We start from the raw sequence: 72,089 nt of genomic DNA, 5'->3' as shown, positions 1-72,089 counted from the left end.
CATCGTTGCCATATGCCTGGAGACTTTCCCCTTCTGCTACATTTGCAATCTGATAATGGACGATTGCGAGACACTCACCAATACCTTATTTCAATCCAACTGGATCGACGCTGATCGAAGGTATAGGACTACATTACTCTACTTTTTACACAATGTACAGCAACCGATCGTTTTCAAAGCCGGCGGATTTATGCAAATTTGCGTGAGCTCCAATATAACGGTATGATAAACAAGAAAATTAGCGAAAAATATGTAACCTCTATTATTTATACTTAGGTTGCTAAATTCGCCTTTTCTGTGTTGGCGATTGTGAATCAAATGAATATCACCGAAAGGTTTACATAGTTTGAAACGATATCGAAATATATCCATAGTTACAAAATAAATAAAATATTAATTCAATTAAACTTTCGATTTGTTTACTTAAAGTTTTAAATTTCTCGAGAATAAATGATAAAAATCAAAATTCAACGATGGAAGACAGCAGTAAGGGAGTTCAGTATTTTTTTTTCGAACATATGGTTTTGAGAACTAAGTGATAAAAACAGAGTATTTCTGAGAATATATTATAAATATTATTTATTATAGTATATTATCATATTTGTTGTCACCAAGCGCCAGGTCTGCTTAAGTAATCCCACAAAGCTTTTGAGTGGAAGGAAGGATTATCTTCAAAATTAGCTTTATACTAAATCGGATTCGATTGATCGATTTAATTGTAGTGGTTCTTAAATCCAGGTGGTGGTTGTGGGATGTCAACAGTTTTTATACCCTGTACCCGTAGGGTAAAAAGGGTATATTAGGTTTGTGCAAAGTATGTAACATACAGAAGGAAGCATCTCCGACCCCATAAAGTATATATATTCTGAATCAGCATGACGAGAGAAATCGATCTAGACATGTCCGTCCGTCTGTCCGTCCGTCTGTCCGTCTGGATGAACGCGAGGATCTCAGAAACTATAAAAGCTAGAATAACCAAAGTTGGCATCCATATTCTCCTAGATCCGAGTAAGGACGAGTTTATTTTATTTTTTTTAATTTTCCCCCCCTTCCCCCGCTACAGAATTTCGTCAATAGCGTCCACATTTCAAATGCTACCTAAAACAAACTTTGCACACATAATTTATAAATAAATATCTACTGTTGTTTAAAATTTTATTCAATTCGGTCAATTCTAAGAAAAGTTATTAGCGAAACAAATTCTCGCCAGCACAACCCCCCCAAACTGCAGCAACAAGTTCGCTCTTCTTCTTCCTCTTTTTGCTGCTGCTATGGGCGCATATAACTCAGTGACGGAAGTTTACCTGGGTACAGGGTATTACACTGTCGGGCTTGGTCGACTGTAGCGTTCTCTCTTGTTTTATCTTATTTTATTTTTATTTTTTTATTTTTTGTATAGTTTGTAAGTAAACGAAGAGCTTCTGCGTTCTTACTGGATCTCTGAATATCTCATAATTTCTGAAGCGTTTATGACATACCAATTCCTTTACATTATCGGTGAAGATTTATGAATACTGCTCTCAAGTGTAGGAAGTAACAAGCGTCGCACGTTTTCTCTAGCTCATCCATTACAAAGTCGGAAGACTTTCAGTGAGAAATGTATAGCTAAGAATATATTCCACTCACCGCAAAATCACAAAAGATGAAGAAGGGTTCTGAATTCGCAAAAGAAGAAGAGTGATTTATGGCAAAAGTCAGGGATAATTATTTAACAGCTAAATTACAGATTGTTTAGAAAGTACGACAACTTTGCCTGTGTATTAAAACGTTGAATAAATTTGCTTTATTTTCGATATAAAGAATATGGAATATATTAGTTGAAGTGAAACAAAATTCGACAACTCAAGACCCAAAGAAAAGTGATAGGTGAAGCCGAACAAGGGAGATGTCGGGAAGATGAAAGATGAAAGATGAAAAGGGCAAGCCGAAGAACTGAAGAGTCTGAAATTAAACGCGGCTGTCAAGGTCTCCTCTTGAAATGTCGTTCACTTTAAACTTTGAATTGCAATCAAACTATCGTCATTTAATAATTAAAACTATATAAAGTAATTAAAACTATATAAAGAATTCGACGCTTCGCATACTATTTAAGGTTCGCAGGTCACGCACATTCATAATAATCGCACATATATAGTATGACCCAGATTGGTTGAATTATCTGTGTATGAATTGCAATTTTAATAAAATTTGCAACAGAAAATCGAATGGAGTTTGATATAAAAACCATGACAGCAATTAAAAATTTGTGAATTAAAAATGTGAAATATTACGCATACGGCATGTAAACAGATGTGAAATGTAAAATGGATGCCAAATCCAACGGCATTAATCAATATTTATACGGAAACTCACAAGCTATGGGGCATAATAACTCATTAAGGTACTATTTATATATATTTATCCCAGCGTTTTGTGTCCAGACATAACTCAAATTTTAAAGCTTTCTGAAAGGGCGTGCAAATGCATCGCCGAAAATGGCAAACACTTGTATCTGCCTATTAAAATCTAGACTTCCTCGACATTGGTGCTAGATGTTAAATGCCATCGTATTTCATTCAGGCACACAAGCCGAAAAATCTTGGGCCTACTTTAAGTGCCAGGCACCGAAGGTAATGTCGTCGAAGTCGTACAGGAAATTGAATGTAAAAACCGACAAGTACAACAAACACACATTCGCATTAGGCACAAAGCTACAAAGAACTTCAGCACATACTCGTATGAGCAGAGATACGTACTCGGAGATACTCGTACATGCTAGCGAACACACGTGCAGTATAAATCTATCTTTTAGATTTATGACGCACCAGAGAAACGTTAATAAGCAAATGAGGAGAGGAGAGAAAGAGACCGACACTGACACTGGCACTAAGGAGAGAGCAGCAGACGGGGGGAAATGGGGAAGAGCAACAGGACGGCTGCCAGGAAGATAGCAGACAAAGACAACAACAACAACAACAGCAGGCAATGAAACGGACGCATCGAACGACAGACAACTTGTGAAATGGTAATAAAACTTTTTGTGAGCATTTATGGACGTTTTTATGTTTGTGGCCAAGCAGAGCAGCTTTTCCTGGCACTTGTGCATCGAATGAATTATGAAATATTTGGCAATGAATAGAGAAACTCGAAGAGGTCGACCAACCGTCCGTCCGTCCGTCCATCCATCCGTCCGACCGACCGCTTGCTGCGGCTTCGCACGGCATTCTAGACGCATTTATCATAACAAAAATCGGTAAAAGGACACATAGATACTATACTTGCCACAAAGACGAGCCGCATAAATAAATAGCACACACGCATACACACACACACAAATACACTCGTTCATCTATATATTTTTGTGTGAACATCGAACAGGTTGCAGCCACTCACCACTAACCACTGGCCATAAAATTGAGTTATTAAAACAACGACAGGTGCGGAATGTGCGGCCAAGTAATAAAGAAATTAATGTGCATATTGTGTGTGGGAAGGCGGAGGGGGGAGCGACCAAGGGAAAGGAAGAGAAGGCACAATGGAAATTGTTCAAACAACAATCAGCTGCAATCAGCGTTGTGGGTTGGATTTGCCAATAAATTTGACCAACTTCGATGTCAGCGCACAATGGGGCGAAAACGAAATTTCGTGCCAAAAATCATATTTATTGCATTAAATATAACTTTTTTTTGCACTTAGATCTTTTAAACAGGCTATTAAGTTCTCCAACACCCTCTCTTATTTGTACATCTGTATGTGTGAGTTTTTGCTTTAATCGTGCCAGAACTCTTTTCATTTATTTATTTATTTATTTAGTACATCAACAATGGTTCTATCGATTATAATTATTAAAATATAATTTAACATTTTGTATATATTAAAATAAAAAAATGAAAATGATGATACAACTTAATATAACATTATTATTATATTATCTTAAGTTAAGCCTAAGAAAAAGCTGTACAATAACGTCTATTAATGCCTCCGACAGGTTGGGGAATTTTATTTGCCAGTTGGCCAGCTATGGCCAACCGTACTAGTATAAGAGACATTCTTCAAGCAGCTCTTTAATCACGCAATGGTTAATTATTCTTTGGAACTTTGTAATAACTTTTAAATTTCTAAATAAATCTAAGTTATTTGAACAATTTTCTTAATAAAACATATTCCTAATTAAGACGTTTGATATTTAAAGAATAAACAAAGAAAAACACTCCATAGTGCAGTGGGTAGGCTTAGTTTTGGGCGTTGCTAGATAAGCACTATAAATATTTTCCAGAAAATAATTGAAACCCAATCAAACCAACAGAAGGGCTCAGGATATGCGTTCAACGTTTATTTTGCGTATACTCGTACACAAATATGTGTATCTTTGTTTTAATCCTTCGAGAAGTGATGGTTATTATGTTTAGTATTAATCATTATCTATATAAAGTATTATTGTAAAGTTGACGCGACACACTTCTACTAGAAATAGCGTTTAAGACTCCACAAAAAGTCCTCACACTTTTCAAAGCTAAAAGGACAACACTTCGCAGAAGCAGCACTAATTTAACTTTGAAATTCAAACGAAGTTATTTGATTAAATTCCCAGATGCATCATATGCCTATTGGCGTAAGATGTTTGCAATTTAATGAGAATAGACACAAAGGAAAACAGTCCATAGTGCAGCAGTGAGCTGTGCTCGGCTTGGGGCGTTGCTGGAGAGGCACTGTGAGCAGTTTCCAGAAGAAATGGAGGTCAGACGCAACGCAACTACTATTTGTTTTCCAACTAAAAATCAACATGCAAGCACAAATGTTTTTAAACTCTGCGCGATGTTAAACAAAAGCGTGGCAATTTCAACAGCCACCATCATCACCAGCAACACTAGCGGCGGCAGCAACAAATACAACAACTATGTACAGCAAGAAGCAACTGAACTGTAACTGCAACATACAAACGTGAAATTATTTTGCAGCCATTTGCCACACACAAACACACACAGACACACACACACACATGTGTGCTCCTTTGTGATGGTGTATGTGTGTGTGTGCGAAAAAATTCAACAGCCAAACAATTACAGTTGCCCCAATTACGGGTCAAGAGGGGCGTGGGTGGGTGGCTGGCTAGCTGCCTGGTAACCAGTGTTGGCATGAAGGCGTCGCACTGCCGGGTAGTTGTTGCTACTTGCCTGACGCTCTCGCTTGTAGAGGATATGTCGAATATTTTCCGACAAGCGTCGAGAAAACGCGATAAAATTTTTACATACAACGCAAATTTTCGTACTGCGCCATGTCGAAGTTGGCATAAAGGCGCACACACACACACACACACACACACACACACTCGCAAACACTCACTAACATACCAATGTCGGCAGATTGGAAAGACCGACCATGTGTAGAAATGGTCTCATGTGCTCTGCTCCATTCATTTACGTTTTATCAACAGCTGCAGCTGTTCGAAGTACGAAGTACGAAGTGCTGACGGCTGGGCCGGAGTTGGCTGCTCTTAGACCGCCCCAAGAGATGCGAGAAACGTGAAACAATATGAACGGCATTATGCTTATGACCCTTAGGGTGGCCGCCAAGGATAAGATAAATGAATTCGAGTCTCTGTAAATTTAAAAGTCTTGGACAAATATAGCTTTAAGTTGATAAAACAAATGACGGAAGCAAAGTTCGTGAAGTCCACTGAGCTTTAATATTGAAGCAATCTATCTAACTTCAGATAATTAATCATTAAATTCCTTTATAATATTTGCAGAAGCAGCAACAAACTTTGTTAATTAAAGCTTAAAGAAACGTTTAAAATAGTAATAGGAATTTTAAAAAAAGTAGAATTTATCATCGAAGAAAATGTGTTTAAACAAAGGCGGATTTTCAATGATTATATGGCGACCGGACTTTTTACTGTACGTCAACGGGACGATAGATACTAGCTCCGTATTAGAAAGATACGGATAATCAGCTCAAATCCATACGACTCCGAACTTACGAAAATCCAGCTGAACCTGCACTATGTGCTTATTTATAAACTAATATATGATTCACAATTCTGACAGTAGTATTGTTAATCAAGAACAAAAATTAAGCAGAAAGTGGTTCAGTTCCTAATAAAATCAGTCCATCATTTATTTCCAATATAACTTCAATTTCTTCTGATCAACTCTGTAAAAATAATGTCATCCTTCCTTTTTTCAAAAAATAGAATTAAGATTACAACTTTAACTTGAGAAAATAATGTATAGGGAATTATATTATATAGGGGATTGATATTTATTTGGTTGATCGGGATAGGGATTAGAGAGTCAATTGGTCTGTAATATCAAGTCAATTGGTATCTAATGTAGTTATCTTATATTATATAGGAATTGATATTTTTATATTTTATTTATTTTTTATTTTTATACATTTGATATCTGCAATATCAAGTCAATTAGTATCTTATATATAGTTATCTTACATTATATAGGAATTGAGATTTTTTCGGATAATTGGAATAGGGATTAGAGAGCCAATATATCTGCAATATTAAGTTAATCAGTATTAGTATTGGTATGTTTAAGTCTTAGTTATATCTCCCAGTGGGGACTCAGTATTTTATCTTAATTTTATTCGCTGTATCTGAAACCTCTACATAAGCTCCAAAGAGCAGAATCCTGATAATTTTTGTGAGTATGTACTTCATGTAATGTACTTCACATTAGAATTTTTATTTCCGATTAAAATAACATACTATAGTGAAGACAGATCTCGCAACTGTAAGGTTTTTGAAACATTTCAAATCATAATCTATTAGTGACTAATGCTCCTCCAGAGTACTATAGTTTCCATTTCCGTAAAGAACTTGAAATGTGTGAAATATATATATATATATATATATATATATATATATATATATATATATATATATATATATATATATATATATATATATATATATATATATATATATATATATATATTTAAATAAATGTTGATTAAACAAATTCAAATAGGATTACATTGGTTGCTAGTTTTTTCCTTTGAGGCCGACTTGATACTGGTTTATTACCTCTATTTGATTTATACAAGAGTACAAAAGTATACTAAGTAGAGCATTTTAAGGCTCTATATTGAAGAAAACTTAAAACAAGTTACAACATCTAATGACGAGAACAAGATAGTAACTCACCACATTTCTAGGGAAAATATTCACTTGTAGTACTCATTTAATTAAGTACTTTAGATAGATAATCCTAATAACCAGTTAGCTGCATTATATGCTTTCCTGTGCTTTATAGAAACAGTTAGTACACAATTGTTTATAAATCACAGCAAACAGTTCACAAATCCTTAATTATTCATATTAAAACCGTATTACAATAAAATCATTATTCGGAAATGTTGGGAAAAGAAACAACATGTAAGTGCAGATTTGAATGCCAGCCTGGAGAGCATATGGAATGCAAATCACTGACCAAGCCAGTACATAAACATGGAATTACTGATGTGCGTGAGATCGCGTTGGGAGGAAGGAGCGAAGGATTCGCATATAATTTAGTTAAAATGTAAAATATATCAAATTGAATGCTAATGCCATGCCATATCTGTCATCATACGCTCGGCTGTCAACTGCTGGTGGCCAATCAATGTAAATAGAAATGCATAAATGAGTCAGCCAAGTGACCCGTTACCGCCACCACATCCACCACATGACCGGCGTGACCCATTTTTCCCATTCGACTAAACAACAATGCCAATAAATTTGCATATAAGGGCAGGCAGGCATGCAGGCAGGCAGGCGGCACTGAGGCACTGAGCTCGACTGGCCAGACAAAAAACAAAACGTATAAAAACTGAGTAGCGAGGCAAACATAAAATCTGCACATGAAAGGATTTGGCACACATGAAAACATAAAAAATGTAAAATTTATTTAATTCACAATGTTCGCTGTGTGTTTTCCTTGCGATTTTTTATGATGCATATACAATTTGCCAAAAAGATTTGTTCGTGGAAAATCCGCATCGCATTCTCTGCACCAACAAAAGAAAATGTGCACTTTTACACACACACACACACACATGAATATATAAATGTATGTAAAAGAGTAAAATTCATAAGTACACAGGCAGCGAACAACGAAATTTACAAATAACTTAACAATTTGCTTTTGGCCCTGGATGTCGTGCTACACAATTGGAGGGGAAAGAGCAGCTGCCGTACTGCCAATGCAAAGTCAAGTCCAAGTCATCACGACGTTGTCGACAAAAAGCCAAAGAGGAAAAAAAATCACAAAATCAAACAAAAACAACGACAACAAAATAAATCCAAAAAACTGCAAGTTGCGGTGAAAGTTAAGCCAATCATCTCAACAATGGCGACAGCAACAACAATTGCTAACAGAGACATGCATTTCAATATGTGAGGAGCCGTGAGATGTGACTTGTAATCCGCAGACGACAGCGACGCCGATAATCGCCGATCGCGTCACAGCTACAAGCATCATTTTACTTCAAAAATGCAGATGAATCGACTAACTGGATTCGTACAGCGCCGGAATCTCGGTTGTACGAGCATTGCATTGTTAGCGGTTATGCGATGCAGGCTAATGCAAATTTTTACCTTTCGACATTCAATCTTCAATGCAGTGATGAGTCATGGCGGTTCGCAATTAGGTAACCATTTTTTGTTACATTATGCGGACTCCAAAGAATGGAATGCAACAACAAACTAAGGGAAATGTATCGAATCTTAGCAAACATTGTTCAGCAGAGACCATAAAATAGGCCATATCCAAGTCATACTGATAACCTGTATCTAAACTACATTAATAATCATAATAAATAGGTCTAAATAGGAGACTAAATTAATCTTCATCTCCATTTACAAGTTTGAATTTTCTCACGAAATAACACATAAATAGAGCGGTAGATAGATAAGCTGTGACTAGTCCTTTTAAGAGTATGTAGTTTCCTAATTCTCCAAATAATAAATGCGAATTAAGGGAAAATCCACAATTATGGACATAGGAATCTTGAAGATAAATAACATTAACAAAGAGATACGTAAACTTCGCCCACTAGACGTGTAGATATCTGCCCTATAGTCGTCTGACGTTAAGGCATCTGATATTTGGCGATTAGATGTGTTGATATCTGATGTGCGGAAATCTGACTTGTAGGTGTTGAAAAGTTCATGTTTTCTTCATTTAAAAAAAAAATTGGAAAATTTGTTTCCATTTCCGAATTTGATTGAAATTGAAATCGATTTAGAAGAAGCTTCCGCTTCAGAATTCATTGCTTTATAATTATGTTCAATATTTAAAAATCTCAAATAATACATTAGATGTGTTGACATCTGATGTGCTGAAATCTGACTTGTAGACATCTCAGGTGTTGAAAAGTTGATGTTTTCTCCAACAACAAAAAATGGAAATTTCGTTTCCGTTTCCGAATTCGATTGAAATTGAAATCGGTTTAGAAGATGCTTCCGCTCCAGAACTCATTGCTTTATAATATCAAAATCAATTTTTAAGAATCTAAAATAATAGTGATGATTTAATAATAAAGCCTACAACATTTTCTGATGCTATTTAAATATTCTTAGTGAACATCAAATACATCGCCTTTTAAAAGACTTACATTATAATATAACATTTTCTAAAGAAAACATGAACTAATTTGGGAAGAACATTAAAATATATACATGTATGTTTAGTATTGCATTTCTATAAATAAAATAGCGCCTTTCAAGATTGAAGTTCAAAGCAATCATTGTGAAAAGATTCATTTTTAAATTGGACAAAGAAGTGACATAGAGCGCAGAGTATTTTTCTCATCAGAACTATATAAATTAGAAATCTACAAGCCTCGTTTTGTCTTCAGGGCTAGTGTATGAGAATAACTTGCTTTGGATATTTTTAACAAATAGAAATTCAAGATAAGGGCAATAGAAATTCAGGATAAGGGCATGTAATTTAATACTAAATTAATGTGCAATTTATAAGTATTAATTTAATAAATCAATATGTATTATATGTCACAATAAAGATATAGAATAATATTGCGTTATAATTTCAACTAAAAAGATAGAAATATCTCAAATATGTGTGTTGCGGAAATTTATTTGCCATTTGGCCAACTTAGCTCCAATTCATAGCCATATAAGAGACATTATAGACCTAACAACCTAAAAATAGAGGCGAAGAGCAAACCGTGCTTTCCTCGAATTGTGTGATATAAACATGTATATTTTCATAGATGAAACGGTAATCCTCAAAAACCTCCCATATTTTACGTTATCCTAGCCAAAAGTTGTCAATCAGCTCCAGCATCTTAATGCAACCCCCCCCCCCCCCCCATCCCGCAAATTTGCCTTCTGGATTGTGCACATAAATTATACGACTGGCATGTAGTTCCATTTTGTACATTTGTTTCGCTTCGACTTCGACAAACTCGTCATAAATTTTAATACGTATTTTGGTTTGCAAATTGCTTTAAAAGATGCATTTCGCGCTCGTTGTCTTCTGTCCTTTGGTCCGTCCGTTTGCCAAAACGACAACTGTGACGAGCACGTCAACTTTTGATTGACTGGCTAAGATCGTCCATTCGTCCACCCGTCCGCTTCCCTGCATCCCCACATCCCCTCCGCGAATGCACTCTCACTGCACCCCAGCGCAGGCATAGAATAGCACAACAAATGGACGGAAGCAAATTGCATAATTTTTACATAAATATGCTGACGTGCATTCATAATCATAAAAAGGGTTAACATTTTTTAAACTTCTCCGTACCTTCGCCTTTTGTTTTGCCAGCTTGGCCATTTTATTTTTTCGTTTGTTATTTGTGTGTGTGTTTTTTTTTCTCTCTTATTTTCTTTGCTGTGTGAGAGCACATGCCTGCATATATTTTTTAATATTCAGCCTAATAGGCACTCCTTGTTGGCCCATACCTATGCCCATCCCCAAGCAGAGAGACAACGAGGCGGAGGGGGCGGCGGCGCCTCGACTGTCTGCCATGCACCAACAGCATTCACCGAAAAATGACAAAATGTATGCAAAGTTAAAACAAACAACAAAAAAATGCTCTCTGCATAAAATATTTATGATGGCAATTGTAGTGGCAATATTTTCAGGTTCAATGCCGACTTATAAGCTTTATGGCATAAGCCAACATGCATTCAGATACGATGAACCGAACGGCAAGTGTAGTGTGTAGTGTATTTCTTTATTGTTCGGTAGTTTAGATTATTATTAGAATTTCTCGAAATCTATGGCAGTTGTTTAAGAATTAAAAGGCTGGATTGTAGCATCAACTTTTAGAAGCTAACAACTTTCAATTTATTGGACAAAAGTCGAGCAGTAAAGATAGTTGGATATATATAGGGGAAGATTATTATCCAGTCCGGCAAGCCCAACTCACCCATATCAGATGGAAAATGTGATTATAATTATATATATAATTATATAATTGCAATGCATATACAGTTGTTTACTTATTTAGGAGAAGAGGTACCTAAAAGTGCAAAGAAATTTACACCCTTTACAATCAATTTTTGGAGGAATAATATCTAAAAGGTATTATTATGAGTATTGTGGCTAACCAGAGTCATATCCAATGCACTGGTTCATTGGTTTCAAAATTGATGTTTTTTCAGAAACAGAAAATAAATTTTAAAAATTTAATAAAAGCAAAATATTAATAAGAAAAGAAATTGGTGCTTTTTGTGCCTTTGGAGAATTTACTTTGTAGGCAATATCCATAAGCCGTTTCTTACTAGATTTTTTATTTTATTTATTTATGTTAACAAACATATGCCTAAGAAGGAGAAATCTAATCAAATTACAAGAATATCTAATTAGAATTACTTAAAAGCTAATTTATAAAATACTTATATATAAATACAAAAATAAATAAAATAAAATGGATTCTCAGACCCGGGGGGAAAGATTTATTAGCCAAAATAAACCAACAGCATGATTTAATATCTCCAGCTAATATCAAGCTAGGCATTAGCTTGGTCAAAAATTTTCAAAAGTATGAGCCACAATTTTTTTGTTAAAGGAACTTTAATTAAAGCGAAAGTCAAATTTTTGAAAGATTGCCATTTCCACTCACCAAAAATGTTTAGGGTAAGTGCTATTATGTATACAGCCCTCGTCTTTATTCAAACTAAACCTTACAAGATAAAGAGCACCTTTATGTGTGTGCTTTAAGCAGAAACTAATGCATAATATTAGTAGAGTACAAAGGATAAGAAAACGTACTCTCACATACGAGATCTCTTCTCCACATGACCAACAACAACAACCACAAGCACAATAAGAAGAAGAACAACACACATTACCAGTAAAAAGCAACGAGCTGTGAAAGTCAATTGCATGCAAAACTGTGCCATTGTCAGTGCCATCAACATGGGGCGAATGGAGGCTGTGGAATATCGGACTGTGACGACCTCCAATACAATGGTGTGCCACACACACACACACACACACACGCGCACACTACAGGGCAGATAAAGCCGCATAATGGCCACCACAATAGCAGCAGCAGCCCTAACAGCAGCAGACACACCAGAAAGGCCAGAGCCAATGGCACCTCACAGCAGTCATGGCTATAAACGACACACGGGTCAAAGGGACACCCACACGGTCATACACATCATAGCCAAGTGCGGCTACTACCAGAGATGTGCTTGAATGTGTGCCTGCGTGTGAAAGCCAAAAAATCGAGTGTGAACCTCATTAGCGAATTTCAAAGGTATAGCAAAAAAAAAAAAAAAAATTCAATTCAAAATCATTTTTAGGACTGAGACCTGAAGTTAAGCTAAAGTTACGTTTCCATAAAAAAAACCCATATTTTCACTAATCACATAAGTATTACTTACACAACTATATGTTAAAAGTCGGACAATGTGTATAACAATAATGCAGAACTAGAGTTTGTTTTAAAAATTCTATCTCATTTATTTTTTCAGTCAACTATGCCTCGATTTAGAGCATTCAGTTTCTTCAGAGACTTAATGAATCACAAAATATTGAAAAATGAAAAAATTTCACAAAAAGTAAATAAACAAAATGTTGGATAGTCGCTAACCAAGTGAGGGAAGATTTAAAACCAGATTAAGATTGTCTCATTTTTCGAAAGCTTCAATTTTCCTTTATTTAATTCAATTTAATTTAATTTCAATAACATAAACTTTTTCAGTCAACTCTGCCCCAATTTAGAGGACAATTTATTCAGAGACATAATGAACCACTAAATATTGAAAAATGGAAAACTTAAATTAAAAAGTAAATAAATAAAATGTCGGATAGTCTCTGACCAGGTGAGGGAAGATTTAAAACCAGATTAATGTTCTCCAATTTTTCTAAAGCTTACATTTTTATGCTCAAATTCTTTAAACGTTTATTTTTATTTTGAATCTTGCAGTTAAAAATATAAGATCGATTCAAGTAGATTAAGCCATTTGATTTATTTCTCCAATCTCCAAAAGAATCCTATAGTCTCATGATAAAAAGGATAACTGATAATTCACGCTTTAATGTCGACGGTTTGCTATTCTATATTTGGTGGTCGGACAGACACGTCAAATAAAATGCAAATTTTTATTTAGTCCTTTTGTACGCACTAATATTTTTTAAATAAATAAAATAGTACTTATGATATTGCTTTCTTTAATCACCTTTCACTTAGTTCAAGAAGGCTCAAGTACGTATACAATAAAATAAAATAAAATGATTTTAAAACACAAATTGGGAAAAATTTAGGAATAAACTATTGTATATCAAATATTTTCTTATATTTTTTTGCGAATTGTACGTTGATTTTGAGATGAGAACTGGAACACTCTTGAATTAATATGCAATTTAAAATATGGGTATTGTGACACCTCTAACCAGGGAAATCTAATAAAAAGCCTCAAGAGAAGAAACTACAAAATAGGTATTAAAAATAATATTTCACAGTTTCAATATTTTATTTCTCCAAAATGTGAGTAGTTTGGAGATTTTCTTAAGCGCAATTTAAACTCCTTTAATTAGTCTTGAAAGCAAAGATTAGATAAGACACGAATACCGAAAGAATGCGTAGAAAGTGTTTGCTTAACTATTTTCTAAATTTTTTTTAGCAAATTTAATCAACGCCTTTTTTTTATTTTGGTTTGTAGGTCTATGGTACTTACGTCTCTGACTACGTGACGTGTATCAGAGTGAATATAACTAGCAATATTCCGTTAACGAGTCGCCAATTTATTTATTTAACTGTGATTTATTTTAATAAGTCTTAAAATTGATTGCATTTCAAATATTTGTTGATAAATTTGATTTGATAAATTTGTAAGTGAAGAACTTGTTTTTAAAGAAAATGAAGCCTTGCAGAACCTGACGAAGAGCAAGTTACACCTATAGAAGAACAAGCTACTGAAAAATCTAAAGAAGAACATCATACAGAAAAGAAAGCTGCTAAAGAACCAATACAGGAACGCTCCTGAAGAAAAGGAAGGAAACGTATCATATAGGCATAAATGGCTAATTTTTTGACTTCATTGATGACAATCCCAACTAAAAAGTTGGATTCTGCAGTTTTTCACAGGAGTAGATCAAAATACAATACACTGGATAAGCAATCACAGCGTTTAAGGTTCGTTGTGTGTGCCTCAATATTACCAGAGTAAATCTCAAAAAGTTATATTAGTTTAGGCACAGATACGCTTTAGAGCAGAGATAAAAGAACTGGCAGCAAAAGAACCCTTGACAGTTAGACAGGAAAGAGCGACAGATATCGAAATCGCCTATAGTTTTTCTTCAAATTTAAAATAGAATCGCAGAATACATAAAAGGAGTGTGGAAAAATAAAATTCATTTTAAAAACTAAAAAAAGAAATACAATATTTTAAATCACATACTAAAAAAGATGGAAATGGTTTAGAATTCGAACTAGCCAGCGGAAAGCTAGTGACTTATTTGCTAATACGCAGAGAATTTAGGAATTGTATAAAAACCCATAAACAATATGGCACATTTTTTGTCACGCACACATCCCTAGTGGTTATGGTTTTGGCAACTTCACGCACTGTGATGCCATCGGAGGCACAGCATCGATGCCACACAAAGGGCACCGTCACACTGCCTGCTTGTTTGTGTTGTTGGGAATGTGGTTGTTGGCGTTGCGCCTAGCCATTGTCAGAATTAATGGCTGTCATAATAACTGGGTTAAACGTTCAGGCAGACAAACACACATCGAGAATCTTTCACTCCATACCGCTCCCCTAACTCCGCCCCTCTCTTCCAACACCCATGCAGGCAGTGGGTTTGTATGTCAAGTGGGTCTGGTAGGGTCTGTGAGTTGTTTGTTGATTTGCTGTTGATTTTGTCTTGTGCCGCAAAACTAATTACTGACAGTTCATGAGTTCACTTTTCCATTGAACCCCTTTAAATTGCAATTAAATTGTTGTTCCCACTCCGATCGGAAAAAGCAACAACAACAACTGAAACAAAAAACGAAAAGAAACTGTGCCTCAAAATGGCGCGACGCCATCGCTGGCAAGCGATTATAAAGCAATCAAGTTGCCTCGTTTCCAGTTGCCAACCAGGCCCGCAGCCTTCCTCGCATCTTGCTGCCACATCATTTGCAAAATCATAATTCGCGTGTTAAGAGCGCATTAGCCTCACGTTGATTTATCACAGCAGGTGCCCGGCGCGCTTACGGGGGCGGGGGGACTGGACTACGGAAACTGGGTCCTTGCTCTGGTCAGCGACAGACCGTTGCCTTGCGTTTTAATAACCGAATTCTGTGCTCATTTCGCCAAAGTTCAAGGTGCCAGTGGCGTGGAAGGGGTGGTAAATATTTAATATTTTCAGTATTTAATTGAATGAATAACATAAGATGTTGACGTCTCTTAACATGTTTCAGATATCACGTTGTCTTAAACCATCAAAATAATAGCTTCTCTTGCTTTGATTGAGTTACTTTTAATGAATTCCGATAATCGTAATTGTTCCTGATTTTCGATTCGATCCAAATTAGATTTTGATTAACATTTAACATACCCTTAAAATTATTCGATACTGGGAGCCACACAAAAACCTAATCGTTCGTATTAAACTGAAATATATGCTGAAACATTGTTGTACTACATATGCACTTATGTTTAGTATATTACCGCAACATTCCGATTGATTTAAAAATAAATATTCTATTGCAAAACTGTCCGATCATTGCTCACAATAATTTGCTTGCATAAAAAATAAATCTAGTTGGAGCATTGAATATTTAGTTCAAGAAATTTTTAATTACAAACTACATCTACAAATAAGGCGTCTAAGACCAGTCGTTGTGAGATGCTACCAATATCCTTCATAAAGGAATTAGTTCTAAAAATTAATCCATATTAAAGAGAACTAAAAAGAAAGTGATTCCAAATCATTTCTGCAAAATTATATAATTTAGTTTATAGACATGTATTGTATAGAGGCTGCTACAGACTAGCCATTTTTCATTTAGAGGCTCACATGCGGCATTATATTTATTCATAATGACTTAATTAATGAAAAGAACTAGTTCGAGGTTCAGCGACCTACCTGCGAAAATATTTTAGCTTATTTACAGAAATCTTTGGGTAATCTTTCATTAATAAGTTCAAATATATACTACTTTACTAATTTTCACCAAAAATTTTTTTAATATTTTCCAAAGTAGTGTAGAGACTTATCTCTGAAAGTATTTAAACTATGAATATGCCATTTGGGCTGAGTCGGAACTAGTTAAAATGCAGTATAACATAAATTACTAAAGGCTTAAATATGTCCATGTTGAACTGGTTTCAATTAGGATTTTATATGAAGGCTGGCTAATTTCATATGAAAATCCTGACAGAGGAGCCTTTAAAAATCGATTTAAAAAAGAGATCGATGTAACGAGAAAGGCAATAGGTAGCTTTTTTTGAAATATTTTAAAATGCATTGATAGTTGTTTATGCATTCAACTCAAGTTAGTGCTGTCGATACATATTCAAAAACTATGATTTATATTATTAAATAATATTATAAAATAAAATAAAGATATTGAGTAATACAATGTTATAACTTCAACTTAAAAGATAAGAAAGTCTAAGAAAAAACAATAGAATAACGTCTATTAATGCCTCCAATTTTATTTGGCATTTGGCCAGTTATGCCCCGAATCACAGACATTGATTGATTTATTAAGAATTTATTTACAACCAAGTTACTTTATATTTGTAATACCATTTTCATTACACTTTTATACTTTATAAAGAAGAATTTACTAAGTAGTCTAAAAAAATAGCAGCATTCTTGTTGAAAAGAGGAGTTAAGTTAAGAAGTCTCTCCAAATTGTGTTGAGCACTTAAAGAAACAAGTTACTGTGTCTTGCTTGTGAAATATAAATGCAATGATTCTTTATTTATTTAGCACAAGTATGGTTTGGATTGAATCTGTATGTATAAGGAGCACCTTTTCACAGCACGCCTCTGAGATTAAGACACAACTTGAACTTCGTTAAGCTAAGACGACTTTAGGCTCCAATCGTGGTTATTGTAGGCTGTTATTGTTGTTGTTGATGGCGCACCAAAGTGGAGCAAATTTATGCCCAATTTCATGCGAGTGGCAAATGATTTATGCGACAGCATGTTGCAATTGCCAAAAAGGATATGTGCGTTGATTTCGCATGGCCGCAGGACAAATAACTTCATTACATTTCAGCTCTCTGCACCCTTTCTCCCTTCAAAATCCTTGCTCCTCAGTCTCGTTGTGTTGGGGAACAACAACAACAACAACAACACAGACAGCCAAAGGTTGGCCCCTTGGTAATGACATCGAATGTTGTTGCTGCTGTTGTATAGACATACATACATATATGCAACGCAAATCGCACGATTCTCGTGATGTTGCTCATATTTGGGCACGGTAACAAGCGCAGTGCAGCGCAGAGCAACACGCGACAACAACACCAAGAGCAACAGCAACAGCAACATAGCCAGCAATTGGCAACACTAACAACAACAACAAAAGCAGCAGCAGCAACAACGCGCGAAAAGCGCATTCTACTTATGGCGTGAATTTTATTTTTTGTTTTTTTTTTTTATCCGTTTCTGTTGCCGTTGCTGTTAGTTTGGTTTGCTTTGCTTTGCACTTTGCAGACAGAAAGAAATTCAATTCAAATTCCCAAATTCAAATTTAAATGCAACATCAGCGACATCAGCGAACGAACAAACGAACGAACGAACGCAATAATACGAAATCGAGATGTGCCTGCCAAAGACAAAGCCCGCCTCTGCCTCTGCCTCTGGCTCTAGAGCTCTGACTCTAGCGCTGCCTATTGAGAGGAAGTCACGCCATGGACTATTTGTTTGTTAACAATAAACCGTTAGTGGTGGCGCATTAGCAGCGGTTCATGCCACACATACGAGTATGACAACGTTTGCCATTAGACCGCACATTTTCCGTTAATTGCGCACTTTTTTTTCTTTTTTCTTGGCCTTAACACAACCACACACCTGAGTCTCTCTATACGGACAAATATGTTAATAAATAATTGACAATGTCTGCGGCCTGCATTAAAAAAAAAAAAAAATTGCCGTTGCCACAACCATACTGCAATGGCCATAAAACAACGCTGCGTCCGGCAACTGTCAGCTTATGGGATTTCATTGACAGTTTCGCGACGCCACAGTCAAAATGTCCTTAAACGAAATGCTGTCCCTGCCAGCCTGCCAGCCATCCAACGATCCAACCAACCATCCAGGCAATTCAAACTGTATCTGTCTGCCACGCTCAAAGGGCAGCAATCTGTTGCGGTTGTTGTTGTTGTTGTCGTTGTTATTATTGCTGGTGCTGTTGCAGCAACACGCACTTAATTAAGACGACAAGTGAACGACCTCAGCTGTCAAATGGGAGAATCTTGGTCGCGGCCTGACCAAGAGCTGCGGATCAGCGCTTTAAATATGAAATATTACCAAAATGCAGCCAAGGATGACAAAGACCTGACCGATGGCAACAGCGATAAGCTAAAATGGCTGTTAAAGACACCATAAAGGAATAATACTCAAAGGAGGGGAAAGAGAAAGTGATATTCCATGATATAGCATGTTCAAGGATTTCCGGTTTACCTTTCCCATAGATTAGGTGTAAGGCTTTCTAAAAATAATTTGTTGTAACTAGTAATCGCAAATCTCTCTAAACATAGTGAACAAAATACTCACATTCCAGTTAGAAGACTCGGCTTCAAAATCTAAAGACAACAAAGCTACTTAGAGGCCTTCAAGAAAGGCAGCGTAGAATGAGAATGTGATTTTGTTTTAATAAAGTAATTTTTTTTTTTATATAAATCTTTATTTAAGATCTGTCCTAAGGAGGACAAATTTTAATTTATATGGTAGCATTGGATTTGTTTAATCATGTAATAATAATAGATTTAAAGCTAATAGTTGGCAAGAAATTTACTTGGAAAGACCTAAATAAAAAGATAATAAGAACACATATATTTTCAAATCTATTTAAACACCTTTAAAGCATGCTGGTGTTAGAGTCAAGATGTCTTTCGCAGCCAGATTGGATTAAAGATTAAAATTAGAAATCAACCACACATAAACATAACTAATAAGAAGCAAGCAAATATAGTAGCTATACAATTTGTTAGCTGGTTAAAAATATAATTTATTAATTTATAACTGAAAGTTAGCAGCTAAGGAAGCCTGAGAAATAATCTAAAAAGATTACACAACAACATAAACAATTTAAAAGAAACATAGAATACCAACCCGATTAAGAGCTTAAAATGTTTTAACTACTGAGCTTTTTATATCAACTAATTACTCTAAACCTGAAAATGAATAAATAAATAAATTTTAGTTTGAGCTACAAAAATGTTGTATTTCAACTAAATGCTCTACAAAAACTGATAAACAAATTCAGAGCAACATACAAATAACTTGGCCTAGAACTTAAAATGTTTTAACTACAGAGTTTTTTATAGCAACTGTTGTTTCAGCTACAAAAAATCGTGTATTTCAACTAAAGGCTCTACAAAAATTGAAGAAATATTTGCAGAGTTGTTGTCTCACCCAAGTTTATATACATTTGATACATTTTGCTACATTTTGCTCATTTTTTGTGGGTATATTTGATTATAAATAATGCAACTCTACCCCACACTGTTTGAGATCCTCATAAAATTTGTTATGGCCATAAAAAACACACAAATCTCTGTGAGTGGCGGCGGCGTTGGAGCGGCGAGAATCTGTCGATCGGCCAAGCCTCGGACTGCCAATAACAACAAATAAAATATATTGTGCGTATTAATAAAACTCGGCAACGATTGCACTTCACACCTCATTGAGATTGGCTATAAAGATGCCTTAATAACTCAGCTAAGCCGTCGCCACAGCCCTGGTCCGGTGCAGTCATCTCATGCCTCTCCTAACCACCGATCGAGCGGTTTGCGTGTGCGCCACATTTTGTGGCTCTTGTCTGGGATTAACTCTCCGATCGGCTGGCTCCTTCGATCGCTGACTCGCTCGCTGTCAGTGCCGTTTATGGCTGCCCATATTTAATTTGTTGTTGGCGAATCGAAGCATTTCGATAAGGGGGCAAATTCATAAATATGAAAATGGCTTAATTTCGTTGGACACCACAGCAGAAAACGTGGCTCCTCTCCATTCCATATCGCTTAAATTAAAACTTAAATTTCAACACTCACAGCTCGCGATACGGGGCCATATTTTACGGGCAAAGCAAACAGCAGTTGCGAGCTGACAATGGGAAAGGCGTTGCAGGTTTATCTGACAAATGCGCGTATATCTCGAAAGTTGTTGCTGCCGAAATGAGCAACGGCAGGCAACAACAACAGCCGCCAAGACAACTACCAACTGTTGAAGCAGAAGCCTAAGCGCAAACGAAACTGACCCTCACATTCATTTATCAAACTTGCGGCGTTGCGGCTGCAGAATGTGTCGCTGCGCTCTGGTACTGTGGTACTGTGGTGCTCTGGTGGGCAGGGTGTGGTTGCGGTTATGGCTGTGACTGCGACTGCGACTGTGGTTGTCCCAATGCCAGGAAGAAAGTGGGTAGACAGGAGGGCAAGCGAACTTTCCAGTGCAAGCACAGGGGCCGCACCTCTTCCATAGCTAACAACTGCTGTTGGCAGTCATTCATGGGCTAGCGATCGTGCTCCATTCTCCCTCTCTCTCTCTCTCTCATTCTCGTTCTCCCTTTCCCGCATACACTCCTGAAAAACAGTCCTTAACATCGTACCTAAAATATCACAAGCTCTCATATTTTCTTGATCGATTGCAGATATAATTATTCAAAAAATCGGCTCACGAATCACGACATTTTCTTCACTGCAATCCAACAAAGTAGAGTATTAAGAGATTCCTAGAAGTTCAGAAAGTTTGATATTGAAACACTTATATCTCTGTAAGTTTTAATGCTTGACTTAAACATATATTTTTGACGTTTATTTATCTAAAATTGCAAAACAAATTTAAGAAATTAGTCTCTTAACCAAAATTAATTCCCATTATTTATATAATAATCACAGAAGTAAGTTCTTCGAATATTGAACGATATTTGATGAGGAACCGTGCTTTTTTACAATCCGTTATTATGCAGTTACTTTTAAAGATTCTCTTCAGTTTTTCGGAATAATATTATATCACTTTTTTTCAATTTTTATGTTTTGTCTAAAGCAAGAAGTCTGAAGTCTGATAATATATCTCAGAAATATGTTGTTAACATAATGCATTTATTATAGTTGTGTACTCCTAATTCTGTTTGAAAATGAAAAATTGCATATATATTTCTTTACAGATAAGGAACCAATCACCTATTTTTGCATATGATCAATGTCTTTTTTACACGGTTGTTTCTGGGACCAATCTACCGTGTAAAAATAAAATTAGGTGTATTTACGAATAAAACTAGTATTTAGTAGGTATTTAATTTCCAATCAACGATCAAATGGAATAGTTCAGAACGATAAAACGTTTTAGCGCAACGAACCCCAATTTTATTTTCTGTTAATATTGAGAAATAAGAAAAGCCCAAATAAGAACTTAAATTTGCCTTCCTCGTTGCAATATTTCAGTCAAAATTGTCTGCAGAATTTACAAAGAACTTGTTTTCTATTAAATGAAAATAAAATTAATGATATTTGTTCAAGATAAGTCAAAAGAAAGGCAAGTTATTTTTTAGAGAACTGAAGTCGAAAAACTTTCAGAATTGCTTTTCAAAATTTCTCAAAGCCAGCATACTTGGTAATTAAATTCCATAAACAAAAAAGTCAAAGTATTTTGTAAACAATGCATATCAATGAATACTAATCCCTTTCTATTTAGAATGAGTATTGCTGCGATATTTTTTCTAGTGTGTAACCACTGTCTGGCGTGCGGCCAGCACTTGGCTTGATCTACCGCCGTCTACGTTGGACTTGGCAGCAGTGGCTACTTCATCATCTGAAATGTACTGCGCGTAGTCGCTGGCTGACATTTTTGAATCGTCGTCATCGTTGCTGTTGTCTATGCGGCCCAACAGCAGCAACAGCAACAACAGCAGCAACAACAGCAGCAGCAGCAGCAGCAGCAACAGCAAAAAGGTAGCAACAGTCGCGAACGGCAATGGGTACAAAAAATAAATGTACAAAAACAAAAACTAAAGAGAGCCTCCCAATGATTAATTGACTTTCAAAATTGCTGAAATTTTTAATTTATTATACGCGCCAAAGTGATTAATCAGTAGAAAAAGCTTCGGCCGTGAGGAGAAAGAGCTGCCGGTGTCCAGACAAATGTAGAAGGTAGCCACCGAAGTACGAGTAGCAACAACAGTAACAGCAATCTTGCTTGTAGGCTGTTGAGACTGAAAGTGGTTGGGGGCACAACACACTATAATAACAAAAACAATAATAAACAAACAAACAAAAAACAAGGAACAAAAACAGATACAGAAACACAACAACGCATTTTTATGTCGTGGCCAATCCTTTGAGCACATCGGTCAGCGTCAGACGTTTAATGCCTTTAATTGCCGCCACTCTCTTGACTCTTGTCTGTTGCCCATTTCTGGAGCTTGTTGTTGCTGCCACAGCCCGCCGCCGTAAGTCGTATTTGATGTTGCCTGCTTGTGCTGACAGCTTGAAACAAGACTTTGACGCATTTTCTGTACTTTTCACCAAACTACAATGTAACTTTCAAATTATACACTTTTAGAATACATCGCCATGGCAGTCACAGCAAATAGAAATTTGTTTGCTGTTGTAGAAGCGAAAATTATCAGGTGAGTTATTATTATTGTGTTGTTACTCGAATTTAGAGCATTCATTAATTCTCTCTAGCTGCGAAAAGTGTGAAAAACTGTATGTAATTACAATTTTCCTTAACGCATGAATCGAACTTGATTGTAACCCATACGAATCTCTTAATATTTAAGTAGGTAAGTAACGACACCGAAATGTTCTATACCAGCAGAAGATGTCTCTGCCAAACATTTATAAACATTATTGTTTCTTATGAAATCTTTACCTAATACTTTCTTTACAAGCCCTGTAATTTGTAATTTAAAGCGAAAAATAAAATGGGATTACAGATATCTTTTATCTTACCTGTGCAACTTTATAAGTAGAATAATATAAATTGAAATGATTCAGAATCAAACCTATATCTCTTTTTTAGATTTTTAATTCTTCTTCACTGTTTAATTATTTTCGTGGAAAATTCGTACCGCAAATGGGTTAAAAAAAGGTCAAAGTGTCAAGAATGTGCTTACTAAATATTTAAACAATTTCTCCAACTTTTTAGCAGCAGTTTGCGTTTTGCGCGTGTTATTAATTAATTAACTGTGAGATTGTGGAATATTCGTTAAGTTTAGAAATTATTAAATTATTGTTTTTGGATATTGATGTTATCAAAGAATACTCGAATAAAAATATAGCGGCTTGTCAAAAGGATGAAGCTCACCAAAATTATTGGCCTTTCTTCAAACTGCCTAACACCAAACATTTTGCGATCAACGTGCACTCCGTTTTATCTTTATTGTAAATAATTCCTCTAAAAATTGATGGTTTGCTCATTCCTGATTCTCGAACGAGTTCCATCTCAGCTTGGCAAGTTCTTTTTCTCAAACTATGTATATTAGAACCTATCTACCATTTCATCTATAATATGACCATAGTCGCAAAAATTGTATATCTTGATGTGTCGATTGGATCCAAAGAAGTTAATGCTGATCTGCTTGCATAATTTTATCTGGCATACAAGTATTTCAGACTTCTCTGCAATCTCCTCGAGCGGGTAATAACTTTGAACTTTAGCTTGGCACACGCCCCGCCATTGACGCGAAACGTGTGACCCATATTCCCAAAAAACCCAAAGCAACTCTACGTGTATTAATTAAAGCACAACAACAACAGCAACAACAGCACAACAAAAAGAAAGAAACACTAACAAAGGAAACATAAATTTTCCAATAAGACACTTTCCTCCTTGTCGAACCGTTAGCATTTTCGACAGCGCTACGTTGCTTTTGATGTTCGGCGAACACAGGCACACACATTAACATAAATATGAGCGAAAGATAAGTAAGGAGGAGTACACACCCAAACGCACCAACTGCACCAAGAGAGATGAGGAATGAAAATTTGCACAACAGTTTCAAGATCGCATTGGCATGCGCTAGATGAGGGCGTGGGGCACGATTGGGGGGCGGCAGTGAGGGCGGGTGCTGGAGCTAGAGTTGGGGCTAGAGCTGGAGATAGAGCTGACAGGTAGAGACGTAGGCATGTTGAAAAGCTGACTTGTTGGTTGAATGACTGACTTGTTCGCTGGCATCTGGTGGAAATCTCAATAGATGATCGTAAACACAATTTTGCTTTGCCGACCGACCGACCGACCGGCCAAAAGGCAACACTAACAACAACAACAACGGCAGCCACCACTAAGCAAAAATATATCGTTAACAAAGCGTACAGAACAAGCGAAAAGTGGGAGTTGCCGCTCTAAACGCCATACAACCGCCACAGCAACACCGAAACAAAATTTGACGCATCAGCAACATGTTGTGGCGAAATATGCACCCTTTGCCAGCAACATTTGAATGTTGCGCATGCGTAGCATAAGCTGCCGAGCCAGAGCCTATGGTTGGGCTGGGCGCAGTCTTGTTGTATTTGCAGTTGTTGGTGTTGTTGTTGTTGTTGGTGTCAGTGTTGCATATTCGCAAAATGAAACGAGGCAAGTCAAGAGGAGTTCTGCGTCAGCGAATCAGTTGAAGGTGTGGAAACCACAACGACCAGCTAGCTAGGCACTACCTGGTTGAGGCCGCAAAGAGGGGCATATGGGGTAAGGGGTCAGCAATCGCTAAATGGCAACAACGCTCTAAGAGATGGGCAATCAAATGAAGCAACTTACTCTCGCTTGTCGTTTCGTTTCGTTGATGAGGTGGGCTTTGTTGCTGATCATGATGATGATGATGTTGATGATGATGTTAACGATGAAGATGACGAAGACGACAATGGCTGCTGCTGTTGTTGTTGTTGTGTGGCTGTTGATGGGCCAATGTTTCGGTCAGTTGCCATAACGAATCGCAATGCAATGTGCAACACGTTAAGGGTTGGTTGCTGCTATCCAACGATGCAGCAGGCGGAGTAGCGGCAACAACGCGCAATTTATAAAATGTCTTAATTTTTGTTGCCATTGCCGGCAAAAGATGCAACAACAGCAACAGCCACAGCAACATTAACGGCGACAGCGACAGGGACAACAGCAGCGGCAGCGGCAACAGCAACGGGCGGGCGTCGAGCTAAAACGCCGCAGGAAGGCCGATCGCCGGCCAGAGCGTCCTACTCTCAACTTTAGCCGCATTCACAATGGCAGTTGGCTAAAATGACTGACGGACGTCAGTCAGTGAGCTCCGCCAGACAGACGGCCAGCAACTTGTTGCTGTTGCTTTTGCTGTTGTTGCTGTTGCTGCTGCTGTCGCCGTCATCAATTTTTCGCAGGGTTGTTCCAGGCGATAAATTGCATTTTAAGCGTATTCCTTGGCATTATTATGACTTTATAAACTCTGCGGGCTTTATGTTCCGCACAATGTGCACTTTGCATTTCGCATTGTTGTTGCAGCTGCTGCTATGGCTGTTGCTGTTGCTTTCCACAAACGCCCCTTGTAAGGTGGCCGCCCCTCCGATCCATTGCACAGTGTACTCGTATCGAATGTACGGATACCATATAGAGAGAGCCTTAGTTATGTGTTTCCTAATCGCTTCACTACTATTTAAACAATTGCAATTTTTGTTTGACAAATATTAAGAGAAACGAAATTTATAAATGCTATCTACTCTTTAAAGTAATACGAACAAGTTGAAAGCTTAGCTATTACTTAAAAATTACTTTCAAAAACGCAAAAGAAAGTGTCATTACAATAATTCTTATATTGCAATATTATTGTATTCCATCAATAATTCTCTATGCTCGGTTCTTTGATAATTGGTAGACTGAAACAGTGCAGCTATTTTACAATATTTTAAGTTCAATAGCAGTAATATAGTATATGATTTCTTTAATATTTTCAATATTTTATTTTCGCGATATATCTTCCGTGATGTTTGCTTTTAATACAGGACTTTTGAGGAACATTTTTGGTTGTTTTTTTTTTTTATTCTGATGAAATTATTAAGTTTTTGCACCATTAGCCTGACCACGCATTTCGAAATGTATAATGTATAAAAAGTTATCCTCACATCGTTTAAATGGACTTTTACTAGATTTAGTTAACTAAAACATCATCCGCAAAATTGTTTCCTTAGCCACAGATGTACATCTGTATGTATGTTTTTATATAAGTAGACTAGTGTTTAAAAACAAAAAAAAAACATACGCTTCTTATTCACGTCAAAGAATTGTAATTGTTCGATGTTCTCATACGATACATCGGCACTACAACAAGTTCTTATTTTAGATGTAGATGTCATAATTGTGTCTGAACTTGTAGGAAGGCTCGTACTTATTAAATATTTAACAATTAATTATTTTAGAATCAACTTTTAATGTTATTTTTTATCATCTTCCGCAATGATAAATATTTCAGACATAAACACTTTTTCACTCATAAACAAACTATGAATTAGTAATCAAATGTACTTTCCTAAAGTCCTTAACTTAAAATGTGTCTTTTTCCTCACAGCTAAACGATCACCAATAAATAATTTTCAAAATATAAATATAGAACTGCAGAATTGTGGGAAAGATTTTAGTTCTACTCAAATATGTTCTAAGACTTTTTAGGGATAGAATTCTAAATATCTATATGGCCGATTAAAAGTTAGAATTCTACACAAGTTTCATCGAACTCGAAACGACGAACTGTCGCCTGAAAATAATTTCGTGTATCGGAGTTGTAAAAAAAATGTAAGTCATCCAATATGGATACATGAATATGCAATTTGAATATGTTTGTCTTTAAAGATTCGGTTTGTGAATACAATACGATTTCTTCCTGGTCAATAATTGTTCGTAAATATATCCGGGACTGCGAATGGAACAAATATTCGCGCTACAACCTGCACACTTAACCAAAGAAACAAATAAAATTTCACAGCTATCAACTATCTAAAGGTATTTCAACACCTTAACAAGCCTTCTCTAACAAAAATGTATGCACTTAAGGACCAAAACATAGATATTACACAATTTTGGTAATCAATCAAAATATACTCGTTTTTGAGTGACGACGCACTGTGCGATGAACCGCCTATTGGCCATGCCGCGCTCGGCCAAGGTGTGAGCTATTTTTATATATTTTGATTGGCAATGATGAAATGGACTCTCTGCTGGACGTCGTTGGCCGGCGTTGGCGTCGTTATCAACGTCGCTGGCCAATGGAGCCAGCTGAAATGCGTGTCTTCTCAGACTTTTCTCTACTCGTAACAAGATAATTGCTTAATTTGATTAGCAATTGTTGTTGGTCCATTGTTGTTGGATGTTGCTGCTGCTGTACTGTTGCTGCATTGGGCGTGCAAATTGCTAACAATTTTGATATTTAAATTATTGAGCTTGTTGTCGAGCTGAAGGGGCAACATGACAGCTCAATAAACATTCCATCAAGAATGGAGTGTAAAGATCCAATTTTCATAAGTGGTGGCCAGCAAGTAGTGGCGTCGACTACTGTCGTCAGTTCGTTGGTTCGTTGGTTCGCTTGTGGTTGTTGGCTGCTTTGCATGGCAAAAATTAACAACGATACGATTTTGGCTCTCGAGCAGGCATCAACTAATTATGAAATGCAATTTCATCTTTTAAGTACACCTACTTAATATCGGCATTAACTTAACAAGCTCCCAGCATGACATGAAATGGTGTTTTATATTCAATGTACAAGAATCAGGCGAGTAAATATAATTAGGTCATAATCATTTTCATTCTAGAATGAGAAAATCAGCGAGGGGTATAGAGTAACGAATTGATTTGTCTATATACCGTACATGTTATAGCTACTGTAATCTAATTACATGTAGTTTTAGATTTTCTAGTGACAAAGCAAGCAGGGAAGGATATACTATTTGGCTCCTTTCTGTCTTCAACGAAACATCTTTCACAAATAACCAACTGCTGGATATTTAGAAGCAATAGAGCAATAAGCATTGAGATGTTTTGGTTCTGAACTCCAATTGTTGCTATGACCGCTTTCATGAAGCTTTTGTTATCGCCTGTATAATAATTTATATAAAAACAAGCACATATTTGAAGTAGTATAAGTATTTGTAGCAGTAGTAGTAGCGGTAGTATGAGTGGTTATAGAAGTAGTAATAGAAGTAGTAGTAGAAGTAATACTAATAATGATAGTAGAAGCAGTAGCAGTATTATAAGTTATTGAAGTAGTGGTAGCCTCAAAAATTGCAGAGACTTATCATTACTTGGAGTAGTAGTCTTTGTTACAGTAGGAGCAATGGTGGTAGTTGTACTAATAGTAGTAGTAGTAGTAGTTGTATTAATAGTAGTAGTATTAGAAGTAGCAGAAGTGATAATAGTAATAATAGAATAGTAATATAAGTAGTAGTAGAAGTAGTAATAGTAGTAGTAATTCAAGTAGTAATAGAAGTAGTAGTAAAAGGAGTATTAATAATGTTAGAAGAAGTAGTATTAATAATGGTAGTAGCAGTAGCATAAGTAGCATGGATAAAGTCAATTACAGTTAGTAGTATTTGGTACAGTAGTAGTAATGGCAGTAGTTGTGGTAGTTGTTGTACTAATAGTAGTAGTAGTTGTATTAATATTAGTAATGTTAGTAGTAGTTGTAGTAACACAAGTAGTAATAGAATAGTAATATAAGTAGTACTAGAAGTAGTAGTAGAAGTAGTATTAATAATGGTAGTAGAAGTAGTATTAATAATTGTAGTAGAAGTAGTATTAATAATGGTAGTAGCAGTAGTATAAATATCATTAATAAAGCCAATTACAGTTATGTTAAAACAATTTGAGGTTTAGCTCAGTGCCTCAAAAGTTGCAGAGCCATATCATTAAAACTAATATTTTGAACACATTTTCTTATTAAAAATTGTATATTTTTGTGACCTTAAAGCCGTTTTTTATAAAAGTACATGCTATATGGCTTGAAATCTGCCTACTATGTCGATTTCATTTTTGAGGCTATCGCATTTCAGTGCAACTAATCACAGGAATCTTACAGCTCCAATCGCGACCGGCACAAATATTGGTGGCTACTTCAACTACAGGCTAGAAACGTGTACTTAAATTTGATATTTTAATAAATTAATCGCACGAAACTAATGCAGCGCCCCCGCCATGACAGCAGCCCCAGCCAAGCAACAACCAAGCAACCAACCATCCATCGAGCAGAGCAGGAGCTGGGAGCACAATGAGAGCCACAAAGGAGTGTGCAGTAGCAAGCGGCAGGGCGCTGGCGAAGATGCCTGCCAACTGATTGCAATTTGAAATATTCAACGGCGGAGCGAACAAGCGAGTAACAGGAACAAACGACAAGAACTTCTGTTTTGCCGGACACCTGGGCGGACAGCAGGGACGGCTGGACAGGAGCGATGCGGACAGGCAGCTTCCAAGTGGAACAGAGTGGGGGCAACGCATGATTGGCATGCGCCTCTATCCAGCGGTCTCTACCAAAGCTGACCAACACTCGCCCGTCGCTTCGTAATGAGTACCACCACTCAGTATAGAAATATATATATAAATATATTTGTATTTGTGTGTGGTGTGCTGTATCTGCCCACCAAGGTAACTGCTTGCCTACAAGCCAGCCAGCCAACCAGCCAGCCTACCTACCTACCTACCTACCGGCATGATCAGCGATAAACGCGCGCTGCTCATATAAGAAATGGTTTTGAATTTTTGTCTAGTGTTTGATTCTTATTAAAAGATTGGCGAAAGCGCTTACAACGAGCAGCAGCGGCAGCAGCAGCAGCAGCAGCACATTTGAAATTGCATATGTCGTGGCCAACTCTGCCAAACCAACTGCCAACCAACTGCCAACCCAACCCAGATCACACTTGTGGCCAACTTGCATCAATTGAGTTGACGGGTGGGGGTGGGGGTGGGGGGGAAGAGAGCAAGTTCGTTGCATACAATTAGCCCACAAGATTTGAACAACCAACAATTGTGCTTGTAATTTATTTAAATCTATTGCTCAGCAGCCCTTACCCCCCGCCATCCACACACTGCCACTGTTAACGATTTAGGTTTTATTTGATTTGGCTGTTCGCGCTGAATTTCAATTGAAATTTCATCAGCGAAAGAGCCCAACTTTATGAACCATAAACTTAATCAGCAAAATAATCAACGAAAAGCAAACAAAACCCAACCAAACCTGTGGATGCGCAAGAAGGCTTGGCCCAGAACCCGGGCGGGCATGCACTCTGGCACCATCATCCCTGGTATCGCTCGCCGGCACCATTGGCGGGAGCAAGCACTGACATTGGCATTGCCATTTGGCACTTGGCATAAGCGCAAAGGCTGCAGCCAACTCCGAAGCAAGGCCGGGCCCAAAGGCCCTCTTTACACGTTCCTTTTGCTGCCACACATCAGGCGCGCGCATTGCGGAAAGGCAATTCGATTTTAATTTCTTGAATATCTGAGCAGATACTTATTAATAAATTTCAAAAATTAGGCAAAATATCTTTAATCCAGATTGTTTACAAAAACTATTAGGTTTATATTCCAATGAGTTTAATGAGGAAAAATGTCTTTGTTAGTGGTTTTCATCAAAACTCCCGGCAAACAGACGAGGTTTGAAAACTCAAAACAAAATTTCTGTGCCACCGAGATTTGATTTTCGAGATGATAGAATGATTTTTTTTTTCAATATTCTCATATGGAAATATTGACAAGAGCAAGTTAATTATTTAAAAAAGATTTTTTGTTTATCAAGCAAAATTTTTGGAATATATCTCTTAAAATATAATACAATACTTTGTCAATTATTTTACAAATAGAACTGGAAGTTAGCATATATATATACGCTTGAAGAGTATTCATACTTTGCTTTAGTTTTCAAATACCATCCTTTGTTTCCCCTTGTTGAATAGGAAATTGTCCTCATTAGCCAAGTATTTAGAGAACCCATTCAAAACTTAATTACTGAGAATCTAATCATCGTCGAAGATATCGTATCTATGTTTATCATAATCGACTATATAATTCATTTAAATAGTAAAGTAAAGTAATTGGGTAATTACTTTTTAAGAACTTCGACGACCACTTAAGTTAACGTATAAGAGCATTGTCATACATTTTAAATACATCGTAACTTACAAGTATTGTAGACACAGAAAACGAGGCAGAGTTTCAATATCAACTACGATGAAAATCTGAACTGCAATTCTAAATGCATACGTCTTTATGTACAGGTACTAATAAAAACAAGAGAGAACGCTACAGTCGAGCAAGCCCGACAGTGTAATACCCTGTACCCAGGTAAACTTCCGTCACTGAGTTATATGCGCCCATAGCAGCAGCAAAAAGAGGAAGAAGAAGAGGGAACTTGTTGCTGCAGTTTGTGAGGGTTGTACTGGCGAGAATTTGTTTCGCTAATAACTTTTCTTAGAATAAACAGAATTGAATTTTAAACAACAGTAGATAATTATTTATAAATTATGTGTGCAAAGTTTGGCTTAGGTAGCATTTGAAATGTGGAAGCTATTGACGAAATTCTGCAGCGGGGGAAGGGGGGGAAAATTCCAAAAAATAAAATAAACTCGTCTTTACTCGGATCTAGGAGAATCTGGATGCCAACTTTGGTTATTCTAGCTTTTATAGTTTCTGAGATCCTCGCGTTCATCCAGACGGACGGACGGACAGACGGACGGACATGTCTAGATCGATTTCTCTCGTCATGCTGATCAATAATATATATACTTTATGGGGTCGGAGATGCTTCCTTCTGTATGTTACATACTTTGCACAAACCTAATATACCCTTTTTACCCTACGGGTACAGGGTATAAAAATGCATCAAATTTTGAATAAGATAAGAAATACCGAAACTTAGAGTTAATCTCCTTATTGAGGCAACGAAGTTGGTGGATATGTTATTAAGTCTTGTATTATTTTCAAATCACATAATATTCATAAGCATAAGAACTTCTGAACCCGTACGTTTATATTCTTCCTTTTTATTCCCAATTCTGAAGTGTAATTATATTAAACTTAAACTGGAGTAGAATCACTATTATCGGTACTTAGTTCTTAAATTTCTGAAATATGAACCCATTAACTGATAATGTTTAATAATTGAAATCATATGAATATTAGATTTCAAATCTTAAATACTACACAAATAGTGAAATGAAAACTCTAGTCTGTCGAATGGAATTCATGAAATCACGTCAACACACATGTAAAGCTATTTTTTTTTTCGTCGGGATTAAACAGGGATTCAATAGAGGTTTCAGGTGCAAAATTATACATCTGAGACGAAGAAACGATCAAAACAGTGAACAAAAAGGAAGAAAATTAATTACTTTCTTAATATTGAAGATTAAACAATTAAATAAAATTTTATTAAGTGAAAAAGTACTAATATAATACGGAATTATTAGTCTAAGAATGAGGTTTGTCATACTTAACAGATTGTACAACTTAAACTATCATTATTGAAGGTGTAACAAGAAGGGAATTGAAAACTCTAGTCTGTCGAATGGAGTTCATGAAATCACGTCAACACACATGTAAAGCTATTTTTTTCGTCGTGTAGAGCATCCCAGACATTGCCATTTATTCATTCGAACTGTTTGGTTAAGTTTCATATAATAATGACGAGTTTTTCGTTTGATTCATAGACAGGGATAAAAACAGAGGTCTCAGGTGTAAAACAATACACATAAAACGATGAAACGATCAAAACAGTCAACTAAACGAGGAGGAAAGTAATTTCTTTCTTTAATTTGAAGATTAAATAAAATTTTATATTGAGTAGTAAGTGAAAAAATACTTCTATACTTGTATATATCATTATTGAAGGTGTAACAAGAAATGAATTGAAAACTCTAGTCTGTCGAATTGAATTCATGAAATCACGTCAACACACATGTTAAGCTATTTTTTTCGTCGTGTAGAACAGCCCAGACATTGCCATTTATTCATTCGAACGGCTTGCAAATTGCTTCTCATGTGGGTTGAACTTTTAATAACAAGCAACAGTTGGAGCCAAGAGAAATCTTAGCAATTTATGTGGCTTTGGCCTCCTCTGCTCCTGCTCTTTGAGCGTGCACAATAAACACAGTTCCATCCTCTCCAATCCCATCCAATCGAATCCAAGGCAGGGAGACGCGATTCATGAATGAAGCTCCGTCAGTGTTGTTTAGGCTGGTGCAAAAATTGCAGTGCCCTAAATTGTGTGTCGGAGTCGGGGACAGAGTCTTGGTCTGAGTCTGAGAATGAGAAGAGTGTGTGTGCGTTTGGAACGCAATGCAATTACTTATCACAGTATGCTGCCAGGTCGGCTGACTGCCTCCTAGATGGTCTGGTCTGGTCTGGTCTGATCTGGACAGAGTGCACCACCACAACGTGATGCCTGAATTTGAAAATTACTTTACGGACGACCTATGCAAATGGCTAGTGCTGTGGACACGACTATTACCTGTCACATTGTCAGGTGATTGCAAAATTGTTGCGTTACACTGTCGCGTCCGTTGTTCAAATTTGTGGGAAACATCAACTGCGAGTACAGCTAACTACAATGGGGCCGTGCCGGTTGCTGGGCATTGATACGCCACCAGCCCAGCAATAAAACAGAGCAGGCCGGCAGGCGGCAGCGACAGCAGCAGCGGGCCCAGCGCGATCGTTGAGATGAAACGTGACTGGAACGTGACGTTTGTGCAAACAGGAAGATTGCACCAACAGCAAGAGCCGCAACAGTTGGCCAGGCTGGGACAGACAGTTGCGAATGTTAATACAGTTCTGCCGAGTGCTCGAACGCGCCTTGACTTGATTTGCCAGACAACGAATGAGACGAATGAGACGACTGAGCCGACCCCGTCAACATCGGTGGTGGTCAAGGTAAAGGCTGGCTGGCTGGCTCCCAACGATGGCCAACGGTACTCGCAAAATTACTTAAACGGCTGTTGTTGCCAATGACGTTGAATGCGTTGAACTTTTGTTTGCATAAATTTGTGATCTGCAGACGAGCTACGAGCTACAACCCGTGCGGTCGTCCATGCCAATGGCATCTACAAGCCACAAAGCTACAAGTTGAGATCAAAGAGGAACAAAATCTAAGGCGTTGCTCCCTCGTTCACTCACTCGCCACACTCCTCACTCCTCCTCAGTGGCGCCCATAAGCTTTATCAGCGCTTACATCATACAAGAGTACTCGTTTTTACAATATGCACGGCCATGGAAATCATTTGCATTGTAATATTTTACATTTCGCAACGTTCATGCGTAGGTTGCGCAACGACGTTCTGTTCTGTTCTGCCTGCCATACCCATACCCATACCTAATACCCATACCTATTCTCCAGCTCATTCCCATACCCCCATTCACATTCCCGTTCGTTCTCAGTGGCTGGCCATGTCCAACGGATAGCTCTGCAATTACCGCACAATGCTGTGTAATTGATGAAAGTCTCAAATCGCTATTAATGTCATCGATAGCATTTCTTGCCTTTTGTCAATAGCCAAACATTTGCATTATTCGCTGATCGCTGGAGCCCGCTGCTCCCATGTAGGTCCGTGTAGCTCCGTGTAGCTCCGTTCTGCCATAATTCAGTGCTACAAGGCGCGCAAATGTTGGCGACACAAATCAAAACATGTCACAAACAGTTGCTACGCCTCAAAATTCTTAGAAACTGCTGCCCATGGCATTCACTTCCTAGTTCAACTGTCAACGGTTCTGCTGATTTATGGGCCGTCTCATTCGACAAACTTCTGACTGATGTTTAAAGCCCTACAATACGAAACTAATACACACAAATCTACAAACTGATACTTATATTGAAGGTCTCTTTGCATACCTCAGCTCTTTTTTGAGGAAAATTTCAAGAAGTCGTTAAGTGGACAAGAAAAATGTGTGCCATAGTAGCTTTAGAACTACAAGTATTTCAAAGGTGGCAACAATTTAAAAATATTACCCGATATTGAAAACTGATCACCTCTGCAGCGAGTCGCTAAGCAGAAGGGGAATAACATAAAATGTTTAATTTTAAAAAGCATAAAAATTACTTTGTTTTTATGTTTTTATATATTTTCATAAAACATACTCGATACAGAATTGTTCAGAGATTATTTCAGAATATATTTTCATTTTAAAGTGTTATCTAAATATATGTATCACCAAAAGATTTAAAGAATCTTTATCAAAGCAAGTCTATCCAGCTATTTTCTGGTTTTGAATTCTTGTAACTATTTTTTTGACGTTAATATAACAGGAGTGTGAAAGGCATCCCTATTAATCAAAATTCAAGTCTAATCTCTGAGAGCTCTTTCAGTTGGTTCTAAGGCTCTGCTAGCTCGTAGCTTGCACGATATATTGCTTACATAAATAATCTGATATAATTAAATTAATAATAATTTAAATAGTGAAGTTAATAAATTAATGGTTTAGAATGGGCATTAGTTACTATTTCATACCCAACTAAATACATAATTAAACAAAAGATCTATTTCTTCATCAATTATCTTTGCTATCGACTTTTAGCGAAAAGCTGCTTCATAATTCACTCAAATTTTAAACTAGTTGGGAATTATAAGTGACGGTAAAAAGCAAACAAGTACAGCTTATAAATAAACTGTGTTATATAGGGATACTAACATGAACAAGAAACCATTTTTCAAAGTAATTTTGAAAAGTTGATTTTATAAGATTTTTCTGCAGGATCGACAATTCTACATCAATCTAAATACAAGCTGCGTAGCCCCCAACACACGTGTTGACTCGTCTTCATATACGAGTACAAAAGGCAAAGTATGTTGGGATTATTTTGAAAAATGCCAAATAGCAGGGCAGATAAATGCTTTAACAAATATTCCAGATACGAGAAGCTCCTGTTCCACCTCAAAGCCGCAGCTTGGAATTTTAAACATTTTCCAAATGTTATCAATTTTCTTCATTGCTCACATTACCTTTTTTAAACTTTAAATAAATATCTGTAAAGGTCTCATCATTTATTTCATTCAAAGCCTAACTATGTCTTTATAGAACAAGCTTTAAAGCCACTATCAACACGTAACAGCATCACTTGTAGAATCGCAATTCAAGTCAGTATCCGCAGTCTCTGTATGTGGCCTAACATAGGACTTTTCGTGCTGCAATTTTTCCTTATCTACATATCCTATATTATTAGACAGAATTTGTATTTCCCTCCATTGATGACAGCCACTGGACTGCAATACTTTCAGATAGTCCAAAAAGGCGGCGATGGTAAGGAGTTCATGATTCTTTAGCTTGCTTACATATGGGCACAGATCATCCTTGACCCAGCAGCGCTCTCCCATAATGTTTTTGAAGCGTTGCACAGACATGTCTTTGCTATTTCGATGACAAATTGATAGCAGAATGCGTTCATGCACAACCTGCTCAGGCACGAAGTTATTTATAAGCTCCAACTGTTCCAGAAATCGTACGGAGAGCAACTCGAAGCGTACGACACACAATAGTTTGTCCAGGTAGGGCAAACGAGTTTCGGGATCACGATAGATCCACAGCATGGCTGCATAGATGACCTTCAAAGGGCATGGCTTATACTACGCACTGCCCATCTGAGTCGATACAACTTACCTCTTGCTCAGTGTGTATGCCAATACGATTCGAGGATAAAAGCGTCTCCACATCCGGGAAGGATAGATCGCCGAACTCGCATGTGCCGACCAGAATTAGGAAGCTTTTCTGCAGTCGTGCCATCATGAGAGTGCTGACCACACTAAGGTTGCGACGACGTGCCTCAATTAAGCATTGAAAGGCATCCAATTCGTTAAAGTAGGTCGTATTTGTAAGGCACTCCCAAATTCTGGCAGTCAACTTATCGATTCCAAGTTGGCGTGATGCCACCAACAAGTCAAGCAGATCCGTACGCTTAAGCTGCATCATATCCTGAAAAATCCACTCATAAATTGTCTCGAACGTATCGGCCGACAGGTTGGCAATATATAAATTCAGGACAACGTCACTTGTCTCGTGCTTTGAAAAGTACATCGAGTGTTCTCTTAACAGCGACAAATTGCACTTGAAAACCTTGTCCCCAATGTTTACGGCCACATCCTCTATATTTTCGTCAACGGACCTACCTAGTCCCAAGCCTTTAATGGGCACAAACTCTATCTGATCCGCATTGATGAATGTACTCAAGGGCACTGTTTTGAACTGCGGAAATAGCTCGCAAGCTGAATGAATCGAAATGAGGGAAAGCATTCATTTGTGGTCTCCCATACTTACAATTTTCATCAAGTGTGCCATTTACATCAACTTCTTCCATGATACGAAAAAATTTAGATTTGCAAAATGTTATTATTAAGTAAAAGTTGTTAAAACAGTGTAGATAGCGAAATATATAAAAAAAAAGAAGAGTTTTCGGAAAATTGTGTTGAACTGACAAAAGCAGCCTGGATAGAGCTCTTAAAATTGTTTAATAATATTTTTCTCTTTCCATCTCAATTGCTTCTCTTAATAATAACAGACAATTCGTTATATTTTTATTACCTATTATTAACAAGATTTGCAAAATGTTATTATTAATTAAAGGTTGTCAAAAGAGTGCAGATACTGAAATATATAAAAAAAAGAAGAGTGTTCGGAAGATTGTGTTAAACTGACAAAAGCAGCCTGGATAGAGCTCTTAAAATTGTTTAATAATATTTTTCCCTTTTCATCTCGTTATATTTTAATTACTTATTATTAACAAGAAAGGCCAGGCCAAAAGAATAATCTCCACCTTGTTAATTGAAGTTAATCGGATGAAAATTGCTATTTTTTGTAAAAACGTTGGCATCCGTTTTACACTAATTGAGGTTCTACTTTTCCAGATTAACTTAAATCTTTTCCACCAGCTTCTAATGTGAACGTAACTTTTCTAAAAAGTGAATTTTTAATTGAAAATTTTTGTTCTAAAGACATTTGATCCTAATTGCATATGAAAAGTGTTATGCCATATTAAAAATTTCAACTGTAGTTTAATAATCACGTTAAGACTGAACTCCTAGTTTAAGCTGTATTTGTATATTTCTATAAGTTTAATTTAAGTTGTTGTAAATAATAACAGTAAATTAAAGTATTATCAAAAAAAAAAAAAAAAAAAAAAAAAAAAAATCATTCATCGACCGGTCTACTTTTTGTAATTATTGTATACATACTTGAAGATTCGATGTCATCATCTTGTGTTTGGAATCTTTCCCAAACATTTTACAAGTCTAGAATTATTTGAAAAACGAATAAAATCATCCTGTGAATTCTGAACACTCTTCCTTCAAATTTATTTCGACTGTTATCGACTAAAGACCTTGAAGACCACATTTTTATATAAAATGTAAATAAATTGTCACGTTTTAACAATAAAGTGTCTTTATATATGGCTTCAATTCTTAGCTTCAATCCTTGTACTGAAAATACAATTTTGTAGAGCGTTGTTTACAGCTTCAGCTGAAGTGTTCAAAAAAAAAATAATAATAATAAAAATTGTTTTTTACCTAAAACGTTAAGTTTGCAAAATATAATTTTCAGATATAATGTTTTGAGAATTATTCTTATAATTGAAACAATTGTATAATTATAATGGCACTAGCATTTCTAAGCTCCGACAAATACAAGCTTATTGTATTTGAAAAAATCTGCTTGGAATGAGTTCCAAGTGTTTTCAAATACACAAAAAGCCGCGAATTCGACTCCATGCGCCTGAGATTACTCTTTCCTTCCACAAACACTTAAGTCTAAATGGCTTTTCATTGTCTAAAGTTTACTGCTGCTTTATCAAAAGAAGGCTTATTAATAACTCAAACATAAGGAACGAACGGAACCGGAGAGATAGAGAGAAGGATATGAATAGGGACGATCAGGGAGGTTGCACACGTAATCACTAAATCAAAACGCCTGACATAAGAAATGTGAAAATTGAAAAACGTTTTTAACGATGAGAACACTGCATTCAGGAGAGTCTTTGGCCAACGCCTTTATGAAGGTGCATTGCCAAAAAAAATAAAAAAATAAAAAAATAAAACAGCTAAGTGACGAACAGGCCGAGCTCAGTGATGGCTTGGCCAACTGAAGACGCCAAAAGCGCGATACTCAACACTTCAAACAAGTTCTTGACACCGATTTCCAGCGGGCCCAGAAGGCCCAGCGCCAAAACATTATTTGCTCGCACTTGGCCGACTCCTTAGTCAAAAGGGAAAATATTTTTTATTGGCCATTTCAATTATCTTAATGCACTTTAATATACGTGCCCGAGTGGGACGTTTTACCGTTTTCAGCGTATTCAGCGCTGGCCGTGTGTGATTGTGATTATCAGCTAATAAGGCATCAATAAATTTTGGTAAGCAGCCCCATCTTCTGCCAAAACGCCATGAGCAATGCGTCCGCGTTGCGCGATCGCCTCGAGATGACGCCGCAGATTTGAGCCGGCAGATTGCAATTAATTTGCAATAACTTTTGATAAATGTTCGAGTGTGTCGGTGTGTGTTTCTCGGTGTGTGTGTGTTTGTGTGTATGTCTGTGCATTGTGTGCAGTCAACTGTTGTGTAGGAAAGTGGAATTAACGTCATGCGATAACAAGTTGACGCGATTAACTGCCAGAGATAGAAGGCTACGATTTTTTGTATGCCAAATAACTACCGTTAGCTGCAGGCCAAAGCCAACAAACAAGATTAAAAGAATACCAAAAATATAAAAAAATAATAAAACGAAAAAAAAGGCTAAGGCTAAGAGCGCATTTAAAACGCAGACGCCAATAAATCGCAGTTGTTGTTATTGTTCTTCATTTTCAGTGTACGTCTATGTAGTTGTGTGTGTATGTGTGTAAATATTTTTAAAATTTGCCACGAAAAATCTCGAAAAATCCAAGAGCCATCTCATTTTATTAACCCGCTATAAAATTTAACAGCCCCACCGACCACGGACAACTAAAATGCCAGAAGCGCTGCGGCAAAATCGCTTGCGACAAATTTGCAGTTGTTCGCGGAATGTGAGAAATTTGAAAAATGTTATCAATGAGCGAAAAGTTAATAAAAAATAATTAATTTCAACTGCCGAGCGTGGCACACACACGGAGAGTGCAGCCAAAGCGTCCGAGTCCCAACAAGGCGTGGCAATGGCAAGGGCGCGCCGGCTACTCCAACCAGCCAACAATCAACAACCAACAGTTGTGCAACATGTCGCAGGAAATTTTGCAGTGGGGTCCATGGACGTACTTGGTTGCCGGGACGTGTGAAAGGGGAGAAGAGGTGCCTAATAGCTGGGTCACATGGACGCACATACGTGTGAAAGGGGACTTTCTTTAACATAGAGTAGAGTATAGCTTGGTTTATTTGATCCAACTTTAGAAAGAGTTACTAAACTAGATTTTTGGTTAAGATATTGGCATGAATGTTAGCATCTAGTATTCGGTATTTAAGATGTTAGTTTTAAGGTGGAAGGAAGGTAGAAATAAATCACATTTTGGATTCACATTTGTTCCTTTTACCTTTCGTACACAACAAAGCTTAATTGAATGTGTAGAGTGGTAGAAATGGTTACTGAACTAGTTCTTTCATTTTCGTTCCTTCAGTTGCTGAACTAACTATGATATTTCGATGAATCGATGTTAGCATCAAGTATTTTAAATTTTTATGTATCTCAGTTTACAAACATTATACAAGACGAGATTTATAATGGAAGGGACGAAGAATTAAATCACACTTTGGATTCAAATTTTTGTTTCTTTTTGCTTTCATATATAGGTTGGTTCATTCGTTATAGAGTTGGCTCGGTCCACTCCGAACTTTAGAAAGGATTACTGAACCAGTTCTTTCGTTTTCGTTCCTTCAGTTGCTGAACTAAATATGATATTTTGATGAATCGATGTTAGCATCAAGTATTTTAAATTTTTCTTATTATACAAGACGAGATTTATAATGGAAGGGAGGAGAAATTCAATCACACTTTGGATTCAAATGTTATTTTCTTTTTGCTTTCGTATACAACAAAGCTTAGGCAGGTTGGTTTATTCGTTGTAGAGTTGGCTCAGTCCGATCCCAACTTTAGAAAGGGTTACTGAACTAGTTCTTTGGTTTTCGTTCCTTCAGTTGCTGAACTATGATACTATATTTCGATGAATCGAAGTTAACATCAAGTATTTTAAATTTTTATGTATCTCAGTTTTCATTATACAATTATTATTATACAAAACGAGATTTAAAATGGAAGGGAAGGAGAATTCAATCACACTTTGGATTCAAATTTGTTTATTTTTGCTTTCGTTTACAACAAAGCTTCCTTATGTCTTATGTTCAAATTAAAACTTTATATTATTTTATATATCTCTTGTGGCACAATATAATATAATACATCATTCAATTTGTTGATTTATTAAAATAAAATAAATAAAAATGAAATTCCCAAAGTTGATTATGATTCGCCATGAAAAGTATCTTCCCATATATAATAAAGATCCTACAGTTAAGTGACGCTTCCACTACATGGCATATGTATAGCCAAAACTCATATGCACTTTAGCGAACTCATATGAGCCATATGAGTAATCGTCTAGAAATATAGTACGCTGTAATACATTTTAAAATTGACATCAAATAATTGAGTGTGAAATAAATGATGGAACGATTAAATGAAGTAAGGGAACTAAAATAATGATTAGTCTGTTCCCTTGAGAGATCTGAGCTGTTGGGACAAGTATAAAGGGTTAAGTGAATAAATGTAGCTTAATTATTGATTACTATTCAAAGGGTTAAGTGAATAAATGTGGCTTAATTATTGATTACTATTCAATTCGAATCGTTTAGCAGCATACATGATTTGCTATTTGTGGTACCCCCTTAGCAACACCCATGGCTATGCCTAGTACTAAGACCAGCAAACAGCCCGATTGTCAATTGGCACATGGGCTGCCGTTGTCGCTGCAAGCGCATTTAAATTGAATAAAAGGCAAAGGAATAAAAAACAAACCTAAAGAGACGATGACAACGCCTCAAACTGTTTATCACTCGTTGCACAAGCGCACCAGCAACATTTGCCAGCAACAATCGCCACTGCGGCAGCAACTGCTGCTGCTGCCGCTGCTGCTGCTGCTGCTGCTGCCGTTATGCGCTTAACATCTTGGCATCCAATCAATTAGTTTTTATGCGCTTCATTGCCAACAGTTGTGCCGGGCCAGTCCGAGCCGAGCCGAGCCAAACCAAGCCAAGCCAAGCCACGCCAAACCAAGACGTGCCCTCTTGCCTTACATCGCCTCCGACTTGACTTGACTTGACTTGCCTGGCCAGGCTTTATGTGGCACTCAGCAAAGTCGTCAGCAGTGTCAGCAACAAATTGGCGAAGGGACGACGACAGTCGGCGGCAGCAACTGGCAACGTGCAACTTGGAACTGGCAACCAGCAGCCTGGCCACCAGTGACTAGTAAAGTTTAATGCGCCATACTTTCTCAAAATATCGAGAGCTCTGCATGCAATTTTCCCCAGACATTTGGCAAGTAAAATATTCAAATGGCTTTCAAATGCCAGCGTCTTGAGAATGTAACAAAAAAAAACGAAAAACGAAATACGAAAAACCCCAAATCTTGTACGCCGCGCTTGCGGTTCTTGCGATTGACAAATCAATTTGGCGATGCGACCCACAGAGTTGTGGCAAGTCGGGGAAGAAGAAAGTGCAACACCTGCTGGTTGTTTGGCTTGGTTCGGTTCGTATCGATTCGATTGTTGGTTGGTTGGTTGGTTGGTTGGTTGGTTGCTTGTTTCATTCGTTGTTACCTTCGGCCCAAAGTATTGTCCACTTGTGTTAATGCCTTTTGCCGTTTCAACTAACTGGCACTTATCCTGTGCGCATTATCGACGCCCCTAGCTCCGTCTGGCGGGCTGTCGATCAAAGGCATTGAACACTTTGCAAATATATGCGCATTTCTTAGCCATCGGGCCACAGTTCGATGAGCAGACAGCGATGCTGCGGCAAGTGTGTCAAACACGTATGTATGTACTCGTATGCATTCAAAGGCAAACACCTCGTCCATCTGCGTTTTCTGAATAAATGCATGAATCCCTGGACATTAATGGCGGCATCAGTTGCCTTTTCCTCTACTATCTGCCTCAATATTCTGCATCTGCATTGATGCGACTCCAGCCACTGGATCGGCTTTTGGCCAAGTCATTGCCGCTTCCACATATAGTCGTTGCAGTCGTTGTTGTTGCTGCTGCTGCTACTGCTGTTGTTGTTGTTGTTGTTTTTATTGTTGTACTTGTTCCTGTTGCATGTGCCATTGTTGCTGTTGTCCAAACATACAACTGAAGTGTTAAAAACATTCCAATGTCAGGTATTGGCAATTTAACTTAACCCATTGCACACTATTAAAGCCTGCTGCTGCGATTTGTTGGCTACAGAGCGAAAAATCTAACGGATTTTATGCTGCTACCATCAAATCTAAGCTAAATTCTTTTCCAGTTTCCAGTTCCTTTCATTATTCTTGTGCGATCCAGCATTAAAATTTGTTCCAATTCCCGAATACTTTTCACAACTGAAACCTTTGCCATTCACCGCCCATTTCAGTTTTGTGTTTCCATTTACTAATAATTATGCAAATTCCGAAAGACAAAGATAAAAATATCCCACAAGTTCAAAAATGAAACTTATCCCAAAGCTGCTCTGCGATTTCTTCGATTATTTTGTTCTGGTAATTATAATTTTAATTGTAAGTAAAAATTTCGTCAAGTTGAAATTGAAAGCGTATCCCATCGCTGCTTTTCGATTTTGTTCTCCGATTTTTTTATGACAATTTCCGAATACTTTTCAAGACAAAAAAAATCGTAATTTCATACCGATTTAGATTTCGTCTTCCCTCTACCAATGAAGTTTCACAACTGAACGTAGGATTAGGCTTACCTCGACCTCTATGTGCAAACAGTAAAGTCCTAGCCCTGGAAAACACTTCTTCGAATCTAACATATTAGGTTACATTCAGATTCGTCAGGAGCTCAGAAAAGAATGTTTACTTATGAATTCCTCAACGTTTTTATGAAGCTATTTCATTATTAGCAAAAGGGAAATCTTAGTCATTATCATCAATTATTATTTTTCTCAATTTTGCCCGCCAGTCTAAAAGGGTATACCAGCTTTAAGCTATAATTATTGACAGTTTTAATTTGTAAAACTATCAACTAATCAGCTGTGAAAGAATTTTAATTCAAAGTTGATTATTTCCAATTGTTTTCATTATAACTTGAGAACAATTATTATTCTCAGCAGCTGCTTTAAGCTACTTATTTGAATTTATTTTTTATTTTAAGCCGAATATCCGATCCAATGGTGGAACAGCTGTTTATTTCAATATTGAATATTTCGATCAAATTTCGAAAAATAAAATTATCTGAGTTTCTAATATGCCTCTTCCCCGTTCAAGCAATGAATATAATGAAATGCCATTATAAATTGAAGAACCATGTCAATCAAGAAAGATGCTTCAACATTTTTGTTTAAATCCAACCAACAATGGCCAATGACAACAACTGTTGAATTGTTGCATCTCCTTTTTTTTTTTTGTTATTTTTGTTTTGTATTTTTATTTTCGTTGCCTCTCAAAGCTGCCAAGTTGCATACATTTGCATCATCAAGCGGCGATGAGCAGTCGAAAACAACGGACAGGCGGCAGGCAGGTCCAGGCGGACCAGGCGGACCAGGAGGCGGTCCCTTGGACCGGCGGATGAAGCGGCAGAAAGAAACTTTTCGAGTTATTCCTGCCTGCCTCGGCTGTTGCTGTCGCTTGCTGCTGCAGTTGTTGTGTTAATTGAGTTGTTTGCAGCTTTTTGTTGGTGTTGTTTGTTCGTTTGTTGCATTCATTCCGTTAAAAATTTTTAAGCACACCGCCTCACTCACTTGTATTCCGTATTCGTTGTTCTATGGCATGTTGCTGTCCATCGCACATTGGAACACAATATTACACGAAATGGAAAATATGAATGCAGTTAAAGGTTCATTTTGTATACTTTGTTCGTATATTTGTATATTTTGTTCGAATTTACAAGCAAATACAGAACCCACTATTTATTTATTTTCTAGATCAGCATGGCAGGACGCGTCAATATTGAATTGTACGTCTGTCTGTATGAACGCAAGCAACTCAGAAAGTATAAAAGCTAGAATATCCATTGAAATACATACGGACGTTGCCTATTATACATACAGGATGTGCCATCTTTTATGTCGGTATGTAAATATTGAATAACTTTGTCATTAGTGAACCAATTGACTTGAGTAGACCAATGTTGAAAACCTCAGTTCAAGAAATTGTACAGAACCAAATCGGTTGTTTATTTTCAAAGATATTCAATGTTTACATACCGACATAAAAGATGGCGCACCCATGTATGTATATTTCGAGACCAATTGTAGGGTCGTTACATTCCATCTAATATTTCCATTGAAAAGTTTGATATTTTCTTAAATTAGGCCACATATGTAGATCGTGTTCAAATACATGATATTCTTCTTCTTTTTTTTTTAATTACATACAATGTTTATCTACCTTTCCACGTCATTTATTTCGGCGTCGATAAACCTTTTTTGAGTTTTGATGTAGCACCATTTACTTTCAAATTTTAATATAAAAAAAGTCGTCAAAAACAATTATTGTGCCGGAAAAAATCCATGAAGTTGAGATTGAAGTATTTTTGAGCAATTCAGAAAACATTATAACGTAACAGAGGAGCCCCATGAAACCCAATAATTTATCCTATAGGTCTTCCAAGATATGATTGCCTATTTCTGCGAAAATCTGCCCAAATTACGATTAAATATTTAGAGAAAAGAAAGGGGTGAATTCTAAGTCGTATACAGACATATGTGCGCCAGAAGTTTCCAGAGAATTTTGAAAAACCATCCACAAAAAATGAATCATGCTCCAACAGTACAATGCAAACTCTTACACATCGATTCCAACTCCACAACATTCAATTTTATTTATTTATTTATTATAATTTTATGTCAACAAACAATGACTGTCGACATAAGGAAACAATATACCTGTAAATGTTATAACAAAAACCATATAAGATAAGAATGCCTAAGTAGGAAAAATCTAATAAAATTACAATAATATCTAATCTAATAATTAGTCTTACGGTTAACTTACAGCCCTGTCTTCCTTTTATTCCAATACATCAATTATGGTAAAGAACTCGGTGACACCTTTAAACAACTTCTCAGTAGGTTATAATCTAACTATTAGTCTTACGGTTAACTTACAACCCTGTCTTCCTTTTATTTCAATACATCAACTACTTAGAGCCAGCTTAACAATTTCCAAGAATTAAAGTTAAGCACCCGGTAACACCTTCAAACAACTTCGTAATAGGTAGCGTGTTATTTCTCACTAATTGGTTCAACCGAATGAGAAAGTACATTGGTCTTCTGGCGGAATATTTTTAAAAACACCTAAGCTATTAAGTATTGTTTTTTATTCCTTTTTTGAAATAACTTAGCATAAAAGGCCGTCAAAAATTTAATATTTAGGCTATAAGTTAGAAGAACGATAGACTATTTGAAGAAATGGGGAATGCTTAATGCATTTTTCTGCAGAATCTGTGGTAAAGAGCATTGAGAAACTGGCTATCAGTCAGTGTAAATAATTGTTGTGCAAATCTCCTTTGTCGAAGCGAACTTTTTCCCCTAAAATGTAATATCTTTATACCAATGTGCTGAACCTAAGCTGACGCGGGTTGTGACGCGGCCTCGCAGGAGTGAGTTTGTTTGCAATTTTACAGCAATTAGTGTTGCTTGTGTACACTGTCAGTAAGTTCTTTGCAGATTTTGGAGTTGCTTGCGCTTTTTTTATGGTTGCTGGTTGTCTCTTAGTGTCTTGCGCATCAGCCACATGACTCATGGGAGCCCCTGTTACTGCCACTGCCACTGTCGCAGTCGCAGTTGCAGTCCCTGCTTTGGTCCTGCCGGTGACTAATAGACGCGATACGCCGAGTGCTCCGCCTGATGACCAAACGTTTAAATTAAAAACAAACAGAATGTTGTTGCCAAATGCGCGAAACGAAATAACAAAAAACGCATGTGACGTTTAAATACGACGGACACGCCCAGTCGCAGTCGCAGTCTCAGGAAAATGGCTGGGACTTGCCACAACAGACAAGGCAAAACCAAATATGCAGCAAGCTATAGACCTCCAGTAACAGCAACAGCAACAGCAACAACAAACGTTTTGTGTCACAAAATATTTGAATGTAAAGTAAAGTGCGGCTCGACTTGGCGATCTTGGTTGCTGTCTTTATTTCTAAACTACTGCTGCGGTTGTTGTTTTTGTTTTTGTTTAGAGTTTTAGTTACCGTCGCTGCTGGGCAAGTGCCTAGACAGTTGACGTGCGGCTGCGCACCGTCCCGTCGAGTATCCATGCCAACCGCTCAACCGCTCTGCCCACCCCCGCCCGCCCCAACCGCTCATGCACCACCACACTAATTGGTCACGACAGGCAAAGGCAGCAGGCATTGAGTTTTGAAAAGCGAAAAGTAAAATCCATTGAATTTGGCAACGGCTGCTGCGATTTTGTTACCCACCGTTGCTGAAACCTTCAATTTGGCGGTATTTGTTGTTGCAGACAACCACAACACAACAACAACAACCACAACACAACAACAACACCGCCGCTCCCACTCCCCACACTTGAGAGCTTCAAAGTTTAGCGTCGCAATTGATTTTAGTCGTCAGTTTTATGGTCTTTTGATTTTTGGCTCTTGATGGCGCAAACATTAAGCATTAACCATTCGGTTTTGTTCGTTTATATTGAAAATTATTTATTTTCAGCAGATTTTGATTTTATTGTCCAATATAAATGTAAGTGCACTTTTAATCTGTTTTTTATGTTCAAGTCAAATTGCACACAATTATTCAAGTTGCAATCAATTTTAATGTTAATTCCCAATTTCATAAATTCTAGACAAATAGCTGTGGAATTATAAAAAATTGCAAATTAAATCAAAATGAAATGCATTGTATTTAATATTAATAATGAGTAGTCACTAGAATAGCTAGCCAGCAAATATCGTGATCAATTAAAAGCGTAATTTAAAACAAAATAGAACAATAGCGATTATGAACGCAAACCTCGAACTAATGCCAACTTTGTTTCGTCTTTTTTGCGGTTACCTCACTATAGTATGTGGTTCAGGGTTGAAAAAATCGCATAGTCACACATCAAATTAAAAGTTCAAGTTCACCCAAGAAGAGGTGAGGTGTCAGCTAAACGACGAAATCCTGCAGATGGACCCTTAGACCAGTTTTGTTCTATTGTTCTTACTATGAAAAGTTCTTAGTGGTCTTCTTCTTGAAAGTGTATTTAAAAGACTTTGTGGAATAGCTGTTCCTACCAAACTACTTCATACAAGTTATTCGAAGACCAATTTCGATTTTAAAAAGAGTGATTGCATTTTAAAATGTTTTGATTGATGCTTTTCTTCGATAATCAATCTGCTTACCGTGTGATTTAAGTTTTTATATCCCCTTATCTACAGATAATTATTTGATAATTGTAGAAGCAAGGTTTAATCACTGCTGCGCATTATATACTTATACAAATTTGCTGGAATACCACAAGTATTGTAAAATTCCAAAAATCAACACCAGCTTAGTGTAGCTTAAATAATCCATGATAACTACTCTCGACTGTCGAAATTACAACAACATTCTTGATATGTAATTTTGTTCCATATTTATACCTTTATAAATAAACAATTTTTTAAACCAAAAGTCTGAAAAGTCTCGATGCAAAGTTGTAATCCGAAGCTATGGGAGGAATGGGAATTAAGATGGAAATCTCGCCAAAACCTTGCAGTGAAGGCTATAATTAATTGATTTACAAAAACTATTTAATTTAATTATGTGTAGCAAAAAATTTCCCATCACCTTAATGAGCCCTAACTGACGTGTTGAAATAAACGCTCAAAAAAAGAAGATAATGTTCAAAATGGGCCGATTCTGAGACTAATAGTGGTGCTTCTGATTGTTATCAACAAAGTGGCTAAGAATCTTATAACAACTAATTTAATTTTTCTATTTATTTATTTTTTTATTTTTTTTTTTTTGAACGCAAGACCCAGAGACCTTTTGTTTAATTATCTTAAAATATAATTAACTCAACCGATCGCGAACAAATTTGCGCAGAGATAAGGCTCGTAAAGTTCTACATTTTACAACCTAAAGGTAAACCGAATCGTAGTATAAAACTCGCTGTTCAAAATTACAAATCATAGGCTTTTAGAATGGAAAGACAAATTTTGAGAGTGCTCGCAATAGCATTTCTTTTCCAAATAAGCCTTGTGGCATCCACTGAATTGGAACGGATCATCAATGGAAAGGAAGCGGAAACAGAGCAATTTCCTTATCAAGTATTTTTTGATGTCGAACACAATGGTACATGGGACCCTACCTGTGGTGGAACTTTAATCTCAAATAGAGTTGTACTAACGGCTGCTCATTGTGTAGATGAGAAATTTCTCCACTAGTAAGATAAACTGAAATTTATCATTGAATATTTGCATACTTAAAGGATTATTTACTGCAGCGATTACGAGTACATACGGATTTACTTTGGCGCCGTGAATAGGTTGAACAGAACGGAGGTGGGACAACAACGACTGGTCCTGCATAGAAGATATATTCAAGTTCATTATGACTGGGACATAATTAATTATTTAAATGATATAGCTCTCATAAATCTACCAGCGGATCTGCTGTTGGATAATTATATACAGCCAGCTAAGTTACCCAAGCGATATTTGGACTATTCTAATAAAAAAGTTGTTACATCTGGATGGGGAAGCACAACAGGTAGAAGTCATCCAAAAGTTTGTCTATTTTTAAATACAATAAATCCATCGCCTAATCTATTTCAGGTGAGCGGTCTGAGCGATCACCAGTACTGAGATACACGTATGGCTCCACTTTAACAAATAATGAGTGCAAGACATCAGTGCTGCAGGCCATGTCCAAAAACGCGGTGGACAACGATTTCATCTTTTCACCAACTTTAATATGTTTAGCTGCGAGCGAATCCAATCCTTGTTATGGAGAATCTGGCGGCCCATTAGTGCTGAACGAACAGACAGAGCAGAGTACTATAATAGGCATTGCTTCGCGGGCAACACATCCATTTTGTGCACCTGGTAACCCCGTTTTGTACACACGAGTCTCTGCTTATTTGGATTGGATTAAGGAAAATTCATACAGATGATATAATTCATCAATTTTTGTAAATCCTTTAAATATTCAGATTATTTAATAATAAGTTTCTTTCATTTATCGATTATTCTAATTTAAAACTAACGATTTGTATTCCATGAAGCTAAATTCCCGTTCTTTATATCATTTTGTATTACTCATCATATTTAAAAGGTGAACATTGCAACGTTCCGGATAGAGAACTGATTTTTAGAAATTTATGAAACAATTAACTCAAAAATATTAAATATGCTTAATATACATTCATATACGAAAAAGTTTATCCAGGTATATAAATAATAAGGCTTTATATGGGTTGTAATAAATTTGTTCTGGATATGAATAAGAAAAGTCTATATACAAAGTGTGGTAGCCGCAGCTGTTGTGGTTGAAAAGTTCTCCGTGTTTATACGAAAAAATTTTGATCATACTATACGAGTATATAAATATAACTATGTACTTATAGTATAGTATAATAGAAGATCTGCGACAACTTTTCTGTCTGTTACGTACACTTGGTGGTTGGGGTTTCAGTTAACTCTTTAAAATAACTTTAATTACTCATAACTTTAAGCTACGACTTTCATTAAAAACTATTGTCTATATGTAATTGGATTTTCAGGAATGGTTAGAAGGATCGATGAAATGTGTGAAACTAAAATGATGCACAAGAACAATTTAAAGATTTTTCGCAAACACCAAATGCATAAAACTGTCTAAAGATGAATGTAGGGTACTTTTTTTCTGGGAGCCGATCAAATTATCGAATTCAGAAGACTGTTTCTCTCACTAAAAATCCGATTCAAAACCCTTTTCAATCTGCACGTGAATCGGTGCGGTCAAAGTAATCGCTTAGCTTCCGAGAATTCCTGTTACCTCACGGTAAGACAAATGGCCAAATCAAAAGAGGGTACATATGTAAGATTTCCAAATGAAATGGAATAAAACAAACAGGCTTATAAATTAACAAACTGTTCTGTAATAAATTATCTGTTTCATAAGAAACAAACAAGTGTTACCTTTTTGGATATCATTTAATTTTTATTCAGATTAAAGCTAAGCTAGGATATTTCTTATACCCGCATTGAAAAAATGTATTACATATATTATTTTATTTAACAAAAACTAGGAGTATCAATTTAAATATTTTATTCAGGATTGTCAGAACGGTAAATAATATTAGGTACTAATATCAAAAATAAGGTTTTGAGTGAATTGTTATCCCCTAAAAGGCAAATAACTCCCAACAAATTAAGGCAGTGCAACGAGGGCTACTATGAGTGAGTGGACTAACATACTGAATTCTGATCTGCCTTTTTATTTCGTAATTTATATGCAAATAGTATCTGCTGGTATCGTTAAAGAACGGAAAGAAAGATAAGAGTTGCTTGGTAAAAGTTTTCTACGAATTACTTAACCTGCCCTCGCACATACTTAGCTACGGCAATTCGTTACGCTTCATTACTCACTGTACTTGTTATTTTTATGATTATTTATTGGCAATATCGCGGCGGCTGCGGCAACAACAATAAACATTTCGGCAGCCGCCGTCGGCGACAGCAACAACCGAAGAAATACAAGAAAGAAAAAAACAAAATAATAACAAAATATCAGCTAAAGACAACGTCATTCATCACATAAAATTTACTTAATGAAATTAATAAATAAATTATGATATAAATCTTGTACAGTCGCTGGCACGACGCGACTGCTGTTGCTGCTGCTGCTGCCGGGGCCGCCAACGTGGCTGCTGTTGTTGTTGCAACATTTTTATTAAAAGCTCTAAATTATTGGCAGCCACATGCAACGCCACTCCGTTGCTGCATTGACTTGCCTGGTGCGAATCGATCGGTGAGGACAAAGCAATCGACTGGTCAGCCAGTCAGCCAATAACAACAACAAGCAAGAACAACAAGCAACAACAACGAACAACATTAACAAGCAAATGTCAATTTTGTTTTTATTTTTATTTTTTTTTCGTATTTCGGCAACTCTTTGCTATTTCTGTGTCTCTTAGTTAATAATTTTTGTTCATGTTGCCGCCACCGATGCGCGTGCGCAGAATGGCCGGCGGCCTAGACAAATCAACAACAACAACAGCAAGCGCTACAAGCTTTTACGTAATATACCGAACTGTTTTCAATTAATTAAATCCAGTATTATTTTGCTCTTTCGGATAAAGTCCTTTAACCATCTCAAGGTGCACTCTGCAAGTATAGAACTTTTATTTACAACCTTATTGTATTTTTGATGTAAATTTAATAAATTTGTGTACAAATTGTTTGCCAATCAGGGCATAGTTTTAGTTGCACTACTAAAGTTTCATAAATTTCATAAGTCCACCATATTCGCTAGATCTGGCCCCCACCGACTTCTGACTACAAACTTGAAGAGATGGATACAAGAAAAGCGGCTTTTCTCAAATGATAATGAAAAAACGCATTTTGAGAAGTTAGATAGGGAGCCCAATGTGTTAAAGATTTATCGCCATTTAAAACTTAATCAGTTAAAGAACAAGAGAATTAAAAAGGAAAAAACGAAAAAATCCTTTCTTGAGAGTTGATTTACGAACGCAACAGATGCATGATAGTTATCAGATCAAAGCTTATGAGAGCTTAAAAACAATAGTTTTTGTATCAATTTGTTTATGTGTTGTTTAAATCAAGTTCAAAGATTGTTCTTCTTATACGTTTTCATGATTAAATATTAAAATCTGGCCCCCACCGACTTCTGACTATTTCCAAACTTGAACGGATGGATAGATGGATTAGAAAAGCGGTTTTGCACAAATGATAATAAAAAAAAACGCATTTTGAGAAGATAGGTAAGGAGCCCTATATGTTAAAGATTTATCACCATTTAAAAATTATTTAGATGAAGAAAAAAAAGAGAATTTAAAAAAAAAACATTTTTTCCATCTCGGCAGTTATTTAAGGCAAAGAGAAATCCTTTCTTGAGAGTTGATTTACGAACGCAACAGATGCATGATATCAGATCAAAGCTCTCATAGTAAGCATAAAAATCAGCTTTTATTTTAAAGCCTTTATAGTTGTGTGCCTAAAATTTAAATCAAGTTCAACAATTCTTCTTATACGTTTTCATGATTAAATATTAAAAGTTGCACCAATATCTTCAAGTAAAAACTTTTCTAATACACGCACACAATTATGTTGATTGGCCAAATAGTTTATTATCAAATGGCACTCAAGGGTATATAGCTTCGTTGCAGCTGAAGATTAACTTTAACATTCGTTTTCCATAGCTTTTCCTCTCGCATATTTTCGTATTTGGCTTTTCTGCGGGCAGTTGATAAATTGTTGCTGTTGTCTTGTGGTCAACGGTACGGTTTTTCTTTTTTGTGGCAGCGCCACGTAAATGTGTCAAATATTGACAATTTATATGAATTGGTCATAGATGCAGGGAGCGCGAGAAAAAAGTCCATTTTCGTACTAGCAAGAAATATGAGTTAAAATCGTTTTTTAGGTCGCTGGCAATTTTTTGCGTTTCGTATTGCTGCGTTGCACTTTTGATTGCTGTTGTTTGTTAGTGTTGCCATTGCTGTTGTTCTTGTTGTTTAAACATACATACATACATACATATATAGATTTTTGTTGTTGTCTTTGTTGCTGTGGCGGTTGCTGTTAACAGGAGATTGTTATTTGCTCCCCGCTGTGCGTACACCGCAAACTGGACAACTTAATTTGGCTAAAGTCGCTTGTTAGTGTTGCTGCTGCCTTTGCAGCTGATGGTGTTGCCATTTGTGTTGTTGTCATTCCTCTTGTTGCTGTTGTTGGTATTGTTGTTGCTGCCATTTTTGTTGTTTCTGTTGCGGTTCGGCCTGTGATTGTTGCTATTGGTGTTGCCGTTGCTGTCGCGGTTTGCGGTCCGTTCACCACATCAATGTTGCACATATGACTGGCCGACAAGACTACAAGCGAATGAGTCCAGACACTTCTGGCTTTTTAATTCAAAGCAATTAGACAAGTTTCCGCATTCATGTAACGCAAATTGGCAAATCAGCACAAAGCAGCAGCAACAGAAACAGGCAGACGCGAAGAGAAAGATAACTAACTAGAGGTTTTTGATTTCCAAGCAATTCTTGTTAAATCCATACTATATGAGTGTCATAGTTAATGTTTTATTTGAGATTTTATGATTTTATGATGCAGACATTAATTTGTATTAGTTAATATTTTTAAAAGAGACAATTCACTTCAGATGAAGCCCTCATCTTAAACTTAATAATTACATGAAAGTATAGGTTTGTTGTAAGCGAAGAAAGACGTAGAAACCTGGTTGCCTACAAAAGGCTTTTAAATGGCCAAATATTTCCTCTACAAAACTAATTACGTACACACAGTCCCAACCCAAGCAATTGTTCTTGTTAACTGCACAAAATATGAGTGCCATAGTAAATGTTTTATTTGGGATTTTATTTCAGCCACTAATTTAAATGATGCAGATGATATTCATTTGTATTAGTTAATATTTTTAAAAGAGACAATTCACTTCTTTTCTTAAACTTCATAATGGTTTGTAAGCGAAGAAAGGCGTAGAGTCCTGGTTGCCTACAAAAGGCTTTTAAATAGCCAAATATTTCCTCTACAAAACTAATTATGCACACACAGTCCCAAATGGACAAATAGCCTAAAGCATATCTTAATAGTCTCCTTATATTAATATTTTACTAGTTAGGTTAAAGGTGTGTTTTCGAACATAAGGTTTGGTGAATGGTGAATAAATAACTGATTTATAAATATAAAAAAGGAGCAAGAAGTTTTCTTAAATTTGATGGACAATACTATCAAGCACTTTTGAACTCCTCTTGAACGAGCAAACGTCAAAGTCTCTTTAGCTTATTTATATTTAAGCTGATAAAGAAAACTGCCATTTTATCAATATTGAAATCAAAATTTCAAAAATTAAAGCCTTTTCGTAGAATTAACTACCAGATTAGCAGAGCAGAGATAAAACCATTCATCTGGAAAATAAACATTTTATAGTTGATATTAATCATTATAATTGGAGACAGTCTAAAACGAGTTAATCATCTTCCAGGGAAACTTATTCTTATTAAGTGCTTCTATGTCTTTTCGTATAGTTAATTGCCAGATTAGCAGAGCAGAGATCAAACTGTTCATCTGGCAAATAAACATTTTATAGTTGATCATTATCTTTATAATTAGAGACAGTCTACAACGATTTAATCATCCTCCAAGGAAACTTGTTCTTACCTTATTAATATTATTAATATATTAATAATCCTTTTAACTTATTTTCATTTTTCTATGTTAACTATTGTGAACAAATATAACCAGCTATATTGTAATCTTGTTTATCGACTGCAAAGTAATTAACGCCACATGCAATCTCTGGGACTTTAACAAAACAGAAAAATTCCCATAAAGTGGTGTTAACTGCTTCGTTAGTTAATGTATATTCATGCTTAAAAAAATATAGTTCAATTTCATTTTGTTTTCTTTTAATTTATAAATTATTTTTAATTTTTTCATAATTAACCGTTCTTTTAAACATTTCCAATAGCTTTCTAATAATCAAGGCGGATAATGAACCTTCTTTCAATAGGTCGGTGTCCGTTATAGCTATGCTTTGGTTCGCTTACTTTAAATACTTTTCTCATTCTCATAGTTGGAAAATTATTCGTCCGCAATTCTTTCCACTACTCCAAAAACTGAAACTTTTCCCATAGGCGGAAGGGAAGGCATTCAAATGAGTCCTTGTACCTTTAATTGCACACACATTTGATTAATTTGCCAACTTTTTCTTGGCTTAATAATGACAACATAAATAACAAGTCCCGATGCAGTTGTTTGCATTTTTTCTGCAACTCCTAGACAGCGGCGGCATTTTGCCATTTGCGCGCCAAGTGTTGCAACAATTGCTGCAACTGCAGCAACACTTTTGTTATGTTGTCGCGTCACATGCAACAAACGACATTTATCATGTTAACCTTTGAAGTGCATTTGTCTAGACGTCTTCAACGAGATTTTTGCTGTCGTTGTTGTTGTTGTTGTTGCTGTTGTTGTTCTGCTTGTCGCTTGCCGTTGGTGTTTTCCGCTTTTGCCAACTGGATGGCAGTTATGACGCAACGTCATAGAAGAGAATATAAAAAAAGGAGTAAACGCCCAGGGAAAACCCGACAAGGCAAAAAAGAATCATAATAATTTGTAATAAATTAACGCCTGGTGTGCAACGCCGCCAACACACATCCTACGGCGTATGTGTTGGGTGTGTTGAGTGTGTCTCTCTGTCTCTCTCTGTGTGTGTGTGTGTGATAGCTTGGCAAGGATTTGAAACGGCAACTGCAAGTCGTCGTCATCTTCATTAAGTCACAGCGCGTCGTTGTTGTTGCTCTCAAGTGCAAGACACACTCACACTCACTGGCAAAACACAGGCCATCCCCGCCAGCCCCGCCAGCAAGTCCTTTTGTCTAATTTTACGCTGTCGCTGTCTCTGCAGCGCGCTCATCAAACTTTGACGCGCGTCCCCGGCGAGTAATTCATCATTTTGTGTGACGCACTGATGCCCCATTCAGCGACTCCTTGGACGTAGCACATAAATTCTCAAGTGCCAAATGCTACATACGATTTCTTCCCATTCCTGTTCTTTATAGTATTCGTATGTGCCGCGTAAATCGCAGGCTTCGCTCTTTTGACGCGCCTCTAACTTCTGGCAATGGCGTGACAATCACCTTTCCTCAAGCACCGCTCCAAAGAGGCAGCAATAGGGGCAGCGACGCAGGCAGCGCAGTCGTTGCTTGCATCGTCGTCGTCATCGTCGTTAGCTGCTAATTATTCAAATTAATTGTTTCGCTCGAAAGACACGCGCACGCGCAGCTCAAACGCCAATCAACAACGACGACAGTTGGGCCCACGGCCCAAACGACAACAGCAGCAACAACAACAACAGCGGCAGCAGCAGCAACAGCAATCGGCAATGGCGGCGGCAACACGAAAGCGCAGCAAAGACATTCATGCATTCATTCATGCATGTGTATGTGCATTTGTTGCCTGTTTGGCGTACTTGTTGCCAACTTTGTTGCCAGACTGTTGTTGTTGTTTTGTTGTTGGTCTGCCTGCATCTAACGAGCAACGATTAAAGCCCAAATGCAACAGCAACAACTGAAACAGCAGCAGCAGCAACAACAACAACAAACAGCAACATACCCATTACACTGACAGAAAAGTATTGTATGTATAATATTCAGCTCTTACGATTTCATCTCAGTATCTTTTTCAACTGCTCTGAGGAACTCTAAGGATCTTAATGATTTACGAGTGCTTTATAATCTTCTATGCAAATCATCTAAAATGTTACGATGTATTACAAGATTAGGATTGATCAGAAAATGAAATGATCAAAATATTCAGCTAGTACGATTTCCTTTCAATATATTCAAATAAGAAAACCCTGCTTCCCAGTCTCTTTTTCAACTGCTCTTAGGAACTCAAAGGATCTTAATGATTTACGAGTGCTTTATAATCTTCTATGCAAATCATCTATAATGTTACGATGTTTTACAAGATTAGAATTGATCAGCAAATGAAATGATCAAAATATTCAGCACGTACGATTTTATTTCAATATATTCAAAAAAGAAAACCCTGATTCCCAGTCTCTTTTTCAACTGCTCTGAGGAACTATAATGAACTCAAGTGCTTTATAATTTTCTATGCAAATCATCTAAAATGTTACGATGCAGTACAATACAATAAGATTGATCAGAAAATGAAGATAAGATTAAATTTCAATAAAAAATTGCAATTCAATGAACTCAAATCAACTGCAAAAGGAAACAATTAATGAAGTATAAGATCGGGAGGCAAACAGGATAAAAGTATTAGTATCTCTTTCTCAACAGCACAAATTTCAATAACAGTTCACTGTAATTCTTGGTCTCTGTTGTAAAGCTGCCAAGAGGATACAAACCCTTTCGATAGTATTTTATTTGAACTACGAGTATTTATGGTTTTTCTGAATTTCGATTTGATTCTGTTGTCTTAATGACCGATCCTGTCAACCAACCAAAAAAGTGTAATTTCAACCAAATATTTGCAATGCTACACAGATAAAATTATCGATAAACACCTAGATTAAGTTGTATTTGTACTTAAACATAAATTTAATTAACGTTATAAATATAACAGTATAATTAAAAAAAAAAAAAAAGTCGATAGAAATACACAATGACGAGCGTTATATTTGGTCGCATTTAACCAAATCTAATCTTCACTTTGCTAAGATTCTCAGAGGTATTGTATTTTTCGCCATATTCTGGAGTGTTGTTTAGGTATATGTATGATTAATTGTATTTGCCATTTCTGTGCTAGACCAAGTTCACCCAATCTATGTGCCTTGTAGGTCTAGTTAAGAGTAGTCCGTAGAGTTCAAAATTTCAAAGCCTAACTTAATATGATATTCTGACGATATTGACAGTTCCTTAATATGTCCGTTAGAGATTATTTATGCCTATATCTACTTTCGATAATACTCAGTGAAACTATGCATCTACCATGGCATAAGTTTCTCCATTTAACAGCTTACTAGCACAGTTTATTGTACTCGTTGATTTGATGAACTAAATAAGAAAGAAGATAAACTTAATCATTTTCTTTAAAATACAAATTAAATATAATAAAAATTGAATTTTCTTATGTCTATTCTTTTTTTTTATAACTCTAAGAAATATAATTTCTAATGTTTTTCTCTTTCTAAAGAGTGCCTCTCACCGTATATTTTATTTTGAAGCTGTCCGGATACCAAGAAATACTTTTTGAAAACATTCACCATTGCTGCCAAGTTTCCTAATGATTTAAGTATTTTTAAAGTCTGAGCTATAAGAATTAGTATGACGTAGAGGAAATCTTACTGGTGAGCTCATAGCCCCAATATCCAAAATTTTGCAAGTGTACAACAGTCATAAAAGTGCTGTAATTTCAGACTGGCTCCGGCTCTGCGTCTATCCCAGACTCGATATGTTACACATACGTCACTCGATGTGGGCATGGGCCTGGCTTCGGGCAGTCGCCTTTATTTATGCCTGCCTGGCAATCGTTCCCTGCACTACTCAGTCAGTTTGTTTCTGTGGCTCGGTTTTAATTGAGTTGTTGAGTGTCTATTGAGCTTGTATGTTAATTTCTGTTGCTGTAATTATTGTTGTTTGTAGGCATGTTTCGTTGACGTGGTCGTGTACTAAACTTTCTACTCCTTGCACTTCCTTTTAAGAGCAACCTGCCACAACTCACATACATACTTACAACGGCAGGAAAAACAAATAGAAATGCCATTTGAATGCACACTTTGACTTGCGAGTTCCAATTTAGGTCGTTCGGCGCAACATCTTGATGCCATTGGTAGGCTGGCATGACTGTCAGTTCCCAAGTCGATGTTATAGTCGCTGCCACAGCTGTGTGCCCTCAGTTTTTAGGGGGCTGTGCAAGCTGCCAGTAAATGTCTTGAAATAGGCGTTATGCAAGGCGGAACAATTTTATTAGATTTGGCAAGCATACAAATATGTTCTACATGTGATGGCTTTTCAGTTAGACATAATAACCAAAGGCTTAAAGCAGAAATAAGAGAATATGTACAAGAAGGAGTATATTTTTTTTTTCATAGTCACAAATCTTTTGTTTAATATACATTTTCTAACTTGTATCATAACTAAGGATCTAATGCTATTAAATTTGTCAATTTATTTTCGCGACTCGTACATATTTTGCTTTATACTTATGATGGAAAATAGTTAGATCCCGCAAAACTTGAATAATCCCCAATCTCTTTCGAGATTTAATAACTCAAAATTTGGGGTCACAAAAAAAAAAGCATCCGAAGTCGATGATTTGATGTTCAAGAATTTAAACATTTTATTTTGTACTCATCCACAAGAGAACATAAACTTATCACGAAAACATTCGTGAGGGAGTTGAGACACAATTGTGTAACCGAAAATGTTCAGCGTAAAAAGTCTGGGCTTAAAAAAAATACACAAACAATGGCGGAACATACTTTTTGGGAGACTGTCCAGCAAAGAACTTTCAATATTTAAATTTAATTCTCAACCTTCAAATGTAGAAAATTTCCCTATTTCATAGAATATCTTTTTTCGAAACAGATATCAACCCATGAACTTTCAATATTTCAATTTAATTCACAACATAACAAAAATGCACGAATTCACAACAACTTTAAAATGTAGAAATATGTCCGATTTCATAGAATATCTTATTTTCGAAACAGATATGAACTTATGAAGAAAAGCAACGCCAAGGTATAAAGACGGAAGATTTTCAAACGAAGTTTGGAATGACAGTTTAGGAACTGGTTTTTAAGTAAATAATGTTCCAATACAGGGCGTATGAGTAAACTAAACAGAAGTTAAGTGGTGTGGGGATCGTTGAATTCTTTTTATTAAATGAACCCCCGTGCTACCTTCGCTTTATTCACTCTAGTGGGGATATTAAGATTGAAGTTAGCTTGGAAGTTACTCCAAGATCTGCAATAGTACGATGAGAAATCATCTAAGCAGCACAGTCAAGTATTGATCGAACTCCTATATCATGTATCTACCATAGAAGCAATACGTTTATATAGAATTTAAAATCGAAGCCTCAAAGCTAAAGCACAAACTTGTTTGTAAAAGAGTTTGTATCTCGGCTCAGTGCTCAAATGAAGCTGCCACTTGGTGGAGAGAGCGACATTCCATGCGATCGAGTTGTTGTTGGTATTTTGCATGTTCCATTGACCGCTCATATAGTATTTTGATAAACGCCCATGACAATTTCCACAAAGGACGAGGAATGTAAGAATGGGGAGAGAGAAAAAAAAAACAGCAACGACAACTCCATTTGCCAACTGCCAACTGTGTTGGCCACCGTTGTTGGTTTATGTACTCGACCCTGTAAGCCCTGGAAACTGGAAGTAGCAAGCAACAGCTTTTAGATTAGCATCGATTTCTGGCTACCGTTGTAGAGCTTCTCGTCATTGTTGTTTCTGTTGTTGTTGTTGCTGTTTTTGTTGTCAAAAGCGGTTATTTGCTTAAATGGTAGGAAATCATGAAATGAAATGAAATCGCCAGGCAAAATTGGCTGCTCAGCCAAAAACGTCGACGATTATGATGGCTTTTGAATGCTTCGAAGCGAGGGACTTGCTGCGCAGGCGCAAAGGCAAAAAAAAACAACAAAAAACAAAAAGAAAACGCGAAGTAAAAACGACAGCGAAAACGTTTTTGGGATAAATGTTAAACGAATGTTTATGCAAATTAGAACTGATCGCCGCTTCTGTTTGATGTCCTTCGCAAAAAGAGTTGCTATGCTGTTGTTGTTCATGTTGCTGTTGCTGTTGGTGCTGGTGCTGGTATTGTTGTTGCCGATATTGCTCGCCATTGCCAGAGGGCCGCCGCTGTGGCACACAACTCTTTCTCCTCATTGATGGGATCAAACATTGGGCGAAGCGTTGCCAAAGCAGTTGTTGGCAACACGGGTAGCGGCTGCCAAGAGTTGAGATTAAAACCGATATCAAAAACGGCAAAACAGTAGCAATATTTCGCATAAAATTTGCAGTGAGCAATGGAATGGAAAGAACGAGGAAACGACAACTAACCAGAAGAGAAGTTTCTTCTTTTCCAACTAAATTCTGATGAAGCCCCGAATGGAGCTAATGTCTTGAGATGCTCCGACCTGATCCCACATTTAAAGGTCACATTTTTGTACGTATTTATGTGCTTGGATGAAATGCATAAATAATTTCTTTATTTCACTATTTATACTTTTTAAATTTAAATTAATAAATTATTGTTATTTTTGCACATTTTTTTTTTAAGAAATATATCTGAACTAACAAAATAAGTTTTTCAATTTGTTCAACATTAATTTTTGAAACTGAAATATCTTTTTAGAAATATCTCTCTAAAAGATTAAACCTATAAGAGTCAACATGTGTGTGCTATCAGAAAAAAAAGGCAAGCAGCACATATTAAGATCTGTTTTTAACTCGGTCTGTCAAACTTCTCGAAACCTTTTAATGTGATAAATATTTTATTTTATGACAGAGTAAAGAATGGTTGTAATGTCTTGGGGCTATGGGATACTCACAAATCCCGACTCTTGGTTGTTCTCTCATTGTAAATACTTTTTTCAGACAGTTCCAGTTTCTATAATATGTCATCAATTTTTTTCTGAATCACTTGGTAATGGTAAGTGACTTGGTGAGAAAACCTACAATATCCCTTCGAATCATCCAATTTTAGTGAAATAATTGTGGAAATTAAATCTGCGATTCTCATACCAAGTACCTAAGTGATGGCATTTCTAACTTTTTTAAATTTTTTTTAAATTAATTTGAGTCAAGCAAATAATTGTAGAAATTAAATAAATATTATTGTGTAAAAATTGCCGCCCTTCTCTGCGATTATTATAGGAAGTACCTAAGTGATGGCATTTCTAAATTTTTTTTTAATTTTTTTTTTTTTTAAATAAATAAATATTATGGTGTAAAAATTGCCGCCCTCTGCGAATTTCATAGCAAGTACCTAAGGCATTTCTTACTTATTTTTAAATTGATTGGAGTTGTCCAATTTTAGTGAAATAATTGTGGAAATTAAATAAATATTAATGTGATAAATTGTTTTAATCAATAATATAAGTTAAAGTTATTTCCAAATTTTAATCTTCTTAGTTCACCGTGTTTATATGTACAATATTTGAATAATAGGAATTTTGCTACACTAAGTCCATAATCAAATGAAAAATGTATAGTACATATATACACATACATATATAGTACATATAGTATATAAATAAAATGGTAATCTGAATAAACGATAAAACATAGCTTCTAAATATGTCAGTATACAATATTCACAGTATTTTCCGTCCCATCTCTCTCACTCTTTCTCTCCCTCTCTCTCTCTCTCTACTATATAAGTAGGTACATTAGCTAAGAGAATCGGGACTTGGTTTTTGATTTCCCGAGTGGACAACAAAATTACGTGGAAGATTCCAAACAACAAACTTGCGCGAACCCATTGCTTCTTATCTGCGTCGCCATTAGTTACAAAATCGAACTTAAAAACGTCACAAAGCCATTAACTGGGTCCCAATGCTGATGGCAACAGCGGTTCGGCTACTTTACAACAACGCCAGCTGTAAAATGCAGTCGCCCGTCCGCCGCCACTCCCTCCCCTCCATTGTGGAACGCTGTCGCACCAACCTTTTAATGCAGATAATTTGCGACCATTGTCGTTGATGGCATATCGATGATGAGATGATGGCGCGATAGCGCTGCAAATAACGCGGCGATAACGCGTGGCGCAGCGCTTGAGGTTGTGGCATGCAAATATTGTCACAACACAGCAGAGGCCAAGTGATCAGGCGGCCAATTGGTCAACCGGGCTGTAAGGCTGTATGGCTGTAAAGTAAGCAAGCAGGCAGGCAGGCAGGCAGACAGACAGACAGTCCAAAAATAAAGAGTCAAACACGAAATGCGGCGGCCCGAAATGCAATTGGCAAAGTCGGCGACGGCCGCCAGACTGTCGAGATCGTGTAGATAGTTTAGATGCTTATCTGCCTGAATTATGGCAGAGCTAAAAGCCTGCCAAAGTGTGTTTTTGATGTGTGTGCTTGCCTGTGCGTGCGTGAGTCGAAGTTGCTACCAAGACGCGCGCCTGCGCCGCGTTCAATAAAAATTTGTAGCTCCCTCGATTGCTGGCCAAACTTTGTCACAAGCACATGCACATGCATATGCATATGCATGCATGATATATACACCTGTCCCATCAAATATTTTAGGTAACCTTGGCTGTCAATATTTTGTTTGCTCTTGTTTTTTTTTTTTTAATCCAATTAGAATGCAGCAAGCAGCAAATTGTCATTTGATTTTTGTAGCTGTTGCCAAATATTATCACGAACACAAAAAATATGGTGGCAAATCAAGGCATACTTTTGTGGCTGTCATTATTTTATTTGGTCTAATTTAATTTAGAAACTTTGCAGAAGTCATTTATTCATTTCCTATTCAAATATTCTTATAAGTGTTTTGTTATTTCATTCACAAAATTTCCCTTCAAAGATGTAAATTAAAAATCTAGTTTTTCAACAGCTACTTAAAATATAATCAATGCAACATCATAAATTTATGTTTATTTAGTATGCATATTAACGCATAATATTAGATTGATCTTTTAATAATATTTATTAATACTCATGAAGAGATTTACGCATTTTTAGAAAGCAAATAATGCAACATAATACTTTTTTAATCCATATAAAATGTGAATATTGTTTTGAATTAAGCATTCATTTAATTACATTATAATGAAATATATTATTTTTCTTCCAATCCCAATTGGCTGCCAAACATTTTCACGCACAGGCCAGACATGGTTGGTAGCTCTCAAGCAACATCAACCTCAATTGCTTACCCTAATTACAATGGATGCCATAAAGCAGTACAAATTATTACTTTTTCTCCAGTCTCAGTATGATGCTAACAAATTTAAGATGTAAGCTAGCAAAGCAACATCAGCCTGGGTGGGTGTCTGATTTCTTGTTATCTAATTAAAATGGTCGCAATCAGAAAACTGTAGTCAAGTTATTAATAAAGTCTTCCAATCCTAATTTGTTGCCAAGCATAATCAGGAATAGATTAAAGATGTTGCGGGCGCCCAAGCAATATCAACCTGGACTGCCCTTTTTTCCTTTGCTCCAATTAAAGTGCAAAATGGTCGTCAAGTTGACGCTTGCCCTTCATTTACGTAATGGGCCGCTCCCTGGAAAGTGCAAATAGGCGAAAATTTGAGGCCACTTTCAGTCTCGCAGCCGCTGTGGCACCTGCTGCACCACAAACCGTCGTAACGGAGCGACAGCGCAACCACAGCAATTCAATTAAGTTCCAAATGGCGAAATGTTATCGAAATCGACGACAACTGCGGCGACCGAACCGCCGCCAATTGCAAAATTGAAACTGAAAACTGTTCGGGATTGTTTGTGTTGTCGTTGTAAGCGGGTTTTGCCCCATGCGGCGCTTAAATTGAATGTCGTGGCTAAAAGTGAAGTTGGTTTTTGTGTTTTGTTGTTGTCATTGTCATGTTGTTATTGTTGTTGTAGTTTGTAGCTTTGCCAATACAGCGGCCTTAATATGACATCTACTAATAACAGCGCTTTGGCATGACGTGCAACGACTTACCATGCCGTAAGGGCACGGAACTGAACCAGGGATTGAGCCTGAGACCGTGGCTGTAGCCGTCGCTGTCGTTGCCGCTGTGGCTCTGGCTGTTGCTCTGGCTGTGGCTCTGGCTGTGACTAACGCTGAGCTGCAGGGCGTACAGCCATTCACTTATGGCATCGGCTTCGAGTGCAATGGTGAAAAGTCATAAGCAAAATGTTAAAACAAAATAAATGTTTTGTTTTGGTCAAAGTTGTCGTTAATGGGCATGGAAAAATGTCAAGTAAAATATACTATCTATTAAGGTTTGAGTGTGCCTTTTGGGACAGATGCCATTTGACTGAATGAATGAGTGTAGGTGGACTGTCAATTATAAATGGAAAACGTTGCCAGATATGGGAATTCTGTTTTCAAAATATTTATACATTCATTTGACAAAGATCATTTTAAAACTTCGGCTTAGATTCTTAGATCTTAGATTTTTCCTACCTAGCAGTTTCCAAATGCTTTTTAAGACACATGTAATCCAGGCTTTTGTTTCACTATGCTGCATAAAGATGCTTCAAATCTTTTAAATACTTACTATTTGGGTGAATTGTGAGCAAGTGGACTAAAATGGGATAATTTGTGTGTTCAGCGAAAGGTTTCTATGTTCATTTGCCTGATATCATTACCCAGATCATCATTATAGCCACGTCATCGCCATGTATGCAGGAATCTTAAAGCACTAACAGCACTAAAAATCTGTTTAGACAAAATTTCTGCTAGGGTTCTGGAATGCCCATCGTCCAGTCCACACCATTATCTCATTCAGCATTAATGGATTGACATAAAAAAGGCATTGCCCTGCAAAACATTTTTCGACAATTTGTTTTTTTTTTTAAGTTTTGTTGTTTTCGAACTGAGGTTTAAAAAACGTTTAAGTTATAGACTTGGGGCATGGCACAGATTAACGGCCTAACAGGAATCCCACAATGTAATCACGTTATCATAAAATTGAATACTTGTCCATCCCAGGACCGATTTTAAATAAAGATTAAAGATCGAATAAAGACTTGAAAAGCAATCATGTTCCGGTGCACATAACGAATTACATAAACTCTCCACACATTTGATTCAATTGATTGTCAAAAACTGTATTTTCAAAGTAAGATACATTTTCAAGTTACGCCTAGAATTCAATCCGAATCTACTGCTCGTTATGTTTCATCCTCACAACTGTTTTCATATGCTAAATACTATGAAATAATTAAATTCAATCACGCCTCGTGCTGTAAAAAACTAGTATTAAATTAGTAAAAAGTGAAGGATCTCTTGAAGTATTCCTGAAATTGAATCTATCAAAGATTTCACAAGTCCCTTGGGGACTTTCAATGAGAAATGATTTCTAAAATCGATTAATTTCTAGATTTGTTAAAGGAGACACTTATCTTACGAACATTATAGGCCCATACGTTTTTGCTTAGGTTCAGTGTTGAATTGAATTGAATATTGAATCCATCCTCTTTTTAAATTTTCTTTATCACTTTGCTGCCCCTAAAAGCAATCGGCACCAAATTACACAAACTATAGGCAGAAATGCATTCCCCGAATATAAAAGTCCCGCCGCCATAGTTAAATTTTTGGAAAACGAGTCATTAGAGCCACTGGAGCTGTCTGCTCACATTATCAAAAACATAATGAAACTGCAAAGGGTACATGTTGTTGTAGATGTGGACAGTTATTAAAACTGATTAAACAAAGCGAACATCGGTAGAAATAGAAAGCACATCTATTCCGTGCCTTTATGGCATTAAAATTAAAGTAATCGCATGTACCGAATTCATCGACAAATTCTTATGTTTCCGTAAAAGCGAGATGTTGATAATATTTAAATAGTTCCTTGGTTCTTGAGTACAAATTTAATTAAACAGGCTGCTGTTGGATGTAATATGTGTAGGCATTTCTTTTTTTGTTAATAAATAATAACTTTTATAGTTCAATTTAGCGACTGTTAATAGTGTGTTGCTTAAATGAACATGCTGTTTACATTTCATAAGAAACTGAGAAAATATATATAAATAACCAAATTGTTAATATAAAGGCAATTTTTATTTTCACTTACCCGATTGAATCACTTTTTTTATACCATACCGTACTTTCCGGCTATGTTATTTCTACTATTTTGTTCATCTGCATCCATTCATCAGCGTTTTTTGACCATGCTTTAATTCTATTCAGTACCCAATTCTTTTTATCACCTTCATTTATTCACGTTTCGTATTTGTGTCGTTTCATAGCAGTTAGCTTTTGCACAGCTGCCTTCAATTGCAACAACATCCAGCTGCCAACTTGCACATAGTTTTGTTTTTGTTTTGAGCGCAGTGCAACTTCAATACATTAATTTCATTCCCATCATAGATTAATCTGGGCACTGTGTATGTATGCTGCAATCCAAATCTAAATATGCAGAATAACAGAATTTCGGGACTGGTGACAATTTAAAATTCTATATTGCACAATAGAAACGACAAAAAGACGGACAGCGAATGAATCACTTTTATTTAGTATCCTAAGTCTAACAAATTGTAACGAAATTGCGTTTCGTCAACAAATAAATACGCTCTTATATAGCTTTCAATTGAAGGTTGGTTGAACACTCATTTTTCGGACTATCGAGGATATACTGTAATATCAACACCGCCAAACAGCTGTGCAGCAGGCGCGCTAATTACAGCGTGCATCATTTATTGCCGTATTGATGGAAAACAAAGACTTTTTTATCCCCCTCATATACACACATATGTATGTATGTAGTATTGCGTATTTGCAATAGTTGCGCTCTCTGCTTTCGTTTTTATTCATTTTCCTATGGAAACTATAGAGCCTGCCGTGGCCTGCAAATGTGTCTCCAATTAACAAACGAACGTGGGCAATTCCTGTATAGTTGGGCTCGGCCAACTACTCAACAATAAAAATGCAACAAAACATTACAAACAGCATTGTCTTGCACGCATTAGAAACCGCACTTTTTTTTACATAGCCAAATTTTTTTACACGCGACGCGTCGCAGCCATTTTGGCTTCGCAATAGGAACAATTTTTGCAAACAGAGGAGCACCGCACCGCATTTCATTACTTGCGTACGTTTTACAAAGCAAACAAAAACAATTTACGTAATTTTTATGTAAAGCGCTTATGTTACGAACACTAGTTTATGTTTTTATATTCCAAACTGACGCAAAAAAAAAATCTAATACGACTCGCGCGTTTTGTATTGTTATTTGCGCAGTATTTGCACTCATCGGTGTATCGATATTCACACAACCGATTGTTTCCGATTAAAGCTAGGTGGGGGTTTCATCGAGGTAAGTCGATCGGTTTTTCTTACACGCACGAAACATCGGTATAACGAACAAAGGAGGACAAATAAAATGCCAATAAGCATTAAATTTATAGAAGAAACATAAATAAAATAAAAATATACAACTGCATCATTATAGAGTGTCGAGAAATGTTTAAATTGTTTTCTTTATCTCTCAATTAGTTATAATCATTATAAATGTTATTAAAAATTACAAAATAATTATTATTTAATGATTAATTTTGAGTTTTACTTTAAAAAGTAACCAATTTATGAGGAAAAAAAATAACACTTATACTTGTAAAATAATGTAATTTTGTCGTTTTCATAAGGAATTAAAGTCAAAATTTACATATATCCTTAATCAGTAAGTCAAGACAAACATTTTTCAATAATTAATTTTTAATTAATTTTATATATACAAGTAGTTCTGTCAGATTGTCTAATATGTACAGTGATCTGACATGGTCTCCGTGTCCATCAAAAATAAGCCCTCTTGCAAAGTTCCGATACAAAAGCTCTGTAGCTGTATTAGGAATAGTGAATGAAAATAGATGGACCGATATCGCAACATGGCTTTTTAAAATCTTTGATTATACAAATTTAAAAAGATGCGAATTCCCAGTTGAATACTCGTTGACGATTATTTAAAATCATCTCTTAAGTATTGTCTTATAATGAAACGAAATCAACTTAATCGTCTCTAGCTGAAGAAATCTAGTAACGAGGTGTGAGGAAGAAGCTTGAGCATGGACATGCTTGCCAGACTAATAACTCAAAACATCTTTAAATAAATGACAATTTCAGGCATCTCATGTGAATATTAAAGCACAGATGCAAACAGATGCAGCGGATGGTTGTGGAAATGGCGACATGGGCCAAACTGGCTGGCAACGAGAAAAACAAGTGCCCATAAAATATAATAAAAGGAAGTGCTTGAAAGTTGCAACAACTAAAACAACTACAGCAACAACAACAGCAACAACAACTCGAAGTGCAAGTGAGGGAACTGCAAGACTTGCTGGGCAGAGACTGGGACTGGGACTGGGACAGACTCAGAGACCTATGTATGTGGCTAAGACTGAGCTGAGCTGAGCTGCAGGACTCCTTTGGCTTGGTTGGTGTCTAAATTTATTACCCGCGATCTAACACGATTTCTCGCACTTGTACCTACAATAATCATTATATGCAAAAACACACACACATGGACACATGTACACACACACGCATACACTCAAGAGCACAAAATTACATGCGCCAAAGCGTTTTTGCATATTTGGCATGCATGGTAAAAATAAAAAACAAATAAAAAAAAAATGAAAATAAATAAATAAATGAAGGAATAACGTAACAAGTGCTGCCCGGACAACTGCTCTGGGAACTGGTCTAGCTCCGGAGCTAAATATATTTTATGTATTATATAATTTTGTGGACGCTGCGCCGAGAGATGCCACCAGGCTGCACGTTGCGCTCTAATGAGCCGAAGGAGGCAGCCACTACCACTTGCCTTTCTGCCTCTTGACTTTAGCGAGAGCGGCCAATAAGAAAAAATACGCCAAATCTGTGCCTGTCAGGCGCATACCAAGCGACGAAACTGGGCCCAAAACCACGCTGACGCTGCTTGTCTATAAATATTTTGTTGCCTGTTGTTGTTGTTGTTGCTGTTGTTTTTTTGTTGTTGTTGTTTTTTGCTTTCCTTTCGCGCTACTCCAGCGAAAAACAAAATACAAAAACCGACAAAATAAAAATAAAGAAATTCAAGCATGAGATTACAATCGCTTGTAATAAATACCTTAAGTATCACATATATCAGTAACCCAAGGACGTGCATCGTAAGTCAAGCTGAACATTGTTATTAAGCGGAGCCACCAAGCGCAGCGTCCACAGCCGACATCGGGACAATGGGACGACGGGGCGATGATGAGAAGACAGACAACCCACTGTGGTCCAATATTCAAAACTAGTCGAACAAAGTGTTCGATTTTAACAAATAATCCTCAAGCTATAGAGCATATTCTAGACTTCAAATTACAATTGCAAAAAAATATTCCTCTTCTGAACTTAAAGTACAAATTTACAAATTATAGAGTTTTCAGAAGCAAACCTAATAAACTACTTTTTATTCCCAATTTTGGACAATGAGGAAAACACTGATCTTGTGCTCGAATACAACTGTCTTTAATAGGAAATGATAGATTGTTGTCGCCAGTGCTGTAAAATAATACAGAAAAACATATCGATTCTACAAATTTCTAGCCTAAGAAAGCTAAGCTGCTGACTTGTTGTTTACCAATTAATCATTCAAACACAATAAATTGCTAATTACACCTAATTCTGATTGTACACGGTAGATTGGTTCCAGAAAAAATCGTGTAAGAAAAACATTGAACATATGTTATATTAAATCGTGCTAAATGAAATAATGTCATGTAACCATTTTAAAATTTTAATTTTCAACCGTGTTAAATCCAAACCGTGTAAAAAAAGACCTCGTAAAAACAGAATTAGGTGTACTGTTGTCGCCAGTGCTGTAAAACAGTACAGAAAAACCTATTGATTCTACAAATTTCTAGCCTAAGAAAGCTAAGTTTCTGACTTGTTGTTTACCAATTAATCATTTAAACACAATAAATTGTTAGCTATTTTAAACTTTTTTGCGTGATATGACATTTATTTACTAACTAAATACTTTTGACAAAAATGAGTGAAGTCTGAATGCTTCATTGTCAAAGATCTTCATAAAGGGAATGGT

General features: G+C 36.5%; 3 protein-coding genes across 4 annotated transcripts in view; 2 read left to right on the top strand and 1 right to left on the bottom strand.

Moving 5' to 3' along the window:
• LOC115632783 (odorant receptor 42b-like) overlaps positions 1-345 on the top strand; it is a 1,303-nt gene extending 958 nt beyond the window's left edge. The window contains exons 2-3 of the mRNA XM_030530034.1: positions 1-220; positions 277-345. The exon at positions 1-220 is cut by the window's left edge and continues 138 nt beyond it. Coding sequence (XP_030385894.1) covers positions 1-220; positions 277-345 — 289 coding nt within the window. The remainder of the gene's footprint in view (positions 221-276) is intronic.
• Positions 346-36,558: 36,213 nt separating this feature from the next.
• On the bottom strand, positions 36,559-37,983 carry LOC115632923 (actin-binding protein IPP-like). Of its 2 annotated transcripts, none has more exons than XM_030530215.1 (3): positions 37,847-37,983; positions 37,193-37,794; positions 36,559-37,137 (listed from the first exon to the last, which is right to left on the bottom strand). In XM_030530215.1, the coding sequence occupies exons 1-3, from the start codon at positions 37,884-37,886 to the stop codon at positions 36,634-36,636; spliced, it is 1,146 nt and encodes a 381-aa protein (XP_030386075.1). In that variant the 5' UTR covers positions 37,887-37,983; the 3' UTR covers positions 36,559-36,633. The 2 variants fall into 2 exon arrangements, with proteins under 2 accessions (XP_030386075.1, XP_030386076.1); XM_030530216.1 differs by having other exon boundaries at positions 37,193-37,774; positions 37,847-37,899.
• Positions 37,984-43,909: 5,926 nt separating this feature from the next.
• On the top strand, positions 43,910-50,828 carry LOC115632782 (collagenase-like). Its single transcript, XM_030530033.1, has 4 exons — positions 43,910-43,916; positions 44,846-44,900; positions 49,938-50,008; positions 50,491-50,828. Exons 1-4 carry the CDS (start codon positions 43,910-43,912, stop codon positions 50,826-50,828), a joined length of 471 nt encoding a protein of 156 aa, XP_030385893.1.
• The last annotated feature ends 21,261 nt before the right edge of the window (positions 50,829-72,089 follow it).

Source organism: Scaptodrosophila lebanonensis, unplaced genomic scaffold (assembly GCF_003285725.1).
Source record: "Scaptodrosophila lebanonensis strain 11010-0011.00,11010-0021.00 unplaced genomic scaffold, SlebRS2 tig00001415-arrow-pilon, whole genome shotgun sequence".
Taxonomy (NCBI): domain Eukaryota; kingdom Metazoa; phylum Arthropoda; class Insecta; order Diptera; family Drosophilidae; genus Scaptodrosophila; species Scaptodrosophila lebanonensis.
The sequence above is the reverse complement of the archived record's forward strand: the minus strand, read 5'-3'. Positions and strand labels throughout refer to the sequence as shown.

Coding starts and splice junctions, on each gene's coding strand:
- LOC115632923 (XM_030530215.1), bottom strand. CDS start 37,886: ATGGAAGAAGTTGATGTAAATGGCACACTTGATGAAAATT. Junction 37,795..37,846: donor TGGCACACTTGATGAAAATT/GTAAGTATGGGA, acceptor CGATTCATTCAG/CTTGCGAGCTATTTCCGCAG. Junction 37,138..37,192: donor GCATACACACTGAGCAAGAG/GTAAGTTGTATC, acceptor TGCCCTTTGAAG/GTCATCTATGCAGCCATGCT.
- LOC115632782 (XM_030530033.1), top strand. Junction 44,901..49,937: donor TTTAAGCCGAATATCCGATC/CAATGGTGGAAC, acceptor TGAATTGGAACG/GATCATCAATGGAAAGGAAG. Junction 50,009..50,490: donor TTTTGATGTCGAACACAATG/GTACATGGGACC, acceptor AATCTATTTCAG/GTGAGCGGTCTGAGCGATCA.